Below are 68,839 nucleotides of genomic sequence, written 5' to 3' on the forward strand. Positions count from 1 at the left end.
GCGGCGGCTACGGACATTTTCAATGATTCTCCTAGTGGAGTAATATTAACAACCTCAAACTCAAATTCAGCTCCCATAGCCAACCAGAGTGTCAAAGAATTGTTAAAAAAATTAGAGAAACTAATGAAACAGGAGCAATCCAAATGGTGGGAGCATAAATCACTTACCCGGTATCTTGAAGTCTGAAGAGTGCCAAGAGGATTAAGAATAATGCTAGCACCAAGTTATGAAAACCCAGACCCGCAAATGTTAGCAGAGTGGGCTGAAACGAATTTGGTATCCTCACGACACCTGATAGAGATCCTGGTAAAATATGCCGAAAGTGACCGACTGAAATTACAAACCAACATTGATGAGATCAATGAAGAAATCTCTAAGTTAGAACAAACTGAAACACTATCTAAATACCATAATGAGATGCTTGTCAGACTACAAAAGGAAGAAGACATAATAAAGAAGTGAAAGACTTTTAAATTCCACCGGGATAAATGCGACTACGAGCAAGGGTGGGTGTTTACATTTTCAAAAACATTCGATCATGTAAAAGCCACTAACATCATGGTGCCAGTAAGTAATCTACAACCCAGCACAAGTGGCAATCCAGATATGCGATCTTCGACATCGGAACTGAGCTCCGCCATTGATAGCGAGTCTGACAATGATCAGACAAGGGCTTCAAGGTCAATGGGGTTTCCAAAACCATCCCTGGCGCAAGAGATCGATTACCTACGCCAGGACAGACGACAAACCCTCAGATCAAATGTGCAAAATGCAAACGCACCACGAACAGGAATCAAAAGCGGAGAGCAAGACGACGATGCCACATCAAGCGCCAAATCAAGCAACAAAAAGAAAAAAACTACCAGAAATTGGCAACGACGATAGAGGCAGACGATGTCAATGCAAGCACTGTAATCAATCTGACAAGCACCGAATTGAAGAGAGATGAGATAAAAACACTGTCACTAGGCTTATCCTATAGCCCGCAGACAAATTTTGATTATGCTACCACAAGAATCGATGTGTACAAGTTTATACGTAAACTTAAGTTGCGAAAATACCATGCAATGCGAGGAAGGAATACAGATACTCAAACCACGGTGCTGATACCAACTATAGACAATCCGATTGAATTATCAACACAAGAGAGTCTGTTACTTAGGAATTTAGAGGATCTACATGCGGAAAGCAATGTTTGTACGCAAGCACCTCAGTTGCATGATTCGACTATGAGTATAAAGGAACATACTCCATTTAAGCCCAAATCAACATTTTGCCCCATTATGTTAAGAGACAATTTGGACCTGTTCAATGAAAAGGTAACAATGGAACTCAAGTCTCTCTATTATAAAATCACGCATTCAGTGAACAAATATAACAAGCAAAACAGTGATTATTACAGACTGATCAAAAAACTTCAAGAGCAAAAAAAGATCATTATCCGACAGTCTGACAAAGGGGGCAATATTGTATTGTGGCCACATGAAATGTATATGGAAGAAGCATATAACCAACTCAACAACGTGGACTGCTACAAACAAAGCAATTTACAAACGGTAACTACAGCACGCAACGAATTTTACAGCAAACTGGTGGCATGGAAATCTGCTGGTTTACTCTCTAATGATGAATTCAAATTTTTAAAAAATGACCACCCAAAACTGCCAACTATCTACTTTATCCCTAAAGCCACAAGTGCATTACTAAACCTCCGGGCAGACCTATTATATCGGCCTGTGGCGGCCTATTGGAAAATACCTCACGCTATGTGGATTTCTTTCTGCAAAACCACGTAAAGAGTCTCCCATCGAACATACAAGACACTGGAGACTTTTTGAGAAAACTGAGTGGTACTGTATGGAAAGATGACTATTTACTAATAACTTTGGATGTTACAACGTTATATACTAGCATCAACCATCGTGATGGTATTAGGGCAGTCCAACACTATTTGAATACAAGATCTGAGGTTATGCACTTGCACAACAAAATGTTATCTACCATGATTTTAACCTGTCTTGAAAACAATTTCTTTTTATTCAACAATCAGATTTTTAATCAAATCAGAGGCGTTGCAATGGGGGCCTGTTTTTCTCCCAGTTATGCGTGCCTCCATATGGGATACTGGGAGGAACAGGTCCTGAGAACTGAATATTTGGAGATTGTAACAGACCAGGTTTTATGTTGGTATAGATTCATTGATGACATTTTTTTATTATGGAAGGGAACAGAAGTTAATGCCCAGAAGTTTGTGGAAAACATCAACTGTAATAATTTTAATCTTGGTTTTACATCACAAATAAGTAAGAACACAATTATTTTTCTTGATGTAGAAATATACATTTTAGAAAATAAGGTGGAAACAAGATTACATAGAAAAGCAACCGCGGGAAACACAATTTTACATGCCACCAGTCACCACTCTGTGCATCTGATCAACAGCATCCCCTATGGGGAGATGCTTCGCATTCGCAGGGTATGTAGCAATGATAATGAGTGCAAGATAGCCCAATTGCAGAGTAAAAATAGGTTCCTGGACAGGGGCTACTCAGAAAAAATACTTGATACTGCAATAAATAAAACTGCTACTTTAGACCAATCTACTGCACTCTCAGTACACAACAAACCTCTGACTGCGCCTGATGAAACTGCCACTAGAGTGATTTTGACATATAGCCTACAACATAAAGCTATTCGCAAAATTATTAATAAGAACTGGCCATTAGTAAAAAGTGACTCTATTTTGAGCAACCAGATTACCCGGTCACTGTGTATAACATTTAGGAAAGCCCAGTCAACGAGCAATTCCTTAGTAAAAAGTAGTCCGGAAGTTCTGGCCACTAAAACTTGGTTAAGTCCAAAAGATGGCTTTACACGCTGTAATACATGCAAAGCGTGCAGATATGGGGTTAATAAAATAAATTATACTACACCCTTTAAACCCAATCCAGTACCGATTACTAAAAGTCTCAACTGCAGAACAGAATATGCAGTTTATGTGCTGGAGTGCTCATGCAACTTGCAATATGTAGGGAGTACGAAATTGCAAGTGCATAAACGAGTACTCCAGCACTTGAGAGCAATCACAAATGTTGATGTCACCTACCCGGTAGCCATACATTTTAAAGAATATCATGACAGCAAATTGGATAATTTGAAATATTTTGTCATAGATACTATTCCCCCACAAAAACGAGGAGGCAACCGGGAGGCTATGCTCCATAAATTAGAGACACTGTATATCTTAGAACTGGATAGTAAGATACCCCAAGGCTTGAATTCGAGTGAGGATTTTTATACATGCTTATAAGTGAATTATATTTAGATTGTTTTTAGATGAGATTTTAATAAGATCTTTTATCCATCTAGCTGCTGCCTCACCAAAGAGTAACATTTTATATACATATTTTTTTATTTTTTCCTTATTTTCATACACATTGCACTTTAGTATGTCGAGGCGGTGACTGCTAATAAGGGTTTATCAACACCTTTCTTTTGGCATAAAGCACTTTAGGTAAAATTGAATACTGAATTCATTAGCAAATATGACCACTTGGTCTATACTATTAGGAATGAACATATTGTTTACATTACCAATTTGCTATTTTTTGCACATATTTATGAACCAGACCCAAATATCATGTGGTTGGCATTATAAGTTGGTGGTTTTAATGTTTGAAACATAATATATTTGTTTTAAATATTTATTACCGTAGATACTGCTTTTATTACCATAAGATGGTTGATGACATTTATTTATTACCGTCTAGTTGTATTTAGCATTATTTACTCAAATTGTAAATATGTTCGCCTATTACGAATGAATTTGCGAATGTTTTCTATATCTATGCCTCGTGATAAGGACAAAAACTTTCACTGTCACTTTAAATCTTGGTAAGCACTCCACCAGCGCGTCATGTGATCAAGGGCACCGTGTTGCCCGAAACGCGTCATGGCGGTGGTGCAGGGCGTCTAAACACAATAAGTTAAGAAATTGCACCGAATCTGGGTCTGTGATCATCATTTTGATGTCAAAGTGATACATTGGACGAAGAATTAAGCATATATATATATATATATATATATATATATATATATATATATATATATATATATATATATATCCTTAAGCACAGCAGCTCCTACTGGAACGCTGGGACCCTCGAAGGGTGGCGCATGCTCCGGTGGAGCGATCCGGAAAGGCAATCCAAAGTATGTAAAAGTCTCGTAAATACGCTCTCAGGAAGGAAAGGCAAACACAATAGTCCCGGTAACCAGTTAAATGCACACAACGCGTTTCGGCAGAAGCCTTGTTCACGTGTGAGGTGCTGTCAGTATCACACACTGATAAAGTTAACACGATCCAAATGAAAAATAAACATAGGACAATTTACACAGTGTAGAATGCAAGCACGGCGGCCATTATTAAATGGGTAAAATACCCTTCTATACATAAGGAAACAAAACCATCCCTTGGCATACGGTTAAGATATATTCAAGTAATGTACTATTTCGCAGAGTACAAACCAACTATGTGTAGCCTGAGGAAGGAAAAACCAAATTAAACATCCATATATGTCAAACACATTGAATAGACACTTGTGCTGGAAGCATTCACATTCGACTAATAAAGCCCAGGTAGGTATGCATGGCTGGACGTGGTGAGCACATAGTGTGCCTCAGTTAATAAACATATGCCCTCTGTACATAGTTCCGCAATATAACGAAGTAGGTACATAAAATGTACCAGTTAAACCAGATTAGGCAAATGTACGTGGCCGAACATGACAGAAGTGATAACAAGTTAGACACAAGGTATGTGTAGTTGTCAAATACAGTCCATGACTTATTAGCTAAAGTGCGTAGCTAGGCGAAAGTAGACACATAGTGTGTGCGAGTGTAACAGGACCAGTCCATGTCAGGAAGATAACAAGAGAAGGTCTTTCAAGCACAAAATTTAAAAGAGAAGGACATACTTGTCAGATAGATGTTCCACAAAATAGAACTACATGGCCAACCTGGAACGTGTAAATATCAGTGGATATTACTGGTGACAGCATAGAATAAAGATGTGCCAAGCGTGTTATCATACCGGATGAAAAGGGTAGGTTGCCCGTGCTGGTGAATACGTGAAATTGGGCCCCTTCCTTTTCTCCTGTGAAAAAAGTAAAAAATAATAATACAAAAGACAGTTAAAGTACGAAATGTTAAAAACGAATTACATTTGTTGCACATCCTAACAAGGAGTTGAAGAAGCAAGAAAGTTATATATATACATTAAGTAACAACATTAGACAGGTACTGAAAAGCCTGTCCCTACCCCAAAATAGCCTGTAAGAGAAAGGAGACATAAGACTAGTTATAGTCATACATACTAGTATATACATCACATGGGATAAGGCAATGCCCTGTACCTGATGTCACAAAGATAAACACTGTTTATGAACTCTCTTTGAGGTGAATTGATAACTCCTCATCCATGTTCAGACCCCCCGTAGTTTTTGTCTGAAAATCTATGATATATCTGGACTCTCGTTGTCGTAAAGAAAGTACCCTGTCCCCACCTCTGGGATTTCTGGGGACATGTTCAAGGATGGTGAAACTTACATTAGAAACATTGGAATAATGCAATTCTTCAAAGTGGCGTGCTACGGGGTACTTGGGGTCGTGATTGGTGATGGCTCTCAAATGTTCCAAGACCCTCTTTTTAGCTGGGCAGGTGGTACTCCCAATGTACCATAATTTACAGGGACATTCTATTGCGTAAATTACAAAGCTGGTACTGCATGTTAGGAATTGTGTGATCTTTTTAGTTATGCCATTATAGGACAGGGTACCTCTGAACTTACTATACTTGCACGCCTTACAGTGGCCACATGGATAAAATCCAATTAGACCCTGACTTGTGGTGGTGGGAAATTGAGTTATATCATTTCTGACCACCAGATCGCGGATATTCTTGTTACGTCTGTCAGTGATGGTAGGTGTATTGGGAGTGCTGCTTCCCAGGACACTGTCATTTTTCAGAATATCCCTAGTGTTTGACAAGTATGTGTTTGATTTTTTGTGAGTCGGATTTGAATGTAAGAATCATCCTAGTGTTGTCCAAATCTTTATCAATAGGGGGCTCTATAGGATCAGATACAGTATCTTTTCTCTCAATAAGTTCTGCCCGATCTTTGGCCTTTTTAAGAACCCAATTGGGATAACCCCTATATTTGAATCTTTCAATGATGTTGTCCCTTTCTTCTACATACGAGTTATCATTGTTACAGTTTCTTTTGGCCCTGAGCAGTTCCCCATAGGGTATGCTCCATTTCAATGCTTCCGGGTGACTACTAAGGGCATGTGAAACACTATTGCCCGCAGTGGCCTTCCGAAAAAGGGAGGTGCAGATCTGGCCCTGTTTAATTTCCAAGCAAACATCAAGGAAGTCCGTCCGTTCCGCACTGATGTTACCTGTAAGTAAGATGTTATATTTGTTGGTATTGAGTTTCTTAATGAACCTCTCAGCGTCCCCTTTGGTACCATTCCAGATGATAAACAGGTCATGGAAATCTTCAGTGTGGTACTACCAAAGATCTCTTGTTCCCAAAAACCCATAAACAGATTAGCAAAGCTCGGCGCAAAGCACGAGCCCATAGCAGTACCATTGATCTGCCTGTAGAGGGTGCCATTGAATGAAAAAATGTTATTGTTAAGACAAAAGTGTATCATTTCCATAATCATCTTACTATGTTCTCGATATCTGAGCGGTCTCTGTTGTAAAAAATGCTCACATGCCTCCATCCCATGTTGATTATCTATGATGGTGTAAAGTGAGTGTACGTCAAGAACAATGAACAAGAAGTTAGTGTTCCAACTCAACTTGTCAATTTTGCAAAGAAAATCTTTTGTGTCTCTAAGATAGCTGGGCAGCTCAATAACAAAATCTCTCAAAAAATGATCAACGTATTTGGATATATGTTCGCTGACACTGACAATGGAGGAAACTATGGGGCGCCCAGGTGGTTTCGTGCTGTCTTTATGTAATTTGGGAAGTAGGTAGAGTATGGGAAGTTTGGGATGATCATTTTTTAAGTAGCAAAATTCTTCCCACACTAACAGTCCCTTATCTTTCCAGGTAACAAGTTTTTCCCATAAGTTGGTAATGCTAAGATCATAAATGTCTTGAGTGATGGGTGTATAGAATTTGATGTCATTCAACTGGCGTAAGGCTTCCTGTATATAATCCTCTCTGTCCAAAATCACAATATTGTCGCCTTTGTCAGCAGGGCGGATCACAATGCTAGTGTCATCATAAAGGGCTTTAAGTGCTTGTCTTTGGCTAAATGACAAATTATTAAAGTTATCCCTAGAATGTTTCTTGTTGTTTCGTCTTAACTCCATGAGTGCCTGAGTGGTGCAGTCATGGAAGGTATCTATGTTGTCGTGGGGTAATGTAGGTATAAAAGTTGATTTTTCCCTGAATTCTGTCCTAGCCGATGCCCCTTGTTCCAGTTCCATATTCTCAAGGATTTGGGAAGTGGTGATATCTTCATTAGGGATCTCATTGGTATTATCTAATGTGGCTAAGGCAATGAGATTATCCACATCTCCAATGGTGAGATTATCATCAGACCTGATAGTGTGTTGTTTGGCCGGAGTGTGATTAAGCCTTTTGAGTTTGTGCCATTTTTTTAATTTTAATTTTCTGACAAATTTGAACAGATCAATTCTAGCATCCGTATAGCTGAAGGGAGAAGATGGACAAAAGGAAAGGCCAAGACACAAAGTTTTTTTATCCAAGTCACTAATGGGCCTACTAGACAGGTTAACCACTGTTTTGTTTACCATGTTCTTATCCATTAGTATTTCCTGTTGGAGCGTGTTCTTCGATTTCCCATGGCGCCCCTTCCTCTGTCTCTACTCCCATCGTTGCTTGAGTCTCTTTTTTCTATTGCGTCGCTTCCTTGTCCTCTGCCCCGGCCCCGTCCTCGTCCTCTCGCTCTCGTGGGTGGATTGTCTCTCATTTTCTGTCGATCTTTTCTCATCATCCGAAACTCGTCTAAAAAATTGATCTGTTTCTGAATGTGCTCTTCACTTGATATATTTCCTTCTGACACGTCCGATTCTGTATCACTAATGACGGAATTATCTGTTGTTTTGTTGGTAATCTCTGTCTGTACAGTGGAAGAAGCCTCAGATCTGTAAAGGTGATCATATTTCTTGCTAAAAGTCAAAATCCTGCCGCTTTCATAGTCCGCATAGTCGCGGTTCATTTTTCTTTGTTTTCTTGCCTTTATCCCTTCCTCATATTTCGTGAGGCGTTCTTTCATAGACTCCAGTGCTTTGTTTAACATGCTGTTATCCATTAATTGCGACAATTCAGAAAGAGTTTCTTTGATCAATTTCAAGGTTTCTTCTCTATCCTGCCAGGCATATTTGATTAGAATTTCCATCATAATCTTAGAACTGGCTGCCGAATGTTCTGACCATTCTTGCAACATCTTGGGGTTGGGTGCTTCATATGTCGGGGTAATGAAAATGCGTAAGCCCCTCGGTGCCATAGATTGATCCACATAATTTTGGAGTGAGATCGCTTCCCACCATTTAGATGTTTCAGTTCTTTTAAGCTTCTCAAGTCTTTTAAGTTTCTCCTCAACCGGTTGAATTTCAGGGTTGGTCTTCTCAGTAATGCCCTGTTGGCTAATGTTTCCTGGTTTTCTGCTAAATAGAGTTAGAGCAGCTGCTCTTCTTTCTACCTCTTCCTCCATGTCGTTTATCAAACTGGAAATGAATGTTATTCTGTGTTTACCTAACTTCCCCTCTCAGAGAATTGAGAGTTCCCTTTGGCAAACAATCGCAGTTGCTTTCAAACACCAATCTGTTATTGCATAGCGAGAGAACGACATTCTTTTACGCAATCGTACTGTAAAGAGGAAAGACCAGACACATGTTCATGTAGACAGCGATTTTTGAAGCTGCTAGAGTGACTAGTCTTGTACTGATAGTTCCTCCGCATATATCAGTGAATGGTGCTAAGATGCTTCTATGCTTCGCAGTTCATCCGCATGCACAGAAAGTATGGAAATGAAAGTCACAGAGATATTCGAATACCCACACTCGGCAGCTCCCACCGCTCTCGCCGTAATCCCAAGGAAAACGCCATGTTACGGATCCGCCGATCCAGCCCCGCGACCCTCCCTACGAGACGCGAACCGGAGTTAGGTGGGCTTACCTACGTGTGGTGGGTGAATGTATTCCAATCTCCATTTACAAATGCGATCCCAAATGTTTGGCCGGTCCAGTGCGTTCCTCCTTCAATATCTTTAAGCACAGCAACTCCTACTGGAACGCTGGGACCCTCGAAGGGTGGCGTATGCTTCGGTGGAGCGATCCGGAAAGGCAATCCAAAGTATGTAAAAGTCTCGTAAATACGCTCTCAGGAAGGAAAGGCAAACACAATAGTCCCAGTAACCAGTTTAATGCACACGATGCGTTTCAGCAGAAGCCTTGTTCACGTGTGAGGTGCTGTCAGTATCTCACACTGATGAAGTTAACACGATCCAAATGAAAAATAAACATAGGACAATTTACACAGTGTAGAATGCAAGCACGGCGGCCATTATTAAATGGGTAAAATACCCTTCTATACATAAGGAAACAAAACCATCCCCTGGCATACGGTTAAGATATATTCAAGTAATGCACTATTTCGCAGAGTACAAACCAACTATGTGTAGCCTGAGGAAGGAAAAACCAAATTAAACATCCATATATGTCAAACACATTGAATATACACTTGTGCTGGAAGCATTCACATTCGACTAATAAAGCCCAGGTAGGTATGCATGGCTGGACGTGGTGAGCACATAGTGTGCCTCAGTTAATAATCATATGCCCTCTGTACATAGTTCCGCAATATAACGAAGTAGGTACATAAAATGTACCAGTTAAACCAGATTAGGCAAATGTACGTGGCCGAACATGACAGAAGTGATAACAAGTTAGACACAAGGTATGTGTAGTTGTCAAATACAGTCCATGACTTATTAGCTAAAGTGCGTAGCTAGGCGAAAGTAGGGAGTCCAGATATATCATAGATTTTCAGACAAAAACTCCGGGGGGTCTGAACATGGATGAGGAGTTATCCATTCACCTCAAAGAGAGTTCATAAACAGTGTTTATCTTTGTGACATCAGGTACAGGGCATTGCCTTATCCCATGTGATGTATATACTAGTATGTATGACTATAACTAGTCTTATGTCTCCTTTCTCTTACAGGCTATTTTGGGGTAGGGACAGGCTTTTCAGTACCTGTCTAATGTTGTTACCTAATGTATATATATAACTTTCTTGCCTCTTCAACTCCTTGTTAGGATGTGCAACAAATGTAATTCGTTTTTAACATTTCGTACTTTAACTGTCTTTTGTATTATTCTTTTTTACTTTTTTCACAGGAGAAAAGGAAGGGGCCCAATTTCACGTATTCACCAGCACGGGCAACCTACCCTTTTCATCCGGTATGATAACACGCTTGGCACATCTTTATTCTATGCTGTTACCAGTAATATCCACTGATATTTACACGTTCCAGGTTGACCATGTAGTTCTATTTTGTGGAACAACTATCTGACAAGTATGTCCTTCTCTTTTAAATTTTGTGCTTGAAAGACCTTCTCTTGTTATCTTCCTGACATGGACTGGTCCTGTTACACTCGCACACACTATGTGTCTACTTTCGCCTAGCTACGCACTTTAGCTAATAAGTCATGGACTGTATTTGACAACTACACATACCTTGTGTGTAACTTGTTATCACTTCTGTCATGTTCGGCCACGTACATTCGCCTAATCTGGTTTAACTGGTACATTTTATGTACCTACTTCGTTATATTGCAGAACTATGTACAGAGGGCATATGTTTATTAACTGAGGCACACTATGTGCTCACCACGTCCAACCATGCATACCTACCTGGGCTTTATTAGCCGAATGTGAATGCTTCCAGCACAAGTGTATATTCAATGTGTTTGACATATATGGATGTTTAATTTGGTTTTTCCTTCCTCAGGCTACACATAGTTGGTTTGTACTCCGCGAAATAGTACATTACTTGAATATATCTTAACCGTATGCCAGGGGATGGTTTTGTTTCCTTATGTATAGAAGGGTATTTTACCCATTTAATAATGGCCGCCGTGCTTGCATTCTACACTGTGTAAATTGTCCTATGTTTATTTTTCATTTGGATCGTGTTAACTTTATCAGTGTGTGATACTGACAGCACCTCACACGTGAACAAGGCTTCTGCCGAAAGGCGTCGTGTGCATTAAACTGGTTACTGGGACTATTGTGTTTGCCTTTCCTTCCTGAGAGCGTATTTACTAGACTTTTACATACTATATATATATATATTCATTTATGCATTACTTGCCCACATGTTGTTACATAAAGTATTCTGCAATGATGCACTTGTACCTAATGTCAAACTATTGCCAGACAATAGCCCATTTGAGGGCTTATTTAACCTATATGGGCAAAAGTTTATTGTCAGCATGTATCTATGGTAATGCACCAAATCATATTGACCTTAGACGGAGTTTTCCTAAATTCTTATATGCCATGTGATGGAGCAATACTTATGATGAATTTTTTGCAATCGATCACGACAATACATGTAATTGAATAGATTGATTTTTCCCTCTTTTTAGGCAATTCGCAATGTGCGTACATTCGTTTTGCATGCTCCACATGTCTAGGGGGTTGAATGTTGTTTTATGCACCCATAAAGCTGGCATGGTTTGATGAATTACCCTGTTAATCTTGCCATGATCCTTTCTGTTTAATTAACTAGGCTAAAATGGCCGACACCATAACGATTGATTTTCTGTTATTTGTATGATTAGTCCTCTGTCGGTTTTGCTCACTTTCCTTCCTGTCCAATGAAGACATTAATTATGTATATATGGGGTTTTTTGAATGCATCAACTGACACTGACGAAGGCCAGGGTGCCGGAACGCGTGTGTTAGCTTTCCACAGAGAGTGACTAATAAAGATTAATTCTTGGAAAACGAGCTTGGAGTGCGCTTCACGTTATCTTTGGAGACGTGGTTTTGGAGATATATATATATATATATATATATATATATATATATATATATATATATACATATAAGTTCAGCTGCTTTGCTGAAAGTTTGAAAGTTTCTGAGTGATTTTCCCCATGCAGTTTCCCATTGGGATTTTAGTCATGACTACAGCCCGGACTGCTTGACAGAATAACACCAAATTTGGCAGAAAAGTAGCTCTTGCTCCAGAAAGAACCCTTTTTGTTATTTGGTGTAAATCCATTCAGTAGTTTTTTAGATATTAACGGAAAAATATATTTGTGTATCTTGAGGTGCGAATACTTTATGAATCCATCACCATTCTTTGCTAATCCACTGCCAACAGCAGTGCCATGAATGGATGGTCATAACCTGAGTAAAAAGTTGTGGTCATCATTTTACATATCATGGAACAGTCCCCGGCAGCAAAAGTTAACTGAAATGTGGTAGAAGGGGGTCAGGGTAGAAGTACACTGACCCCATGGTGGAATATAGGGGTTTGTGGGACCCCTTATGTGAACAAGATGTTCAAAAAGGGTTTTTTTTCCACCCGCTGTATTTGTGAATCCATCGTGATGCTCAGTGCAGCCCCCATGTAACGTTGCAGCAGATTCATGAATTCTGCCAAAAAATGAAAAGAAAAATATACTTTCAGATACTCACTCAGACACTAATGTACTCACTCACTCACAAACCATCTCACACTCTCTTACACCCACACACAGACCCACTCAGAGTCTCACACACCCACTCAAAGACCCATTCAGACACTCATGAACCCACTCACAGACCCAATCAGAGACTCATGCATCCACTCACAGATTCACTCAGACACTAATGCACTCACTCACAGACCCATTCAGACGCTTATGCACCTATTCACAGACCCATTCAGAGACTGTCACCCACACAAAGACTCACTCTGACACTCACACACCCTTTCTCAGACCCACGCAGACACTCCCACTCACAGAACCACACATATATTTATGCACCCACTCACAGACCAACTCATGCACTTCTCACTCCCCCAGTCAGACACTCACGCACACACTCACAGACCCACACAGGCAACTGTGCATCAACTCACAGATCTAATCAGAGACTCATTCCCCCACTCACTCAAACACTCAGACACCCATGCACCCACTGACACACCCACTCAGACTCTAATGCTCCCACATACAGACCCACTCAGACTATGATACACCCACTCACAAACTCTCTCATATACTCATGAACCTACTCAGAGTGCCATTCAGACATTCATGTACTTACTCATAGACCTACTCAGAGACACATGCGCCCTCTCCCAGACCCACTCAGACATTTTTGCACACAGTCACAGACCCACTCAGACATATATGCACAAACTCACAGATGCATTCAGAGACCCACTCACCCACATACAGGCTAACTCAAACACCTACACACCCACTCACAGACCCAGTCAGATATTCATGCTCCTAGTCACAGACCTACTAAGAGACTCATGGACCCGCTCACTCACCCACTCAGACACTCACACACCCAAACAGACACTCACATGCCCATTACAAGACTCACTCAGACACTGTTGCATCCACTCACAGACCTACTCAGAGACTCATACAGCCACTTACAGACCCACTCAGAAAAGTCATGCACCCAGTCACAGACTGATTCAGGCAGTCATGCACCCACTCACAGATCCACTTAGATACTTATGCATCCACTCACTGATCCACTCAGACACTCAGGAACCCACTTACAGTCCCACATAGAGACTCATGCACTTGCTCACAGACCCCTTCAGACATTCACACACCCAGTCAGACACTCGTGCACCCACTCACAAACCCAGTCAGACACACACACCCACTCACAGACCTACTCAGACTCAAATGGGCCCACTCAGAGAGCAACTCAGACACTCATGTGCCCACTCACGGACCCACTCAGACACTCATGCACCCACTCACAGACATACTCCGAGTCATGCACCCACTCACAGACCTACTCAAAACAAATGTACCCAGTGACAGACCTACTTTGAGACTCATACACCCAGTGACAGACTCACCCAGACACTGATACACCCACTCACAGTCCTCTCAGACACTCACTTACCCACTCAGAGACCCACTCAGACAACCCACTCAGACTCATGCAACCACTCACAGGCCCACTAAGATGCTAACACACCCACACACAGACACTCCCACTCACAGACCCACTCACACAAACACACACTCACAGACCCACACAGCCACTCACAAATTCACTTACCTACCCATATAACCACTCACACAACTACTTTTAAACATTATAGGTTACAGTTAGAAAATAAAAATAGAAATAACCTTAAAAATTCACTGAAAATACAAAGGTTACAGGGATGTTACAGTTAGGAAATAGAATGAAAACCACCTTAGAAACTCACTGAAAAAACAAAGGTTACAGGGACATTATAGTTAGGCTCAGAATTCACATGTACAAAACCATTGAAATTCAGCAGTTATAGTTACCTGAGGAAACTATAGCGTATGCCCCCGCAATGCACAGCTTATGACCTCAGACATTACATCACTCATGACATGGTCAGTGACATCACTGATGCCATCTCAAGTGACATCACTAATGGCATCATCTAGTGAGTGTGTTTCGTAAACGGTTCTGAGACTTAAATATATATAGTAAGCTAAAGCATAAGTTAAATTACTATTCTCAATGTACTATTGAGTGATACTATTTCTAACATATCTCATCTGATTGACTGTGTGACTGTATCAATGTGTGAGTCTGAATGGCTGTATGGGTGCACAAGGGGGCGTGTGAGTCACTGTACGGATCTGTCAGTGGGTGTGTGAGTGGCTCTATAGGTCTGTCAGTGGCTATGTGAGTGGGTGTATGGGTCTGTGAATGGGTTTGTGTGTGGTGTTCTGGGTGTATGAGTTGTCGTGTGAGTGGTTACATGGGTATCTGCGTGGTTATATGGGTATGTGAGTGGTTGTATGGGTATGTGAGTGGCTGTGTGGGTGTGTGATTGGATGTATAAGTGTGTTAGTAGCTGTCTAAGTAGCTGTGTGAGTGTGTGAGTGTCTGTATTGGTGTGTGCAGGTGTTTGAGTGGGTGTGAGTGTGGTTGTATGGTTGTATAAGTGGATGTGAGTGATTGGATGAGTCTGTGAAAGGGTGTGTGATTGGATTTGTGGGTTTGTGACTGGGTGTATGAGTGGTTGTATAGATCTGTGAGTAGGTGTTTGAGTGGTTGCATGGGTATGTGGCTGGGTGTGTGAGTGGTTGTGTGGGAGTATGATTGGGTGTGTGAGTAGTTCTGTGGATGATGTCATCAGTGATGTAATTTGAGATGTCATCAGTGATGTCACTGACCATGTCATGAGTGATGTAATATGTGAGGTCATTAAGAAGTGCATTGTGTAGGCATAAGGTAAAGTTTGCTCAAGTAACTATAACTGGTGAATTCTAGTGACATCACTGATGACATCTCAAATGACATCACTGATTACATCATTGAGGGCATCATCCTGTGACTGTAAATGTTTCATAAACATTTCTGAGACTTAAATATATATAGTATGCTGCAGCACAAGTTAAATTACTATTCTTTCTGTACTAGTAATTAGTCATACCATTTTTAGCCTATCTCATCTGAAGGGCTGTCTGACTGTCTATATCAGTGTGTGGGTGGATGTCTGAGCAGCTGTATGGGTGTGGTAGTGGCTGCATGGACATGTTAGTGGGTATATGAGAGGTTGTATGAGTGGTTGTATTAGACAGTTAGTGGCTGTGTGAGTGGATACATAGGTGTGTGAATGGGTTTGTGAGTGGCTGTATGGGTGAGTGTCTGAGTGGGTGTTTGGATAACTTAGTGGGTATGTGAGTGGCTATGTTAGAGAGTGAGTGTCAGTGTGAGTGGTTGTATGGTTGATTGTATGGCTGAGTAAGTTGTGGTATGGGTGAATAAGTGGTTGTATAAGCAGCTGCATGAGTGAGTGAATGGTTGTGTGAGTGGCTGTGTGGGTGAGTGAGTGGGTATGTGAGTGTTTGCATGGATGAGTGAATGGGCATCTGACAAGTTTTTGGATATGTGAATAGGTATATGAATGGTTCTCTGGGTGTGTGAGTGATCGTATGAGAGACGGCATGGGGGTGTGAGTGGTTCTATGGGTAATGTCATCAGTGATGTCATTGACCATGTCATGAGTGATGTAATATGTGAGGTCATAAGCAGCGCATTGCAGGGGCATAAGTTATAGTTAGCTCAGATAGCTATTACTGCTGCACTTCTGTAGTTTTATCTGAGTGAAATCAGAGCCTAAATATAACGTCCCTGTAACCTTTAGTTTTTTGGGGTGAAATTCTAAGGCTTTTTAAATTCTATTTCCTAACTACAACATCCCAGCAACCTTTGGTTTTTCCAGTGCATTTCTAAGGTTTTTTAATGTAAATTCCTAATTATGCTATCCCTGTAACCTTTGTTTTTTTCCAGTCAATTTCTCAGGTTTTCGAAAAATTTCCTAACTAGGGGAGAAAGAGGGTGGGGCCTCCCACAAGCTCTCAGCAATGCTGCTGTGTAGGACTTACTGGAGGTAACAGGAGGTGTTCTTGACTCCCAAGGGCCCACAGCACCAAAGGGGACTCACTTTATCCCCCAACCAGTGGTGCACCAGCAGGAGTGTTTGCAGAATGGTGGAGCAAGGGGATTGAGTATTGGATGACTGCTCAGAAAATCCTCTGTGTGGGACTTACTGGAGGTAATAGTGGGGGTTTTGGACCCCAAGGACCCTCAACAACCAAGGGGATTTCATCCTTTAACCAGTTGTGCACCAGGAGGTCCCTTTGTAGAGTGATTGAGAAAGGAGGCGGGCCTCTAACAACTTCCCCCAGCGCTGTCCTTTTTCTAAAATGTATTCTTACTAGCAGAGGGGGCAGCGCTGCCCCTGTACCCGGGCTGATTTCAGCCCCACAGACCCCTTTTCCGGGGGGGGGCGGCCTTTAAAAATGTTTTTTAAATGAGGGTGGAGGGCTGTGCAGCCCCCATCCTTGGGCCAATTTCAACCTCAGGTACCCCATTTCCCGGGGCCTGACCTGGCCTTTTTGCACTGGTGAAGGGGGGGGGCACGCAGCCCCCCTCTTCAGGCCAATTTTGGACCCGGGGATTGCATCCCATGGGGCCTAGCATTTTTATTTTCTTTATTTATACTAGGGTAGGGAGGCCGCATGTCCCCCTCTCTGGGACAATTTCGGCATCGTGGACCCTTTCCCCATACCACTGGCCATTTAGAAATGGGCAGGGGGTACACAGCCCACCTCCATAGGCCTATTTTGGCCCTGGGGCCCGATCACCCGGGGCCTGGCCATTTGTCCTGGGAGCCGTAAAATTATTTTACGCACACTGAGCTGCTAAACATGCAGTTCCCTGTCTCTGAAAGCAACTCGTCTGTTTCCCTGTTCACTTGACAGCAGGCATGGAAACAGATGAATGCTTCACTTCACGCAAGGGAGAGCATATTCAATGCTCTTGCTTGCTGGAAGCGGTGTGTTTGCAGTGGCTTGATGGGATCGGTTACAGCTCCCGCCAAGCAACAACAAACAGCTATGTCCTGGGGGTGGACACCCCGGGACATAGCAGGAGCTTGCCCTGGGGTGGCGGTCCCCAGTGCCATTTCTTGCTCTGTGGGGGCACGCAGCCAACCTCCTTTGAAGTAGACAGGCAAGCCCCGGTTAGGTGGTTGTACCCAGGGCTGTTTATGGCCTGGAAGGGAGGCCAAACAGCCCCCTCCCAGTTTTAATGTTAATTTGGCCCTGGAAAGGTGGGGCTCCGGGTGAGGGGTCTGCACAGTCCCCCTATTACGTTTATTTTAGCCCCGGGAAGGTGGTGGTCTCCAGGGCTGGGGGTCCAAGCGACCCCTCCCTTTATTAACACATAAGCTCAGGGAGGCGGTGGTCCAGGGGCTTTTATAAGCCCCAATAGGGGGGGCTATTGGGCTTTGAACACAACTACACCCCAAACCACTGGATGGAATTCCACCAAATTTGGCAGGTAGATTTTGGTTCTCAGATTACACTTTCAGTTATTTGGTGTAAATATGGCAGCCATCTCGGGTCCAATATACATGATAGCACCCAGTTGAAATGCATTGTAGTGAATGGCAGGTTTTGAGGGTCACAAAAAGGAGAAATCATTTGTTGATGGTACCATACTAATTTTTGGGACTAGTGGTGGGTTCTAAGGTACTTTTACCCTGTGTAAAAAGTCTTCTGCTAGGATAACAACAATCATGTTTGAGAGAAAACAGTTTTCTCATGATCTTTGTATGGAGGTTATAGAAGGTGCTCCAGAAGTTAAAATGAGAGCATAGTTTCTGTAAATTCACACTATGTTTCACAGCCATATGAGAATGAAGTCTGACATTCTCAATCAAACATGTACTATCAACAGGAGCAGCCTGTCAGTTGATTCCCATGTGTTCTACTGCAGCCTCCCAGAGAACAACTAGAGCACTAACAGTCTTATGACAAAAGTATGGCTCACCTGAAGCAATCTTGATTTAGTCAAACTGGTAAAGCTTTAAACATTTAATTTGGAAAGAAACACAATTAGGGGGTTCATTTTGACATAGAAATTATGGTTAGTGCTGTAGAAAGAAAAATCGTGACACGTTTTAAGTGAGTTCTCAAATATCTTCCTCTTCTATTTCATTGAAACATTATGAAATATAGACTGAAACGTACTTTCAACACCAGCAGTAAACTTCCAGTTAACTCCCAGGTGATCAGCAGTTTACTACAGTGTTCTGATGAGCAACTAGAGTGCTAACATTCTGAATCTATGCCAGAAGTGTGGCACATCTTACCGCCATCTTGATGGAAACAAAAGCATTTTCTACTGAAGATACTGCAATAAATGAGGAGATTAGGGAGCTTCATAACACATAAGTCTCCCAAAATGTAGCACAAATATCACCCAACTGTAGCCCAAAACTGGCCCAGTGTCAGAACTGTGCAAAACACCTGTACATATTGGGCTTCTGTATAAAAGTGCATGAAAGTGTTCACACATACTAACCATTGAGGAATGGAGTCACAAAATAAATAAATGAAAGATAAGGTTTTTATTTGCTGCCTTCCACACTATCAGAGGGTGCAAAGATGAAAATGTTGCCATTAATGGCTGCTTTGTGGGACAGTGGTGTGCCATTCCGATGCTTGGTTTTCAAATTTGCTGACAGCATTTTGTCCCTCTGATATAACCAAAATATAATATTTGATCAAAAAACTCTATTTCCAGGTATGCAAATTACATTTACTTATTTTTATAGTGTTGGTGAGAATGTTTTAGGGAGTATCAAATATTTTTGAGCAAACAATGGAACTATATGAGGTAATAATGTATGAGTGGTTTGGTGAGTGGATTTGTATGTTTAATAACAGGTGCCTAAGGTGCTTTATGAGTGTATGAACATGTGACACTTTACATGAGGTGTGTGAGAAGTTGGTTCACAATCTGTTACTTTGAATTATTATGTTTTACATTTGCTGCTTACTGCATGGTGTAATCGGTAGTAAACAAACTGTAGTTTGGCAAGGCATTAGAAGATGTGTGATTATTTACATGTGTATATATGATGTGCTCTTCTCAAAGAGTGTTTTTCTTTGAATTCTGAGTGTTGAGAGTTCTGTTACAATGCTTTATCAGACAGCTACAGAAGCACATATACAATCAGTCTCTTACCCAGAAACTGCTTGCAGCAGATTGAAACATACTTGTAGTCACATCTATATTGTTCTCTTTTCCATAACACAGGTACTGAGGTGTTGTGTATAGCTACTTACATAGATATTTAGAGAATCACAGAGAAACTAAAATAAACAGTCACATACAGGCACATTTACTTGAGTATATCATCACCCTGCTACAGGTGTACCCCAACAATTTCTCAGATATGTTGGCAAGTACTGACACAACCTTCCATTCATGTAGAGAAATACTTTTTCAAACATGGATGACGCTTGATAGTGGAGGGCTTCTGTGTGCACTTTCACATGCAGCTTGATTTCACATGTGAAAGCTGACTGCCAAGTTTTAAATCCAAGTTTCAGTATGCACAAGTAACAGGTGAGAGATGCTGTATGTGTGCTATAAACCATACAGATTCACTAAGTTACTTGTGCACTCACATGCCCCTATGCCAAGTACAACATAGAATATACCATCCTTAAAGCAACTGACATACATGTTCAGAAAAACATAAAGCCTCTGTGTCAACTATTGAGACGAATATATGAAGTTACACCGCGACCAAATACCACGCGGTAGGTTACAACGCGGACGTTACATCGTCATCGTTGTTACCACGCATGGCATTGCATCGCAAGTCGTTTTTACGACTTGCACTAGATGGCGCGCTGGACTTAGGAATAGTATACATTACTATTCCTACTCCAGTTAGCGCAACAGCAGGGAATGTGTTGGACTTAAAATCCAATACATTCCCTGTTGTAGCACGCCATCTAGCGCAAGTTGTTGAAACGACTTGCGATGTAATGCCATGCGTGGTAACAACGCAGACGATGTAACATCCACGTTGTTATCAACGCGCGTGATACTGATAGCGTTGTAAACACTGTCTCCCATTGAGACAGCTACAGAACACATGCAGATTCAGTCACTCACCAGAAACTATTAACACATGCAGCAGACTAAAGGGAAGTTGCAGTCACAACTACGTAGCTCTATATTGCCTAACACAGGCACTGAAGCATTTCTGCAGCCACTTACATACACATTTAAACAGCCATAGATGATTGGCAGTTACATACCAGCATATTTACGGAAGCATTTCATGGCCCTGATAGAGGTGTACTTCTGCACTCTCTCAGATATGTAGGCAAGCACTGGCACAATCTTCTCATTCACGCAGATAAATAGTATTTTAAAATGGGCGATGACTACTAGTGCAGACCCTGTCTGTGCACTGTAACTGCAAGCTTCACTTGGCATGTTATAGATGTTTGTGAAGTGTCAAAGCCACATTTGAGTACACATAACACACTTCTAAGATATGCTCAATGTATGCCATAAAGGTTGCTGTTTTGTGCTTAAGAGATTGACAAATGTCCTTTTTGTGTTGAATAAGTTACTTGAGCACTTGTAGGTCCCTATGCAAAGTACAATATAGAGTATGCACCCCTAAAGCAATTGATATGCATGTTCAAAAAAGCATAGACCCTCTATGCAACCTAATCAGACAGCTACAGAAACACATATACATTCAGTCACTCACTAGAAACTGCGTATGCCTGCAGCAGGCTCAAAGGTAGTTGCAGTCACAAGTTCATGGCTCTCTATTCCCTTAAAGAGGCACTGAAGTATTTGTGCAGCCACTTAAACACACATTTAGACAGCCATAGAGCTACTAACACACACACAGTCACATATCAGCACATTTACTTAAACATCATATGGCATTCAGACAGGTTTAATGCTGCACTCACTTACATACGTAGGAAAGTACATACAACCTAGAACATTTGACATAGATGCACACAAAAGCATAGAGCCTCTCTTTGAGCTACAAAGGCAGCTACAGAAGCACTTATACATGCAATTACTAAGCATAAACTATGTATATATGCAGCAGACTCAAAGTTGTTGCATTGACACCTAAATAGCTCTGTATTGCCTAACACAGGCACTGAAGCATTTGTGCAGACACGTACATACACATTTAGACAGCCATGGAGGTATTATAGGAGGTAGTTACAAACCAGCACATTTTCCTAAACATCTTATGATAGATGTATACCCCTACTCTGTCTGAGATATGTGTGCAAGTCCTGACACAAACTTCTCAGCCATTTACAGAAATAGTTCTGCAAAGATGGGTGATGGCTATCAGTGCAGACCCTGTGTGTTCTCACTCACTACAAGCTTCACTTGGCATGTTATAGGTCTTTTTCAAGTGCAAAAGCCCCTCAACTCATGCACCCAGTCACTAGCCCACTCAGATACTCATGCACCCACTTAGACATCTGCTCAAACAGTCATAGACTCACTCAGACACTGATGCACCCACTCACACACCCATTGAGACACGTATACAAGTAGTCCCAGACCCACACAGACATACACACGCCCAGTCACACACCCATTGAAGCACTCATGCACTCAGTCACACACCCAGTGAGGCACTCTTTTACTCACTCACACGTTAATTTTCAAAGGTTACAGGTAGGAAATAGAATTGGAAAAACCTTAAAAATTCACTGAAAAATTCAAAGGTTACGGGGACATTTTAGTTAGAAAATAGAATTTAAAAATCTTTAAAAATGTACTAAAAAAACAAAGATTACAGGGATGCTATAGTTAGGAAATATAATTTAAAAAACCTTAGAAATTCACTGAGAATTCACTGAGAAAACCATGGATTAAAGGGACGTTATATTTAGGCTCACATTTCACTTGTACAAAACAAGTGAAATTCAGCAGTCATAGTTACCTGAGCTACCTATAACTTATGCCCCAGGAATGCACTGTTTATGACATATCATATCACTGATGACGTCACTGATGACATTTCAAATTACCTAGAGTAGAGAAAATGGTATTTTATGGGAATGAATTATTATAAAAGTACTTTTCACCCCAAGAGTCGAAACTAGTCACTGGTGATGTATTTGATTATACAAAACATTATTTATTCTGATATTTTAACACACATAGTAACCTCACTCCGGGTACAGGTACCTGAAGTGTGCATAATAAAATACTTATGACATACAGGTATACGTATATTACACAAATTGAACAAACCAAAAAAATTAGAAAAATTAGACTGTGCAGTATAAATTCTGACTTTACAATTTGCATAACAACTAGAAACTTTCTTCAGTCTTCCATTTGTTTGTATATGTGCTTATTAATTTTTGCAAAGTCCATACAGGAGGTAGTCTATTGCGGGAACACCCACAGAAGACAAATTTGCCCTCTGTTTCCTAATGTGTGTCCACAGAATTATCCTTTTGAGAGATTTACAAATTGAAAAAAGGAGACTCCTCCAGATGGTGGTGTCAACTCGTTTTGGCCCTTTGGACAGTGGAAGAAAGAACAACCAGAACAAATCTGGGTAGAACGGAAGCAGAGTTAAGGGTACCATCCCTGGCCCAGGGGAGGTAGTAATAGAATAGGTTTGTAGTTTGCCTGGATGCGGGTGGGTCCCAAGGTAGACACAGGAAGTCATGGTCTTTAAGGTTACATCAGCAGCGAAGCGATAAAGACAATGGAAAGATATTGAGCCTTCAAGGTGGTCCTGATTTCGATTTCCTATGGTATCTCAAAAAGGGAGGCCATCTAAGATGGGGGTGTGTCGTTCTGCATGCATGTATATGAATATTCACTGAAAACACCAAAGGTTACAGGGACGTTATAGTTAGGCTCAGATTTTACTTGTACAAAACCAGTGAAATTCAGCAGTTATAGTTACCTGAGCCTACTATAACGTACGCTCTGGCAATATTTTACACATATTACATAACTCATGGCCTGGTCAATGACATCACTCATGACATCACTGATGACATCTCAAATGACATCCCAAATTACATCACTGATGACATCATCCAGTGAGTGTGTGTTTTCTAAAAGTGTCAAATATATATACTAAGATACTACAAAACTTAAATAAGTATAGTTTGTATACTACTAAAGAGTAATATTATTTGTAACACATATTATGTGAGTGACTGTGTGTATCTGTGAGTTAGTAGGTATCTAAGTAGCTCTATGGATGTTAGTGGCTGTATGAGAGAGTAAGTGAATAGTTGTATGAGTGGCTGTGTGAAAGGCTGTATGGGTGAGTGAGTGAGTGAGTGAGTGAGTGAGTGAGTGAGTGAGTGAGTGAGTGAGTGAGTGAGTGTGTGGTTGAGTGGGTGTGTGAGTGGTGTATGAGCAAGTAAGTGAGAATATAAGGGGCTGTATAAGTGAGTCATGGGGTGTGTGAGTGGCTGTATGGGTGAGAGAGTGGGTCCAAAAGGAGAGTATGGATGAGTGTATGGGTGTGTCAGAGACAGTATGGGTAAGGGAGTGGATGTGATGGGTTACTGGCTCAGAATGTGAGTGGAGGTATAGGTACATAAGTGGGTGTGTTAGTGTTTACATGTCTGTATGGCTGAATGTGTGAGTGGCTGTATTGGTGCATAAGTGGGTACATGAGTGGCTATTTGGGTAAGTTAGTGGTTAAATGGGTGGCTGTAGGAGTGAGTGGATGTGTGAGTGGCTCTATGAATCAGTGAGTGGGTATGTGTGTACTCCTATGAGTCTGTGAATTGGTTTGTGAGTGGTTGTGTGGGAGTTGGAATGGCAGTGAGTGAATGTGAGGTTGTATGTTGTGTAGGGGCACAAATATGTGTGTGAGTGGTTCTGTGGATGATGTAATCAGTGATGTAATTTGAGATGTCATCAGTGGTGTCATCAATGATGTCACTGACCATGTTATGAGTGATGTAATTTGTGTGGTCATAAGCCGTGCATTGCAGGGGATTAAGTTATAGTGAGCTCAAGTAACTATGGCTGCTGAATTTAACCGGTTTTGTACAAGTGAAATGTGAGCCTAAATATAACACCCCTGTAACCTTTGCTTTTTAGTGAATTTCTAAGGTATTTTATATTCTATATCCTAACTATAATGTCCCTGTAACCTTTGTTTTTTTTCAGATAATATACATACATACACATAGCTATATATCTTTCAGGCAGCAACAAAAATGCCCAATGGGGGACTTAAAAATGTCAATCTAAATCTTGTGATTATGTTGCTGCTAGAGAGAGAGAGAGATGGGACTTTAGTCTAGTGGCACTTTTGACATGCCATAAAGTAGCGCAGAGGGTTAATGTGTCTGCTGCTAAGAAGAGAACTATATTTTATGTGGATAGTTGAGTGGATTAGTAAAGCCAGCCATTACCAGCACTTTAAAACAAATTAAATGTGTGTGACAGAGAGGCTATGGAGAGATGAGGGGTACTTTTGCTGGGTGGTTGTGAGGGAATACAAGGAGGAGGTCATGGGAGGGAAGGCACCAAAAATGATTGTCGCAATGGGCAACACCAGCGCTAAAATCTGTGATGATGGGTATGTGGCAAGGTGAAGTAATACTGTGTCTTTTTTTGGGTTTTTTAGTGTCTTTGGATAACCTTCAGATTTAGGAAAGAAGACAAGGTAAGGTGACTGGTGTTATTTATTGTTGCACACATCACTCACATACACACCCACCAACAGTTTCAGAACACTCTATCTGCCTTCTATGTAGAATAGTGTCTTAGAAGGACGGTTTTAGTCAGAAGCAGGGATGGCATCTCAGTGGATGACTGCTGATCAAGCCCTAACTCAGGTTATGGAGGACAGCTCTGAAGCAGGATCAGCGACCTGATACAGCAGATACTGAGACAGCAGCTGAGGGAGAAGACAATGGACCAGAATCTGAAAGCGATTTTTCAGACGGCGCAGTTCCATCCGACTACTCTTCTTCCAGCTATTCTGAGGGACATGATGATGCCAATCATGTTGTCCCTTCGCAAGCACAGTCTGTGCAGTGGGACAACAGTAGCAGGTTAGTCTAACCCAGAGGGCAGGCATGTACAGCAACAAACACAGACATAGTGCTCTCTTGGCAATTCAGCAATTTCGCTCAGCCCAAATTCCTCCTTTCACTGGTGACGCTGGATGTAAAGTCGATACGACCAATTTTTAGCCAACTGACTATGTCCATCTCTTTTTTGGAGTTGACTTGCTTGAGAAAATGGTGCAGCAAACAAATTTGCATACCAAATAATTTCTGACGGAGCAGGGAGACACTTTTGGACTTTATTCTATGGCACACAAGTGGACTCCCACTTCATTAGGGAAGTTGAAGACATTTTTTGGGCCTTACACCCACAATGGGGGTAGTACATAAACCAACCTTGCTGTGCTACAGGTCTACTTGCACGGTTTGGGTAACCCCATCTTTGCACAGTACATGAGCAGAGATAATTATTTGCTATTGCAACGCATGCTGCATTTCAATGACAATTGTGCTACATTGCCCCGGGACCATCCAGACCATGACAGCTTGTTCAAAATGTGGCTTGTCGTGGAACATTTATCTGCCAGGTTTCCACAGGTTTATATTCCTGGAAAGAATATAGTTATTGATGAGTCCTTGATCCAGTACAAAGTTCAGCTGCTATTCAGTCAGTATATTGCAAGCAAAATAATTTGCAATGCCATCAGGCTGTACATGCTGTGTGAGAGCTCAACTGGCTATGCGTACAGCTTGGGAGTCTATATAGAGAAGGACTCCACTTACAACCCTGCAGGTTGCCCTCTTGTGCTAGGAGTCACAGGGAAGTTTGTATGGGAGCTTGTCCAGTCTCTCCTTCACAAAGGTAATAACCTTCATCTGGACAATTTCTGTACGGGACTAGAGCTGTTCAGTGAGCTGGACAAAGCTGACACTGACAGGACATTGTCGCTGCGAAGAATTCCCGCAGGAGCTAGTTTATAAGAAGCTCTAGAAGTCCCAGAGCACTGTGTTGCATTCCAACAAACTGCTCGCTATCGAGTTCGCAGTTACGCATGATGTGTAAGTGCTCATTACAATTCATAATAAGAGCACTTCCCACGTCACAGTTTGGGGTCAGATGGCCAAAGTTCACAAGGCTACCTGTATACTTGATTAAGAACATGGGCGAAGTGGAAAAGAGCAACCAAGTTCTCCAGCCATGTGATGCGAGTCGTACCTACCTGATCCAGATGGCAACATACAATACGCATGTTATCATCAGACAACCCCAGGAAGACTCATGTCTTTCCTTGAATTTCTGTTGTCAGTCTCTGAAAGTCTTACTGCTACTGAGGCAGAGCATCCAGTTCATATACTCTGGAGGATGTGGTAAGCCTGAAGGAGCGACATTTTGCTAATCACATTTCTGCAACACCTAAAAAGGCAGTACCATGTCATCATTGTAAATGCCAGCTCTAAGCTTGTAAAGAGACAGGGGAGTCGTATTCACTTTTCCCAGTGCCCATCTCACCCAGCCCTGTGTTTTCCTGATTGCTTTTCATTGTACCGTACAAAAGTAAACTATTGGGAAATGGACTCAGGTGGAGCTGCCGTTATGTAAATGTTTCACTGGCTGTGCATAGATACCTAGGCAAGCAACTGGAGAGTTTTTGTGCCTCTACTTGACCATGGAGTTCCTTAGGTCTGCATCTTTATCCGCTGTCAGAGCATGGTTGCTGTTCGGTTTGCCGATTGACAAGTGCCAATTTTTATAAAAGGTGATAGGATGAATTCAGCCTGTTATCGACCCATCTCTCTGCTGGACTCTACAATTAAGGTTATTGAGTGAGTTGTATTGGATAGAATGCAGGCTTGGGCAGAGGAACAGGCTAATATAAGTGACTTGCAATATTACTTACGTAAGGGCATGGGCACAGTCAAACAGGGCCTAAATTTACATATAGTTCTAGACACGTATACTAGAGCTAAAGGGGGCAGATTATTTATGAACTCTGTTGACCTAACGGCGGCGTTCAACGGTGTCATTCATGATAAGCTATGGCTTATTTTAGAGGGTTTGGGCATACATGTTTTAATGATCACTTTTCTGAGGCAGCTTTATTCAGGGGCAAGGGCAAGGATTCGGTACAGGAAGGGCGGCGAATGCACTAGGCACTTTAGTTTGTCAAGAGGATTGAGGCAAGGCTGTGTCCTTGCCCCATTCCTCTTTACTTTATATATAAATAACCTAGAAACTACCCTAGTCAAGGAGTGCAGGGACTTGCCGACAGATGCAAAGCGCCTTATCCCTGCACTCCAATATGCGGATGACGCGGTTTAAATGCCCACACGCCGCTCGGTCTGCAGAGGGTCGTCACCTCCTTCTCTAATTTTATGTTAAATTTGGGGTTTAGGATTAATTGCTCCAAAACAAATCACAATGAACTGTGGGATGGGTTCTAATAAAAAGATGAGCACTATTTTTATAGACTCAAGGCCCATCGAGTGTACCAAAACATTTTCTTTTCTGGGGATCCTATTTGATAGGTCAGAAACCTGAACCCAGGCAGTTAAAACTAGATGGCTGTTGTTTACCCAATCATTGATGGCACTTTCGAATTTTAGTCGTAAATTAGGTAGACGACCCCCTGTGGAATTGCTACGCATTTATAAAGCAAAGTGCGTGGCAATAGCTAGGTATGGAGATGGATTCTGGGGCTTTGCTGAGGTAAATGCTCTGCAGATTGCGGAAAATTCGTTTTTTAAATTTCTTTTGGCAGTCCCGGACAGCACTTCAAATTACATCTGCCATTCGGAACTGGGTATGCCATACTTGGAGGACATGATTAAGATTCAGCCTGTTCTATTGCACAAAATTTGGACCACAGATGAAACTGCTTTTAACCGTCATATTTTAACTTATGCTTTAGGGTTAGTTGGGGTCAAAAACATAAGATGGTTAGAATATGTTAAAATGTTTTTAATTAAACTTGGACACAGAGAATATTTTAACGAGCCATACACTATGTGCAATGTGCATAGGAAAGATTTTAAAGCTAGCTGTATCAGTTATATAAGTGATACTAGAGCCATAATTGAAATGAAAAAATCAGCGGTTCAAGCCCATCAACTTACTTTGCTGATGTTTAGCATTCAGCCTTATATTTCTTTAACTATGGGCGACTATGACCAGTTTTTGCTGACACGTTTCAGACTGAATATCTTATTTAGATCTTTATGTTTTCCTGAATTAAATGATTGGTCTAAAGATCAATGTAAATGTCTGTGTGATGATGTCTCCATACAGTCAACTATACACATAATGTTCTTCTGTAAATACTATGTTAGACCAAGAAGGAGATGGATTATCCTGGTACAACAGAAACTTGGACTGAGACAATGTCACTCCGCACTATTGGCTTTGCAACTTTTGGATGAAGTATATGTCATTGCTGCTGTCACTGCCTTTTTAAAAAGTGTTTTTAATTATCGTAAATCTATTATTATGGGATTTAATTTAAGTAATCAATATGAGTAGTTTTTATCATTTGTCATTTGCACTGTGCTTTTATGGTTATTTTTATGGTAACCGAATAAAGATCTTTGAAATTGAATTTGACAAGTGCATTATGTTCTCCAGATTGCACACAATGGTGGATGGAGCATAAGCCATGTTGTGTAGTTAAATTCTGAAAGCTTGACTAGATTGTGAAGTGCTTGTACGGAACTTATGTATACAACACAAGAGCCACTCTGAGTGCTCATTTGAACCAGATTATGTGTAATAAGTCAGAGGAATGTCCAGTGGGACTTATTCATCAACTCTTCTACTAGATTTGAAAGTGTGTAAACTCAATTCGTAACTTGTATCATAAACAATGCTATTGAAAAAGGGTGCATGACTTTTGGAAAGGGGGTTATTTGTAGGGGTAAGTATGCACCTACGCACCTACGACCAGAAATAAGGCAATGTAATACAATGTAAGGTCTATTAAAGGTCTCAGTAAATTAGTCCCTTGCTCAACCCTTGGTAACCGGCTGCGAGCAGTCAGGCCTAACTTAGGAGACAGGTATGTAAAACATTTAAGAACACCAACACATTAAATACGTAAAGCAAAACACACAATAATAATTCCACACCAATTTATAAAAATAGGAAATTTATCATCTTTATAATGACACCAAAATGACAAAAATTCAATGTACAAAGTCAAAGTTGAAGGCCGACCAGGATGTAGCCCTAGTGGGATACACTAAGGAGGAGACTCTGGTCAAAATGTTACCTTCACACTCAGAAATGTTTCTGGAGCTTTTTCTTCTGACGTCCGGCAAGGCACTTCGTCAGGCTGGGTTTGATGCAGGTTGGCCGGCCTGGGTTTCTGCAAGGCCCCGATCAAATCCTGGAAGTATGGAGCTCCTGAGCTTTCTGTGGAACGAACTTGCAATCCAGGCTGGGTCGCTGTTGAAGGTGGCTGGCTTGGCTCTGGGCATTATGAGCTTTTTCACAAATGCTCTCAAAACGTCTCCAAACTTCTGGAAGTCCATCCAGAAGACGTCCTTGTAGGTTCAAAGTGTCCAAAACACCAAACCAAAGGTCTGGAATATCCTAGATGGTCTCTGAGATGTCTGGACTACAATTCCCACATTGCATCTGGCCAAATCCATAAAAGTCCACTCCAGGCTGGGGACTCTTGGTGGAGATGATGCAGGCCAGCCCTGTTAACCTGTAGCTTGCAGGAAGTCCACTCCTCAATCATTCTTGAAGCAAGGCAAAGCACATAGGGCTATTGCACCAGATTGCGTAGCAGGCAGGGTCACTCAGAATGCAATCCTTTGGGTGCAGGTCCAGATTCCAGTAGGGCAGTCCTTCTCCTTGTAGTTTCAGGCAGCAGATCTGAGAGGCTATACAGCTGTACATATTTATTCAGTGTTCTGCAGCGACAAGCAGGGGGCTTCTCTGTCCAATGAAATGCTGGGTGCCACTCAAAAACATGACAACTTCCTCCAAAGTGTGCCACCGTATTGTCCCACAAAGCACTGCACTTCTAAAATGCAACAGGGGGGAATACTCTCCAGAGGAGCAAGAGGAGGCTAAACCAACCCACAAATGGCTCATTTCCAGTAGCTCTCCTCCTGCTGACTTCTGCAAATCCCTGTCCTAAGCCTGTCATCTGGCTGGGGGTACAGGATGTGGGGGTAGGTAGGCCTGGCACTCCTTTACTGTACTCCTCTCTTTGAAGCCCAGGTTTTCTTACCCATCCCTCTGCCTGGTCTGGGCTTTGCATCTGCAGAACTCCCACATCAGATAACCTTTGCTCTGGCCAGGCCACTTATCACATAATCAAAGCAGCCTGGCTAAGCCTGTTAGAGATGACCAATCAGGGTAGACTGCTAAAAGGCTGGATTTTGGGTCACAGAAAAGAAAGTCATAACTTATTTTCTGTACTAATTATGACAAATTCGAAGGTGGAAAGTTGAATTCATCAATCCCAATTTTCAAGTCCTTGAATGACATTTTTACTCCTTTCCTAGCAATAGTCATACATTCATAAAATATTGCAATGTTAGTCTGTGGAGCTAAGTACCTATGAAGGGGAGAAATAAAATGGGAAGTATTTCCCTCACCAGGGCACATAAAACATCTTTGAAAAGTTCACCCTTGGGACACATAGGGGAGACCTCCTTGTGGGTTCCTAAAATGTAAAAATAGGTAGATTACCACTTTTAAAGTGTCCATACTACCAAAGTCGAATTTGCATAAATTAACTTTTAAAGACAGTCTGCAAAGCAAGGCTACATTTAAAATGACAGCAGGCATGCAGCAGTGCACACATGCAAGTGCAGGAAATCTGCTGGGCCTCTAAACCTCCAGGCCCTATTATAAACTAGGCACCTAAAGGTAGCTTGAACCCACTCGCCCTAATATATAGTAGGGACTGATAGCGTCTGTCAATGCCAATTGTAATTAAACCAACTTACCCTAGCTAAAGTTCCCTGCAAAGCAGGACTTCCCTTAGCAGGGACAGTGGTCCCATAGCAGCACCCACATGAAAGTGCAGGAAATCTGCTGAGCCTTTAAACCTCCATGCCCTATTATATACTAGGGACTTACAGGGATCTGTTATTACCATTGCAATCATACTCAAGTACCATATACTTTGAACACAGAACACAGGCCCTGCGTCTGGTAGTCGGAGTGAGAAAAACTGAATCTAGGAGTAAAAATGGGGTAAAAGTGGGGTTCTGATTACACACAAGGACACAATATCGTGTATGATGATTGTTTTCTCATCTTTAGTATTGCTTATGATATAAGTTAGTAATTGAGTTTTTACACTTCCAAAGCAAAGTAGAAGTGGTATATATGCTCGCTCAGTTTGAGGAATGAGCTCTCGGAGGAAGACATACTCGGACACCCCCAACTTACATCTACAAACTGGAAGGAATTGGATCTAGCAGAGGAAGTGCGCTGATAGCACATGGAAGACATGTTTTCTTGAGCTTCAAGTAGCTTAGGATGAAAGGCTTCAGTATTGGTTCACTTGGCAATTATACAGGATTAGTTAGGCCTCTGGTGAGGACAGAGACATGAACGGGTAATAAAAGCTTAAGGTAGGTGTGCTTTCCCAGGGATATTTCATGGATAGAAGGCCAATAGTAAATGTAGTACCGATACACATGCCATGGCTTCATCTTCACCTATGGATTCAAACCCATTGGTGCCACACTTGCCCAATAGTGACTTCCTATGGAACATATGGGTAAATGTTTGACTTGCTTGCCATGTTCATCCGTCAGAACTTAGACAACCAGGGGAATACAGAAATCTGAAGAAAATTTGATTTTTTAGATGCATTTAAGGTTTGTAGGGGATTCTGGGTAGGAAACATTAGGTGATCCACGCAAGCCACACCTCAGTGGAATCCAACCGGGTGTCTAGATTTAAAAAATGTCTTGGTTTGGCATGTTTTCCTACATGGCTACCGAGCCCGGGACCAAAAATGCAGTGTCCCCTACAGAAACAGGTTGTTTTGCGATAGATAATTTTGATGTCTCCACAATATATTTTGGGCCCTTCCCTGTCGCTAGCACTTGGCCCACCCAAGTGAGGTAGAATTTCTATTGGGAGACCTGGGGGACCCCTGGGTGGTAGGAAATGTGTGCCTGCCTGGTGATCCAACAAATAAATGTGAGGAAAATTGAAATTCTAACTAAATTTGAGGTTTGCAGGGGATTCTGTGTAAGAAATTTGTTGGGGGATCGATGCAAGACACACCTTCTTGGACTCGCCCGGGTGTCTAGTTTTCAGAGATGTCTGGGTTTGGCAGGTTTCCCTAGATGGCCGCTGGGCCTGGGATAAAAAATGCAGGTGACCTCCTTGCAAAAACAGGTTGTTTTGTAATAGATGATTTTGTGACTCCACAACACATTTTGGGCCTTTCCCTGTTGCAGGCACTAGTCTTACCCACACAAGTGAGATACCATTTTCATTGGGAGACTTGGGGGAATTCCGAGTGGATGGAAGTTTGCTGCTCCCCACAGATTCTAGAGCTTTCATTCACAGAAATTTGAGGAACAATGTGTTTATTAGGCAAAGTTTCAGCTGTGCAAGGGATTCTGGGTAAATAAATGTGGTGAGAGCCATGCTAGTCAGCCCACTCTGGATACCCCTAAGTGTATAGTTCTAAAAAATGCACAGTTTGGCTAGGTTTCCCTAGGTGTCAACTGAGCTAGGGCCTTAAATTTAGAGCTATCCACATTGGAAAAAAAGGTCCGTGTCCATGTTGCGTTTTGAGGAATTTAGTGTTGGGGCCACTAGGCCTACCCACACAACTGAGGTGCAATTTTTATCAGGAGACTTGGGGGAATGCTGGATGGATGGAAGTCTGTGGCTCCTCACAGATTCCCGAACTGCCCATCACATAAATGTGAGGAAAATGTGGTTTTTAGTAAAAGTTTGAGGTTTGCAAGAGATTCTGGGTAAAAAAAGGTGGTGAGATCCACGCAAGTCAGCCCACCCTGGATACCCCTAGGTGTCTAGTTTTAAAAAATGTACAGGTTGGCTAGGTTTCCCTAGGTTCCGGCTGAGCTGGGTCCATAATCTGGAGCTACCCACAGTGGTAAAAAAGGGTCAGTTTACTGTGGGAAAATGTGAGGCGTCCATGTTGCGTTGGGCAGTTTCCTGTCACGGGCACTAGCCTACTCAGATAAGTGAGGTTTTATCGAGAGACATGAGAGAATGCTGGGTGGACAGAAGATTGTAGCTTCCTGCAGATTCCAGAACTTTTCATCACAGAAATTTGAGGAAAATTAGCTTGAGATTTGCTAGGGATTTTGGGTAAAAAAACTAAGGTGAGAGCCAAGCAAGTCAGCCCACCCTAGATACCCCTATGTGTCTAGTTTAACAAAAATTACCAGTTGGCAGGTTTCCCTAGGCGCCAGCTGAACTAGGGTCCAAAATCTAGAGCTACCCACAGTGGAAAAAAATGGTTTGTTTTTGGTGGGAAAACTAGATGTGTCCTTGTTGTGTTCTGGGCCGTTTCCTGTCGCGGCCACTAGGCCTTCCCACACAAGTAAGGTAGCATTTTTATTGGAAGAGTTGTGGGTATGCCAGGTGAATGGAAGGTTGTGGTTCCCCGCAGATGCCAGAACTTTCCATCACCGAAATGTGAGGAAAACATATTTTTTTACAAAAATGTAGAGATTGACTAGATTTCTGTAGGTTTCCCGAATGAGATAGGGTCCGAATTCTAGAGCTACTAAAATTGGAAAAAAGGGTCCATTATCAGTGGGAAAATGGAATGCGGTCATGTTGCGTTTTGGGCCGGTCCTTATGTGCCCACTATGCCTACCCACAGAAGTGAAGAACCATTTTTATCAGGAGACTTGCTGGAGTGCCAGGTGGACGGAAATCTGTGGTGCCTCACAGATTCCAAAACTTTCCATCACAGAAATGTGAGAAATATATGTTGTTTTAGTCAAACTTTTAGGTTTGAAAGGGAGTCTGGATAGAAAAACATGGGAAGAGCAATGCATGTCAGCCCACCATGGCTATGCCTAGATGTCTAATTTAAAAAAAAGTAAAAGTTGGCTAGGTTTCCCTGGGCGCCTGCTGAGCTATGCTCCAAAATCTAAAGCTACCTAATTGCACTCACAAATATTTGATTGACAAAAAATAAGTGCCGGTCCCTGAAAATAGGTCTTGGTGCCCCCACTCTCATTAGGCACTACCTACATTCTAATTGCATTTCTTCTACTACTAGTTCTTCTAGGTTCTCCTCCTGAGTTGACTCTCACCCTTCCTTTCTGCTTATCTTGCTTACTAACTAAGGAGCTTCTCAGGCTCAATAAGGAAAACCATACACGTCAGCCATATTCTGGCTTTTCTTCTTCATGGGGACATGCTTGCTTGTTCACATACATTTACTGGTTCTGAAAACATATATCTCCATGACAAATAAAAAAATATACTTGATACTACTAGCTCTTATAACCCTAAGTCCCCTAAATTCAGGATTTAAGGGACCCACCCGGACACCAGAACCACACATCTGAACAGCTTACTTCAAAGATGGACCAAGAGGAGGCCTATGTCACTGACAACAGGACATTGCACATGTGAACAAAGCAAAAGAGGGATACTTTGTCCTTGAGGAAACAGACTTGGAACTGAGTGAATTGCATTCTTCTTTGGCCAAAACTTGACACTCCTTAGTGGAAGCCAGAAGCACCCTTCATCTCCCCTGGACTAGTGGCACTAGTCCTCTGCAAACTGCAGGTAAAAACACTCACCAGATCTAAAGAATCGCTGGCCATCGGGCCCTCCAAGGGATAGCCCAAATCCAGGTAGTAGTTGTAGAATCGCCTGTCCCAAAGTTTCAGGCCGCTATGTTACTCCCCCGAACCCAGGGAAGTTCCAAAGATTTTTTGTTGTGTTCATTGCTGCCCAAGCTTGTTGGTCACCAATCCGGTAACCAAACCCCACACTCAAAGCTGCACCTACAGCGAACACCGGGCAACCATCATCCGATGTCAGCAGCTGTGTACCTGTTGTGTTTTTGCATTATGTTTCTTGCAGCACCAAGAACAGCCAGAACAACTCTACCTCCGGCTCTACAGACTAGGTAAAATTGATCTGACTGTTGTGGCCTGGTCCTGGGACCTGCATGACATTATTCACATAAGGGTTCCAAGTAACTCCACCTGTAAGTGAACGATTGTCACAAGTGGATTTTGATTTGACCACAATGCTATTTTGTCTATGTATTTTACTGCACTGATTTAATATTGCTTCAAAGATTTTTAACACCGGTTATATGTATGATATTCTGTTCATTTTGGTGTCTAAATTAAGATTAAAATACACTCTATTTTTGTAAATTGGGGTTTGAATTCTCTCGAGACGTGTCAATTATTTATCATCCATGTTGGTACTCTGAAATGCTCAACACATGTTCGTCTAATAAAGCCAGATTGCTCTTTGCCACTCTACCAGGAATGAGCTAAGGATTTATAAGTGTGAGTCTAAGGACTGTCTTTAGAGTATTGTGATAATATTACACAGTAAGGCTTCCCAGCCATACCGCATAATATTCCACTTTCCTACATACAGCGACTGCAATGTTATTTTTTTTCCCCGACCAGGACCCATCTGTGGCTAGTATGATTCCATCATTCTTGAATGTAAACTGAACTATGCACAAGATAGTGTAACATTATATAGCTCCTTGTTGGAAAGAACAATATACCATATGCTACAATGGGAGATGTGCAGAAGTATACGATAACGACCGTGTGTTGAGCTTCTAGGCTCTTAGAAGCTGCACCTCCATGAACTGGGCAACATGGAAGTTCAAAACAGACATGTGCCAAACCTTGGGATACAATTATATTGCATCACTGAACTGTGCAATATCGAGGCATGAACTTTGAGTTGTACTCCTTTGTTATTTTTAACATTTAGTTCTCTGAATGTTCGTTCTTACTATACATCTGAATCATGTTATCTCATTCTTCATATTTGTTTTGATGTTTTATTTTATTGATGCTTTATTATAACAGCGTTTTAGTTTTATTTTGTCGTCTGGTGAAAGACGTGCCCAGAGCCAATAAATAAATCAAATTACTATGTCAAATTCCGTTCCTGAAATGTATTTCTCACATTCTTTTGACAGTCTGTCATATCCTTGTGGAAATGCACTTTCTCTGGATACCTGCACTACAAGTATGTGTTCTATCACACCCTTTCCTTGCCCCCAGTATCCTGTGTAGGAGCCTTTTACTAAGGAATGAGCAACTTACTGAAACAATTCGTGACTTTTCCTCAGTAAATGTCTTGTTTCTAAAGGTCGAAATTATCAGCAGTGCTAAAAAGCAAATACTTAGCAAAGATAATACTAAGGGCAAAGAAAGAAAAGGTACAGGAAGATTGGAGAATACAAGCAGAGGTGATTCAATAAGTTTACAAATATTAGGTCTATTTATTGTCTCTGTGGGGGTGGAGGGGGGGCTTGGTAGAGACAAAATTCCAAGGCACCCAAAACGACCCATAGAATACAATGTCTCTAAGTGTATTGCATCATATTCCTTTTCAGAAAACTGCTGCAAAAATGTTGGTGGATATGCTTTGTACAGAGATTTTCTATGCACAATGATGTTGTAGACGAGACAAATTATGCTTTGTCTCTTCAAATTAAATCTTCTTCTGCACATTTTGTACTATGGGGTATATTTACAAAGGAAAGGGGCAGCGCGGCGCTGTAAGCAATTTAGCTGTGCCGCACTGCATCATTTTAAAAACGCAGGGATCCGCCGTATTTAAAAGAATCCGTTAAACACCTGTGTTTTCCCTTGCGCCAGTGCAATAAAGCTGCCTAGCGCCAATGCAGACACCTTTGTGCCATGGTACAGGGGTGCCTGTGTTACAGGGATGATTGTTTATGTGCAGAAAGGGACACCTTCCTGCACATAACCAATCATTATTGGCAATTTGCTCCTTCTATGTGTGCTGTAGAATGCAGCTTGTGTTAGTAAACAAAAAAGCGTACTTTAATAATACATGTATATAGGTGAACCCGTGGAAATTGAGCGGGCGCCATTTTAGACTATGGAATAGTGAAATGTAAAGCAATCCTTAGCTATAAAAATTTCCAGGGAACACACAAGCATAGATAACATAAATCTTTTGGCAAGCTCACAAAATGTATGCGACTGCCATGGTTAGCAGGCAAACATTCATGACACATATCTTTAGGCAAACCCATGAAATATACGCCTATATTCCATAGTCTAAAATGGCGCCCGCTCAATTTCCACGGCTTCACCTATATACATGTATTATTAAAGTACGCTTTTTTGTTTACTAACACAAGCTTGCTTTTTGGACAATCTGTGCATTAGTTTGATAGTTAATGGTGACTTCCGTATAATTTGAATGGGGCTTCACTTAAGCTTCGTACTATTAACGTTTTTCTTACGACTGAATAGTGTATGTCTGTTTTCGGCACAAACTTAGCTCTGATTTGATTACACTCATGAATGACGCTGTAAAGATTCCACAGTGCGGCCAAAAATCAACAATTGATTTATGCGGTGACCACGTTTCCTCAAATTTATGCTTGCAATATAGCAACAAAAACTCTCTCAGGCACATTTTGAGAATAGGGGTCTCTTACATGACTTCTTCATGTAAAGGTTGAATTTCTTTTCTGGTTTCTAAAATATTACAATGTACTGTATAGGCTAAACTAAGTACTATATGTTTGAGAACCAGGGTACATCTGATATCATTTCCCTATTGTTAAAGATGATTCTGAAGATGCTCTACACATATGTGTCTTAGGATTTTATCGTTGACTCATACCAGAAAAACAAATATATAGCGTGTCTATAATTTGGAGGTATGTCACAATGCAGATGCTGTCTCAAAATAATTGTTGTAATTGAGCATTCTCATCTTCTCTTTCGGATAAAATTGTTATCGTAATGTATCAACAAATCTCAAATGTTCTTTAAATTGCTTTACTATAAAGAAGAACCCCCAAAAATATTCTTGATCAGCTAACTCTATAACAACTTACAACTAATGTAAAAAGTGTGAATATTTGTGTATGTTTGTTAATTTGAAAATATGTACATATTTTAAATGCCCTGTATATATGCTTCTTTTTAGCCCTGAAGAAGTCCCTATTGGGATGAAACGCGTTGGCTAAAAGTACTGTGAATATTGCATTTTTATCAACTTTATATGTTCATCACAATAAAGAAATATGGAAATGAGAACACGCCTTGGCATATTCTTCTGATTGTCATAAATATTCAGTGTGTGAACGGACTTTAAATATTCATACGATTGATGGGTGCGGATTCCATATTCTTGCTAAGACTACATTATGAGTTCCTTTGTGATTCTGAAAAAATTTGAATTATACTTGTTGCGGCAAACCACACCTTCGGATATTTCCCTGCGAAGTATCTGCAAGCATAAAGATGTATACGAGGAGAAAAGAAATTGAAAATTGGTGTGTCATCACCAATTACTGCATTAGTTTCTCATTCTGAATGAAAAAGTGTGAAAACTGGAGTATAACAGGACTCTGGATTTACCGTACCACAGAGCATTGGTGATTTCAGATGGGGAGTTACTGATACAGTAGTAAGGACTTTAGAGGCATGGCTTCCGATGGCTTTGCTTCTTTCACATTTATGAGAGTTGATAAAACAACAACATGAATATGCTCAATCAAAAATACATCCACAAATGAGTAAGACAATTGCTGTTCACAAAATATGCTTCTAATTCTACTACAGTTTTAACAAGGACAAAACAGGCTAAAATGTACTCCAGCACAGGTTGGGGTAAATCAAGTACCACACATTGCTAATCATTGGTACTGCAAAACACTCCATAGAACACACTAGAGGCAGGCTTTGAAATTAGGGAAATATATGAAAATAAATAGATTTTCTTATGACTACAATTTTTAATTTTGTTAATAATAGTTATTCAAATTTTAAAGTAGAAATGTTTTTGAAAACGTATTACAACAACGCTCACAACAAATGTAGTATACCTGCTAATATGGAGGGGGCAGGAGAAGTGAAACGTATTACAATACAAATCACAGGCAAGTTCACCACATAAAAAATGAACTCACACATAAAACAACTATCTAGGTTCACTGTGTCGGTGAATGTATTTCAAGCTTTGCCCCTCATTTTGGTGAACAATTATTTTAGGAAAGCATGGGATTACAAGCAAAGGGTCAACATCCTTGGCATGTCAAGGGAAGAAATCATTGGCAAATAGCTCTTCTCTTCTGAGGCAAACCTCGAAATGGATGCAGACTTGGAGCAAAAAGGTTGATTTGCCTACATGCAACTCCCATACTATCCCTGTCATTGTTAAAACACTAGCAGCACGCAATTTCAAGGCCTCTGGGTCTTTTTAAAGGGGGCATTTAAAAAATGTAGGCATCTTACAGGCAAGCCAATCTCAATTCTTGCACCAGGTACTGAGATGCATCACCAGAAGTGTGCACTAGTTCATTGCCATGCCATAGTCACTAGAGGAAAGACAGCAGGTCGCAAGGGAATTCTATTTTTTTTCAAACTTGCATTGTGTCGTAGGTGCCATTGATTGCACCCACATGGCAATTAATAAAGGGAACACTATTCCTGCAACAGACACCGCTGCACTCCATCAAACTGCAAGCTGTCTATGATTCTAGGGGCTGCTTTACTGATGTGTAATCTGTCTTTACCAAAGACACATATGACAATTATATCTTCCATCAGTTACCTCCTGCACATAGGTTAGTTGATGGGGATTTTAGTGACATGTGGTACATAGGTAAGGTATATATAACATTTCACACTGGCTGCATGTGTTTCTGGGTGGTAGCATCACAAACATGCTTTCTCATTATTCACTGCAACAAAATAAATACACAAAACCCTTACAGTTGCTGCATGTATGTATATATGAGGCAGTATATTTAAATTAGAAGCACATTTTAGGAAATATTGCTTGTCCTTGTTGAAGGTAATGCCAAGTAAACTCTCTCCCCCAACAACACTACCATAACAGAGGTACAATATGGCATAAACATGGAAACGTGCCATGATTTTAATGCACTTTTTGGTATCCTGAGGAAGTGCTTTTGATGCCTCGAATGTATAGGGAAGGGTGTTGCTAAATTACCAAAACAACATGGCTATGCAACAGGGTTTCCCTATAGACATTACCCATAAACTACGGACACTTCCAGGTATCTGGAGTGGGGCACAGACCAGAGGTCAGGGTATGAAGGTGCAGGATAACTAGTTGACTCATTTTTCACTTGAGCCACTATTTTGATTGCTGCATTTATGTGGTCAGATAGTGTCAAGTAAATGATGAATTCTGGATTAATAAACCATCCACAAATGCCATCCTGAAACCACACTGTTCCACTACCATAAATTCACACTCAAACATGCTGTGCTCTGTCTAATAAAACACTTAGGGGCATATTCTCAAGGACTTATCGCCGAGTTAGCGGCAATTTATCGCAGCCAAAGTGGCGATAAATTTATTGCTCTATTCACAAGCTGGTACTAACAGCCGATATCACCAGTTTTCCTGCGATAGCAGCAGCAAAAAACATCGCCACAGATGACACCAGCAACTAACGGTAATGATATGCAGAGTAGGTGTTCCCGTGCAAAAACCCGCGACAACACCACTTAGCAACATTCTCAACGACCAGCCAGATCGGCGATGAGATCCCAAAACATGGGATAAGGCAGGTTAGCAGCAGGAACTTAACACCTGCTCTTACCTGGTGTAAAGTCGGACGACAACCTGCACCACAAAGGGAGCCCAGGCCAGAGCCACACCTGAAGAACAACTGATACCGTGGAGCTACTGATCATGCAGCTCGGGACCCAAGAGGACCATATCACCCACTGCCACCACCCCCAGGCCCGCCACCCCCCCGGACCCCTCCACCCCCCCCCCAGACTACCACAGAGGCCGCGCAGACAAAGACAGCAGACCTTCAAAAAACCCACCAGCCTCACAGACTTAACACCAGAGGATGTAATTTCCCACTACAGGCTCAAAAGGACAACCATCCTCCGCATCCTGACCATCATTGCCCACAGGCTGATGGTACCAACACAGCGGACAACCAACATCCCTCCGCAGACAAAGCTGCTGGCTGTGCTGCACCTGTTGGCCTCTGGTACCTTCCAACCAACAACCGCCAGAGTCGGAGGAGTCTCACAGCCAGCCCTATCAAAGTTCCTCACACCTGTCTTGGATGCCATCATCACCTTGGTACCCCAGCACCTTCACTTCCCCCACACTGCGCAGGAACAGCTGGAAACCAAGCAAGGCTTCTACGCCATAGCTGGCTTCCCGCACGTGTTGGGGGAAATCGACTGCACACATGTACTCCTCGTGCCCCCTTTTGCCACTGCACACAATTACCGCAACAGGAAGCACATGCATTCCATCAATGTGCAGGCAACAGTGGACCACCTGAGACTCTTCATCAATTTCGTTGCCAACTACCCAGGCAGTGTGCATGATTCCTACGTCTTCCGACAGTCCATCATCAACCGGCGCTTTGAGACTGGCACCTATGGGAATGCATTGCTTGTCGGTAAGTAGCAAATGAATACATCACACACCTCAACTCCACACTCACAACTCTGGGAATGCACATGTTGCATACTCACATACAATATGCCAAACAACATGCCCACCTACCAGGCACGACAGCACAACTTATTGTGGTAACCTGGGCTAGCCATGTACACAAGCCATCAACAGCATGACACCTCAGCCACACAATAGCAGAATGTGGGGAGAGGTGGGAACCAGACATGTGCGAAGGAGGTAAGTGACCCATGAATGAGAATGTACACAATGCCAAGTGTGGCGTGGTTGTGCTGGCCAGACTGCAGTATTTAGACCACAGACATGTTCATGTCGACATACACTGCTGGTGTTTGGAGTGTAGTCGACAGTGGACGCAACCATGTTACCTCAGCCAGTGGGGAAGACCACAGAAAGGTAGCTTCTTACGTCCCCCCCTGTAAGCGTGAGCGGAGTGGGCTGGCCCGGCGTACGCCAGGCTAGCGTAATGGCGTGAATAAAAAGCACGTTGCTCTGGGCATGGTTCTTTTTTGGAATGGCCAACGTGTCTGCCAGGGCGGCGCCTCTCACCCCGCCACGAGGCTGACGCCATGAGAAGTGGTGCAGGCGAATCTGTGCACCTGCTGCACCCCAGGCCGCTGGTCCCATCTTGGCCGCCCCAGCGCACTCAGGCCTCACTGCTCACCTGCCGACACCGTGTGTCAAAGAGTGCCCGCCACGTGCCGGTGCAAGCTCCAAGCCCAATGCCCGCTACCTTTGCAGCCTCCTCAGACCATCTCTGGCTTCCGCGACACAGGCCCGCAGCATTCCTTTCTCGTTGACGTACTCCACCGCTGCCTCTGGCCTACACTGCAGTCTAGTAGGTCACACATTTGGAACTGAGCCTTGATTTCTTTAAGGCAGAGTTTATATCATTCTACAGGCCTCATCGCAGACTGCATCCCCTTTCAGCTCTGGTGCCCCTAGCTCTGTGCCCCGAAATTCATGGTTGAACTTTGGTGGCCTCTGAATATATGGCCTGGGGGTTGCCTTCATCATCATGCAGCTGATACTGACTTGGTGTTAAGAACGAGTCTGTAGCATTCATCTCCTCCATATTGCCTGCTTCTGCTTGGTTCTGCCCCCTGCATCATGCCCTGGAAGAACACCTTCCACTGTCCCCCGAAACACTCTGCGACATTCACCTTCGACATCGACAAGGAACCGCTCTGCTCTCGTGGCCCTACCTCAGTGCACCGCAAGTCACCGTCCCGTGGCGGTGTACCTGTGCTTGCCGCAGTGAATTGGGGGCCATTAATTTTGTGCAGCTCAAGCCATTGACCCTTGCTGTTCGAACTTTGAACTTCTGATTGTCTGATCACTGTTGTAGTTGTTGCCAGCACCAACCACTCCCTGAGGGCTGGCTTACACTCACCCCACACCCATCCAGCACATGCGTCACTGGACATGTGACCCTGGCAATAAAAGGAGCCGGGCGCACATGCCCGTAGCCAGTCCCACAAACTAAGTGTGTCCGTGTGGTCATTTTGTATGCATAAGTGCCCCAGACCCTACCACTTAACATTGTGCTGTTTACAGCGGACGCAACCATATCAGCTCAGGCAGTGGGGTAGACCTGGGACATGTAGCTGGGTCATACCCCCCTGTAAGCGTAAGCGGAGTCGACTGACGTACGAAATTCCATCGTAGGGGTGTGGTTAATCAACCCGGATCTTTGGGTGTGGTTAAGTTTTGGCCTTGCCAAGGAAGTAACTAAGGCGTGTGTCTCTGTTGTAGTGTCGGCGCCACCCGTCCCGCAATGGACAATGTTGCAGTGTAGCATGCCCCCGGCATGCGGGCTCGACCGAAGAGGTAAATAAGGGAGCGCAAGCCGGCTCAGTGTCCGGAATCATACATGCCAACTGCTGTGTGTGTCGCTATTAATGCAGCATAAGCCAAAGGTCTACCCTCAACCGCATCGCGAGTGCAGCCAGCCATGAACTCTACATCTGTGTTTGCCCTAGCCTTACAATAGGCCTACACACACGTGGCAGCCCACCTTCAACGCACAACATCACAGTGTCGTTGTCAGGCTTGTGTTTAATGAGTGGCACTAAGTAGGATGTACCTAGTGCCCCCACTTTGCACTCTTTTGGGTTCAACGCCCTTTGTTAATCAATGAAAAATAAACAAGTTTATCTAATAAATCCAATGAATTTCTTCTTTAATGTTTACTTCTTTTTTTAATCACAATGTTGTAAATCACATGCGACTATTTCCTTATTGATAATTTGAAACAGCTTCACACTGAAAATTGTTTAACATGGCATTTTCAAGGTCCCGATGCATTTCGGGTGAAGACCCTTCGTCAGGTCAGGGGAATCATATTCTGCAAAATAATGTAAAAGAATCAAGGCCTATAAAATCTCCATCACTAGTGTTCAAATGATGAAATCTCAAACTACTATTGAAGCTAGTTACCGATTAGAAAAATATCAAAGACGGTAAAGATCTTACGGATGGTGCCCGAACACATGAGATGTGTGTATGAAATCTATAACAGACCCCAAAGAATCAACATGAAAGGTGCACAACCGTTAGCAATCATAGGACAGTACAAAATGACCACAGGCACAGCATGTGCAAATAAATTCATTCCAACACACATTCCCTGAGTGCATGTTACTCCTCTGTACAAGCACATCACTCTGACAAGTGTAAGTGTAACATGTAGTGCTAACAATCTCAAAAATTGAAAATAGATGGTGGGTGTGTCACCTCTGTACAGAGAGGTTGTTTGGAGTGTCACGTATTCGAAATGCCATTTCTGTGTGTCAAAGACAGTACGGATTCCCACTCATCAGCGTTTCACATGTGTCCCAAATCATTACATATAGGCTGTCATTTGTGACCAACATTTGAAAACAGGGCTTCTTTTGGGGTCAGATATGTACCACTATGATGCAGGGATGCACCCTGTGACTCAGGTCCCACAATATGGACGTAGGAAATCACTGCCCCTACATTCGTCCATGCTTCCATACTTGATTAATCATAGACATGACACATCTGTGCGTATTAGAATGTATTATTCACGTTCAGTGGAGTGTTGAAGCTGTCTTAGTGCTGGGCCATGCAGACAACACTTTACAATGTTGCCCCATAGAGGGCCAGCCAGAGTCCTTTAGGGATTGACAAGTTACTCGGAAGGGGAAGAGTCTAGTCCGCAGACTGATTGCTGTGTCATTGTTTAGCAAAGAATATATGGCAGTCCATGTCGAGGTGCAAGGTGAGTGTCGCAGAGTGTATCTGGGGACAGTGGAAGGTGTTATTCCAGGGCATCGTGCAGAGGGTCGAACCAAGCGAAAAGAAGCCATATGGCGGAGATGAATGCTACTGCTTCCTACTTACCACTAAGGCAGATTCATCCTCATCTTCGGCCTCTGACATTTCATGTGGGTGGTGGTGTTTGGTCTGCAGCACTGTGTGACACTGACACATCAGGGTCCGGAGATGTGGATGTAAAATTAGAAGCAGCATTCATCTGCGCAATGTCTTGTGGCATCACTCCCATGATGAGGATCTGTAGGGCATGGGAGATCCCATCTACAGCTTTGTCGTGTGCAGCCATGGTTCCCATTCTTTGCGCCTGCATCCGCTCCATGTTCTCCATGACCCTCCTTATGTTTCCCAAATCACGGATGACATCGCTGTAGCCACTGTGTCTAGACAGTTGTTGTTGTCTCCGAATCATGACTCCAGCAACGCCAGCCAAAGATTGTTGGAGGGCATGGGGTGGACTGTGGGTGTCCGTTAGGGAGTGTAATTGGTCCCTGAAGGGACTTTGACACCCACGTATGGCATCTAGTTTGGCTGCCATGAGTTCGAACCCCACCCGCACATGTTCAGCCGGCTCCTTCTGGGAGTCTAACACACGGCGATGGAATGCCATGTGATCTTTAGTGAGGTGCTGTGAGCCAGACGTGGTGGTGGGTGCTTCCTGCTGTGTGGTCTGTGCAGGGGGTGGGCTGCCCTTGATGGTGCTGACCTGCTACTGGAGGTGGGGTGCGGAGGGTGTCCATGAACCGTTGGAGTTCGCCGTGGTCAATGTCCTGGGTGTCGTCTCCATCATCACTGATGTGATGTAGGGTCTGCTCTGCAGGAGGTGTTGATTGTCCCTCTGCAATGTAAAGGGGAGATGCAGTTTCACAGTGTGTTCCATGTATGTTGACGCATTGGCGAAGTTTACATACAGACTGCATGACAACATACATTGTGACTGTTTATGAGGAGATGCCTATTTGATGCAGGACAGTGGACATTTGTACTACATCACGGATGTGAGGTTGTACTGATACATTGTCATCTCACAGTTTCCTGCTATGCCAGATGTGATTGGCCATTTTGGACACACATGCGGCACCAGTTGTGTCCTGTGTTCTGTTGTGAAAGTGTTGCAGTTTGTACCACATTGTTGTCAATGTTGAGGTGCTCTTATTCTTATGTGTGTGTGCTGCATTGTGGGTGAGTCGCACCTGCAGCTCTGATTTGGCTGCCCCTTATCCCTTTCAGGCGGTGTGCCTTTGACTTCTGTGCTTCTACAGTGCTGAGATGTAGCGGACTTGGGTAAATTGGGCTCTTGGTCGAGTTGTGACTCTTGGGCATGGTTTGTCCACAGATGTTTTGTTGACTTCAGGGGTTGTTTGTGCACGTGGATGTGTCAGAGTGTGACCTGCTCCTTTACGGATGTGGTCCACACTCAGCCACCTCAGTGTCGTGGCGTGCACAATGTCATGATGATTGGACTGCAGCCATGCTAATCGTCATGTAGTGTCACTTGCAGTGTCAGTGTGGCTCACAAATACGCATCTTTACTGGGTTTCGCACGTGTGCATGTGTTGGTGGTGAGATTGGTGATGTGTGGTGTGGGACCCCTTTGGGGATATGGGGCACGGGGGCCTACTTGGTGTTTGTATATGTGCTGCAGTGTGCCACGGGGATCAGGGACATGATCCAGAGTCATTGTGGGTGTGCAGTGTGCTCTACTTAATTGTGCATGTGTGCCATTGTGCCCATCTCCCCCCGCCCCCCAGTCCCTGGTCGGTACTCACCCTGTTGATGTTGTGTCAGGTCATGATGAGCAGTGTCCGGATCCCCAACTCCTGGCACCGTATCCCGACTGATGACTGTGGCCACCGTTTTCTCCATGTCATCCAGCTCCTGGTGTGCCGCTGGACCCCCACCTCCAATCAGCATTGCTGCTTTCATGTTGGCATCGAGTTTCTTCTTGGTTTGGCCTTCACAACATTCCAACAGTACAATGAAGGATTTGGTCATGGTAGAAATTAGTTTTATAGTTCAATGACAAAATAGCGTTCACCACTCATTTTTTGTAAAATGCTCTAGTCATATTTAATTCGAAGTCTTGACAGGCATTACATGCAAAATAAAATATGGAATATTCTAATGGCAACACAGTTGCTCCTGAGAGTAATACCAGTGATAGTATTGTTTAACAGTGCTCTCAAAGTTGAAGAAAAAGGAAAGTGTGGGATAGGAAGTGTTGAGTCAGTGAGTGAGGGACAGGAAAAAGATAAGGTGACATATATACATTTTTATACAGGAAATTGAACCTTTTTCAGCCTGACAAAGGTCAATTGTTCCTAGTGTCCAAATAGTGCTCAATTATACACGTTAATTGTCACATTTAGTTCATTGAGCCTGTATTGAGGTTTGTGAGTAGTCTACGTTTTGACCCCAGATAGAGAGGGCAGCTTTCGTCCTCACGTGGGGGTCTTCTTCAGGACGGGGCAGTGAAGAGCACCTGAAGATAAGGGAAGAGCATGTAAGGAGCTATGCTAGTTATGGGAAACGGGTGAATGCTAAAGTAAGTAAAGTACCTACTTGAGAACAAAACAAGTTGAGTGTGTATCCAGAAAGGGGACAATGCTCATGTGAGGCAAATTGTCCCTGAGTGAGGTCATCAGTCTCTCACATGGGAATGAATCCAAAAGAAATCTAGTGACAAAGGAGACAAAGTCGACAAACTTATGGAATTGCAATCTAAAATGGTCGCGCAAAAATGATGGCTGGGGTGCCTAAGGACTGTAGGAACAGTGTTGTCTCAGTGGGGGTGATGTTAACAAAGAAGAAGCCCTAGTATCAACCCAATGGGTGAGCAATGAGTGCGTGATCAAAGCTAGATATGGACCAACAACCATCCGCTGACAGGGAGGTTGTATTTAACCTTGTGTCCTGAGGGGAAGGGGTCGGCTCAAAAAGGCAGGAGACACAGTAAATTAAAAAGAGAGGAACTAATGCTCGTGAAATTAACGCGCCCTGAGGGAAGGAGCGGCGGCTAAGACCGGAGACAGAATCAATTAAATTGAAAATGAGAAGTGAAACCTCGTGAAATTGACGTGTCAAATTGTAAAATTAAAATGGGATGAATGCTCGTGAAATGAACGCGCAACGAGGGAAGGAGCGGTTATTCAAAAAGGAGACAGAATCACATGAATTAAAAGCGAGGAGCGAACGCTTGTGAAATTAACGCACCATATTATTGTGCCAGGGCCTCAGTAGGATTGGAAGATTGTGAGGATCAATGTAGATGCATGCATGTTCAGAGGAATGAAAGCTTACCTCATCCACGGCCGTCCGGCTCGTGAATGGGCGCGGCTTGCAACTCCGCTGTTAATGAAGGATTGGGACTGACAAGCGTGCATGCACCATGAGGTGCAGCCGCTGGGTGCTGCGTAGGGGGCTCGTGAGAGGATGGCCAATCGGGAGAGGGGAGAAAAATGACGTGTCTGGAAGTGCAAGCATCACTTCAGATGTAAAGTTTGAACAGAGACCTATAAAAGAATCAGTGGAGCGGACCCCTTTAACATACAAATTGCTCAAAACGGAATATATGCCAAAATTGAAGTATTGGATCTGTATGTAATGAGTTCGGTGTTCATTGCACTAAATAGTGATCTAAAATAATCTGGCAGAGTCATGATAATGAGTAGTGTCTGGCATTGCACATAGAACAGTGGCACATACATTAAATATTATTATTAAGCGTAGAAGAAACCCTTAATAAAAAAATGAATGAATAATCTGCAATCAGACTTGCATGCATATGACGTGATGGCATTGTCAAAGATACATAGCGTGATACATCGTGTATATAAACAGGTCAGGCAAGTAGTCTGTAACACGTATATAATGTACATAGTTAGTGAGTGTCACTATAGATGTAACATCTATTCGATTGATAGTCCTGCCAACTGGGCATTGGTGCCGTCTTGTTCACTGAGTCAATTTACAACAGTGTCAAAGAAGTACATCCATTTGCATTCTCTTAAGTTCAAAATGGGTCCCAAGTCCCCGCCCCGTAGACCCACAGATACCTTTTCAATTACTAACCACCTGATGGATTCAGGTGGGTGTGCATGGATGGTGAAATGTTCAACAAGAGGGGCCCCTATTGTTTTACACCGGATTCTGCTGCAATGTTGTAGGATCCTCTGTTTTATTTTCTGCCTTGTTTGTCCAACGTATAGTTTGTTGCATGGGCAGATGATTACATATATCACATTAGATGTATTGCAATTGGTATGGGCTTTGAGGTCTAATGTGTGGTGTTTGTAGTGAAATGTTTTTGTTTCAATTGACATACTGCAGGCCTTGCATTTGGTGCATTTGTAATGACCCACTACTTTGGGTAAGTTCCACATACTTTGGATAGTCGGTCTGGGTGGACTCTCAAGAAATGAGCGAACAACATAGTCTCTGATGTTTTTAGCTTTTTTTAAAGCATGCATGGGGGGTACATGGACATCAAGATCATCTGAAATCAGTCTACAGTAGCCATTTATGATTTTCTTTATATCATTGCTCTTGGTGCAGTATGTGGTGAGACATATCATCCTGTTGCTGGTCGATTGGCGTTGTTTGGGTATTAGTAGTATTTCTCTGTTAATATACCACGCCCTTTTGCGCGCTCTTTTGATAAGTCTCTTAGGATAGCCTCGTTCCATGAGGCATGTGATGAGATGGTCAGATTCATGGAAAAAATCCTCCTTTCGAGTGCAGTTCCTCCGGATCCGAAGAAACTGGCTGAATGGTAGGTTGTCCCGGAGGCCTCGTGTATGGTGACTAGTGTACCTTAGAAGGGTGGTCCGTTCAGCCGGTTTTCTGAAGAGGGTGGTGTAGAGGTGGTCTTCAGATACCTTGATACTAATGTCCAAGAAGTCGATGGAGTATCTATCAAAATGCATAGTGAATTTGATGTCATTGGAGCGGGTGTTAAGTTCCATCTCTTCTCCTGTCCATATAAGAAACACATCATCAATGTATCTTCTCCATTCGGTGATGTGCCTACCGAATGGGTTGGTTGCTGAGAAAATGTGGTCATTCTCAAATTTGTCCATGAAGAGGATTGCCAGATCTGGGGCGAAGGCTGCTCCCATTGCTATTCCTTTGCTTCGGATGAAAAATTCATTTTGAAAAATGAAAGAATTACTCATCATAGCAACTTCTAGTAGCTCAAGTATGAAATCAGTAGAGACATTGGTGGGTTGAGGTCTAATGCTGGTTGCTGGGGAATACTCGTATAAAGCGATACAATGTCGAGTGTCACCAATAGTTATTTAGTTGGATCAAAGTCCAAATTGTCCACTAGGTTGATCACCTGCATGGTGTCTCTGAGGTAAGTTCTTGTGGTTTCAGCTAGTGGTTTTAAGAAAATATCCACATATTTGCTGACTGGCTCCAGGAGGGAGCCTCACCCAGAAATGACGGGTCTTCTGGGAGGTTTTTGCAAGTTCTTATGCACCTTTGGCAGTGTATAAATGGTGGGAAGGCATGGTTGAAAGGTGTTTAAGTATTCATATTCTTTGGCAGAAAGTGAGCCAGATTCTTTCCCCTTCGCGGTGATCAATCTGATCCTTTTGCTGATGTCTTTGGTGGGATCCTTTCGGATGCTGGTATAGCTGGTACCATCCCTTAGTTGCGAGTACATTTCAGCTTTGTAATCTTCAGTGTTCTGGATCACGATGGCACCACCCTTGTCCGCCGGTTTGATCACTATGGTCTTGTTGTCCTTTAAGGTATTGAGTGCCTCTTTCTCAACCTTGGTAATATTGGGCCCGATTCACAGAACTAACTTAAGACAAAATCCTAAACTTACTACCATTTTCGTATTCACAGAAGGCACTTACTCATTTTGGTATTCACAGAAGACACTTACTCACTTCGGTATTCACAGAAGTTAGGAGTCTTAACTCAAGGACTCCTAAATGCCTTCTGTGAATACCAAAAGTCTTAAAATTAGGATTTTTCTCAGTTTAGGAGTCCTAAAGTTAGGAGTCCTAACTATACTACAACTAAACTGAGAAAATTCCTAATTTTAAGGCTTTCGGTATTCACAGAGGGCATTTAGGAGTCCTAAAGTTAGGAGTCCTAACTTTACTACTACTAAATTGAGAAAAATCCTAATTTTAAGACTTTTGGTATCCACATGAGGCATTTAGGAGTCCTAAAGTTAGGACTCCTAACTTCTGTGAATACCGAAATGAGTAAGTGCCTTCTGTGAATACCAAAATGAGTAAGGGCCTTCTGTGAATACCAAATGGTAGTTAGTTTAGGATTTTGTCGTGTAAGGAGCTATGCTAGTCATGGGAATGGGGTGAATGCTAATGTAAGTAAAGTACCTACTTGAGAACAAAACACGTTGAGTGTGTATCCAGAAAGGGGACAACGCTCATGTGAGGCAAATTGTCCGTGAGTGAGGTCATCAGTCTCTCACATGGGAATGAATCCGAAAGAAATCTAGTGACAAAGGAGACAAAGTCGACAAATTTATGGAATTGCAATCTAAAATGGTTGCGCAAAAGATTGCAATTCCATCCCCAAACCTCAATACAGGCTCAATGGACTAAATGTGACGATTAACATGTATAATTGAGCACTGTTTGGGCACTAGGAACAATTGACCTTTGTCAGGCTGGAAAAGGTTCCATTTCATGTATAAACATGTATATATGTCACCTTACCTTTTTCCTGTCCCTCACCCACTAACTCAACACTTCCTATCCCACTCTTTCTTTTTTCTTCAACTTTGAGAGCACTGTTAAACAATACTATCACTGGTATTACTCTCAGGAGCAACTGTGTTGCCATCAGAATATTCCATATTTTCTTTTGCATTTAATGCCTGTCAAGACTTTCTACCATGACCAAATCCTTCATTGTACTGTCGGAATGTTGTAAATAGACCGAGGTCTGGTAGTTTTAGGTGGGTCACCCCATTAAAACTCAACCCCCTTCACAACATTCCAGCACCTCTTGATCTCTTCCATTGTCCTCCTCAACGCTGCAACTGCATTCACATGGTCCAAGATAGTCTGCCATATTTGCGTCTTTGTTGTCAATGACACGTTGGAGGTGACAAACAGTTGTTGGTAGTGTTCTATCGCCTCCGTAACGATGATCCTGATTTCCTGCGGTCTGAAATGCATCTTCCTCTTCCTCTTCTTCATGGCCTTCCCCGAGGTTCCTTGCTGGTTGTCTGTGGGGCTTGTGGGGTTCGCGTTGTCCTCTGCACTCGGTCTGGGTGCATCCATGGTGCCACGCAGTTAATTTATTTTTGCCTTTTTTTTGTTCTGCTTATATAGTGCATTTTCCTGCATGACGTGTGGAAATTGCAGACCTGTCGCTGGTTAGCACCGATTTTTTTATCGCGATTGGCCACATTACATCTTTATTCGTGTTCGAGTTTCGCATTTTTTTGGTATCGCGTTAATTTTAACGTGGTCATTTGGGGCGTTATCCTGAGACTTTCGCATGGTGCCGCTGGGTTGAGAATACAATGTTAACACAGCGTTATTTTCCCACGATAGACTGCGATGTGCAAAGTTGCGTTAAGCTAATTTTGCGATAATTATCACACGTTCTTGAGAATATCCCCCTTACACTTTTCTTCACTCTCATTCTATCTCATTTATATTTGGAAATTGAAGTCAAATCATTTGCATGGTATACACAAGTGTGTATCTATTCAAGTTGACATCTGAAAATGTATTTAAATGTAACCCAATCAACTCCCAGTGACAATTATTCTCCGCACCAACGTTTTTGAGCTCTCTGCATAAGGATTGGTGACCTCCGCATGTGGTTCAGCAGCTTTGCCTGAGGAGCGGGAACCTCCACTTTGGGGTGGAGATTTCTACTATCAACAGAAGCAGGAAATATAGGAGCAAGAAGTCAGCCATTTTATGGTCATGTTGAGTCCTCCCATCACAACACCGTCCTCCTCCATCCTGTTGCTCCTCACTGATTCTAAACTCCCACAATGGCTGAGGTACATTTAGAGAGCTTCCCTACTTTACCAATTAGGGATTGAGTATCAAATGCTAAAGGGGCTCTCCCAAAATATTGTCAGCTCTATAGGGGTCCAAAGACCGGGCCGAGCATTGCAGTGCTGGCTCAGATTTAGTGAGGTGTCAGTAGATGCTGCAGTACAGTGGGTGGGTGTGCACAACCGTAAAGGAAAGGAGTGCGGCAAATATTGAAACAACATTTGTCGCAGGCCCATAACAAGGTCCAGAACATGCTCCACGTGTCCTCCCAGCCCATTCTCAGCACCCTGAATGACACTACTGCACAGGAGGATCCTCAGAACAGCCTGGTTGACCATACATGCTCAGCTGGAAGCTTTCGAGCTGCAGACAAGCAGCAAGTATAATATATGTATGTTAGCATAAGTACCTATATGTCTTCAAAGAGTTGTCCAGTGATGTCTTCAGTCCAATGTTTTCTGATGTCCATGTTATCTGTAACATATGTTGTTTTGGTATATATAATGGATTAATTGTGTTGACACAGTGAAAAGTTATTGTGAGCTTCATGTTTGGGTACATTTACCATCATGTACCGTAGTTTTGCATTTCAGTTTTGTCTCCATATTTGTGTAACTTAAACTCACTATCATACATTCAATGGTTTGCTTTTTTTAACGCCATCAAACACCTAAAATATTTGGAGTTGTTTTTTTTTTCTTTAGAATTTTACATACATTTTAGGAAAACTGGTAATTGCACCACTACATTAATTCTATCATGGGCAGTATGCCATGGATAATCTTGGAAAGGTAAGAATGTTAGCCATTACTACATGTATCACTGTCCCCGGATTGCCTGCTTTAAATGTTTGTGAATCATGGCACTCTAATTTAAGAATTACTCAAAATAAGTTTACCAATGTGAAAAATGTTGGGTTTACCTTACATCCTACCATGAAACAGGTTAGTCAAAATCTTCACAATGTAAATCTTTCTCTCATTTATTGCTCTAATGTACATGAAAAGTATTTGCATATGTATATGAAATAGTGGACATATGCACTTGCTGTTTCTTTGTTTTGTCCTCACAACCTCTCAGAAGGCAGAACTGGCTAACAACCATCAAAGTAGGACCCAGGGTAAAGAACAAGATCCTTGAATGCAAGGTCAGCACAAGAGCTCTCTACAACCAGTGAAGAGGAGGAACTTTCAACAGTCATAGAGAGTGTGCATGCTCAGAGACAAACTCACTTGATCACCAAAAGACTCAGTGTGGAGGCGGTTAAGCCAATGTGAGGGTAGAGGAATTATACACCCTCATGCCAGAGGAGGTGGACAATGGTCCTCCTGGGCTAGAACAAGTTCTCTCAGTGGTGTTCTAAGAGCATGACTCACTATCACCTGGGTCTGCACTAGTACAATGCGAAATGAAAATTATGCCAGCATAATTTGTGTAAGTTCGGGCCTTTCATGATAATCTTGTTAAACTAAATTCTCTAAATTTCACTGTTACATTACTTCGCGACATTATGCCACAGTTCATGGAAAATTACAGTGCAGGAGAGTGGGAACAATGTGAACAACCAGAAGACAACTGTCTGTTTATTGCAGCAATTGTATTTTTGTGGGTGTGAGATGCGTCCTCATGTCACATTTCACACTGAAATATCATGCTGAATGACAGATTTGCATTTCACATGATTTTCCCAAAACTTGGCAAACTCATGCAAAAGCAAATTGTGCACATTTTGCACACCGCTAGCCTGCATCCAACCCCCCTTTGACTGCAGGGGTCCTAAAACCAACAGGACATCCAGATGCACCCCTGCTCAACCTTTTCCTTGTACCACTCCAAGTGCCCTCCCAGAACAATCCAACCAATTGAGGGAGATTTTTGCCTCTAACACCCCTGAATCCTCACATGTCGACCACCTATTTTCAACTGATTATGTCTCAATGACTAATGTCAAGGAAGTCATAAGGCCAACAGCTGATGTTTAGTTAGTGATCTCCCAGGATGTGTGGGAGTTGATCCACGTGAAAAAGGTTCTCTGAGAGACACTAATAGAACATTGAAATCTATGTAGTCTTCTGACATCTTGAGTGCAGGCATTACATCTTGTCTGTCTTCAGAACCAACTCCACCTCTTGTTGTAATATCTCCAATTTCATTAGTGTTTCTGGTTTCCCCCTCAACTACTGTGTGTCAAATTTCTCAGGAGGTGTCTAGTTCTACCACGGCCTGCCATCAAACTGCTGTAACAGAGCAAGCTATCAATGTTGTTGTAGTCAAGAGTGAACGGAAGGATGGCCAGGAACATTTGTCCCTCGAAGGGAACCTAATTTAGACTTCCCCTCTGCTGTGGGAAGTGCATTTATTAATACTTTTTGCACTTATGACTTTCATTTGAACATTTGACTTTCTTTGAGGACTTTGCCTATTCTTTTATGACCAATATTTTATTATTATATTATGTTTTTATGTTATCGTGAAATCTATACGCCTCTAGATTGTGTTAGAAAATTACTGCATACATTTTGACACTACAAACATGTAACATGGCAAAACAAACACATGAAAACGTACATGCCTTTAGCCTATGTTTTATAGTGTTTTATTATCAAAGGTGATCCCAAATAAGATTTTTTAACAGTGGTTTTTTAAAAAATATTTTAAAATAGCGTATGTACATACTAGGAATCAAGAACAAGGCTGTTGAGGGAATAGCATTTGTTAGCATGCATGCCAAAACTAGGCGTGGCTTAACAATGCAGTCAATACTACGACTGTGTCCTTACCACGAGTTGCTTGCTTTAAGAAAGCTATGGACTTTGGAATAGTTTGAATTACTATTCCAACTCCAGTCAGTGTATCTATAGGGAAGGTGCTGGACTGAAAATCCAACACCAGTCCAACACCACATTCCCTTAAACAAGTCATTGTTATGACTTGCGTTGTAATGGACATCATGGTAACATCGCAGTCGTGGTACTGACTGCATTGTAAAGGCACTACGATGTAATGCCTGCGTTGTAATAGATGTTTCTCTGTTGAGGAGAACAATATGGAAAATGTTCGTAAAGCATTGCTACTGCAATGGGGATATAGTCTCCAGAGTGCCCTCACTTACGAGTTTCAATGCAGCATCACTTAATTGTAACTAAAAACCACGAACACACCTCTCCTATTGAGCCTTCTATTTATGAAAATAATTTTCACAGCTTGTTGAATCACTTATAGTACTGTGTAGCCTGCAAAACAACATTTGCATTTCTCTCCCCTCCAAAATTGCAAAGTAAGCTTCAAGGGAACACTGAGTATGTTTTTGCATTTTACTCTCCTTGCTAGAGCGTAAATACTTTCAGAGCTTTAAACTTCGATGGATACATAGAAGCTGGTTCCCCGATATCAGTGGTTTCCAATCCTTAGACTCCTGAGGACCCCAACTGAACAACTACTGGAAGGCGGTCACCCCCTAGAAATTTGTGCGAATGAAATTTCAAACATTAGAAGCAATAAGCACCTATGGTGCTGCTTGTCCATACGGTGGACTCCTACATTGCACATTGCATAAACACACAGATCCTGTTCAACTGCTCATTTGTTACCAACATAGGAAACATACTGAGCAACACTACATTGTAAATTGACTTGCTGAATGTCCACACAGTGCACTGCTACTTTGTACATTGGCTACACGCCTGGACACTCACAGCACTGCTAAGTTGCATATTAGCTACCTTAATGGCTACAGATGCCTACACTACTACTACAGTGTGGATTGGATACATGTGTGGCCACACAGGGCACTGTTACAGTGCACATTGGTTAGAGATACATGGCTACCCAGAGCACTTCTACAGTGCACATTGGCTATTAGCATGGACACAAAGAGCACTGCTACTTTGCACATTGGCTACCTACAGCTGCACAGATCACTGCTACTCTGCACATTGAATACCTGCATGGCACAAAGAGCACCGCTATAGTGCCACAGAAAACATAAATACATTTAAAGTCACAGACCTAGGCTTCATCACCTCAGCCGTGACAAAAGCTGGAATATCCAACTTTTCAAACCGAGTTTTAAAACTTCAAATAAAGATGTAGATCCTCAGATTACTTCCCCATGACCTTTATTTTTTCTATTTGTAATATAAATGGCACATGTGACCCAGAGAAAACTGGCCTGGGTTCTTAATGTCAGTGCTACCCAAAGCCCTAACACTACAGTGATCTGCAAAGGATGTGGTGGAAAATGCCAGCATGGACAAGGAGCAGTTTAGACGTGTCAGTCCAGGGCGTTTACAGCACATGTTAGACTTACCTGTATATCAAAGTAAGCACGAAAAGGGTATGTGTGACATGCCTGTTTGAGTACATTTTAAACAGTAAGAGGCCACTTGATTTTGGCTTGTACAATCCTAGTCCAAGTGATATAAATTTATGTCAGGAGCTAGTTTAGATGGGCTTGTATATTTTAAATGCTAAAAGGTCGCTTCAAGTGCTTGTACAAAAACACCAAATGCAAAGTTCAACTTTACCTGTGCAAGAGGTTGCAACAAGTGCCTGTATACAGAAAAGAACCAAATACTTACAACACTTAGCTGTCCCTGTACTTCTTAAGTAGATATAAAGTTAATGATTACAAACAAACTTGGCTGTGTACAGTAAGCACCCGAAGTACACTTTAGAAGCGCTTCATATTTTAGTGCGCAAACCAGTTTACATGTGCCTGTACATACAGTGTACTAATGAGGAGGGCAGTGTACACATGCCTTGTGGGGCCTAGGGGACTTAACAGGGAATTAATTATGCAAACTTGGTGGGACTAGCACAAAATAAAAACACTCCGAAGCACAGATCATCACAGAAAACATATGAGCAGACGATGGAAAAGAAGAGGAGGCCCTTAAAACTCCACACCTGCCAATCACAGCACTGCCCATTCTAATAAAGATATCAACCAACAAGAGGAATACCCAATATCCCTAGAAAGAGGGGTTAGTATGAAGGCAGTTGTTTATTCAAGTTCACTCTAAATAAAGAATAGATAAATGTGTGCATAGGAAGGAGCAGGCATGATGCCCAGAGGGGATCTGTCAATAAGGTCGTGATTCCAACAAAACATTGACTGATGTAATAGAGGCCAGGGTAACACCTATGAGGAGGACAGTCTACACGTGCCTTGTTCGGCTTGGGGGACTTCACGGTGAATTAGTCAAACTTGTCCCCTCACACTCAGCTTGAGTACTCATGTTTTATCGGGCGACAGGCAAACCCGAATACATTTGGGTAATGCTGATCATTCTGTGGAACTCACTGTAGGCCTGGATTCAGTGGAGCTGGGTGGACTACTTAGCATGGTGCGCGTGAATGAAGACACAGCGCTGTATTCATTGAGTGCCTGCTGCGTAACTGTGCCCTTTGCCTTTTATTTACGGCTGCTGCACGCAGCACGTAGACGGGGCTATCTTGAAGGCAGCGGTGGGGTTATCCAGTGATCACCAGGGCCAGACTGGGAACCAAAACTAGCCCTGGCAAACTGCTCGGTCAGGCCCACCCTGGGGGTGAGGGGAGTGCAGCCAAGCTGTTTGCTAGGGCCAGTTTCGACCGATTGGGTTACCGGGGGCCGATATTGCCGGCCCCGGTAACAAAAACGGCCCCACCCCGGCGGCCCAACGGAGAAACACCCAGTGCCCGCTACAGCCAGTCAGGCCCTGGTGATCACGCCTCCCGCTGTGGTTGTAGTGACTACACCAGCATAGCCGGGCGAGGCCGAATCGGGTGCTTAAGCCTGCGCTGCTCAGAGGCAAATAGGTGGAGAGTCTACAATTCAATATACTTCGAGCAAATGGTGACTGATAGCCAGGAAGGGTCCTGACAGAGAATTGAAGGCCAAAGCACCCTGGACTGAGCAGCTGCTTCATAAAAGCCCAATCTACACATTCAAAGGCTTTTTCTGCATGCAGGGTAAATAAAACCAAAGAGGCCACCTTTTTTTGCCTCTCAATTATGTAAATTACCCTGTGGAGATTGTCAAGAGTCTGGTGATTTTTAATAAATACTGAATGATCAGGATGTATCAGAAATGGAAGAATATTTTCCAATTGTGTGGCCAGGATTTTGGGGAAATTTTGAAAATCCTTGTTAATTAGTGCAATCTGCTTATATGAGGAGCAAAGTTTGGCGTCTTTACCATACCTTTGAATTATGGAGATTGTGGCCTCTACCACTGAGAGACTATCTTCAGTTCCCTGTGAGAAGGAGTTGAACAGTCTTGTGAGATGAGGGACAAGATGGGCAAAAGTCTTCTATAATCTCCCGGTAAAGCCATCTGGGCTGATTGTATTATTGACCTGCATGGATTTAATCTCCACCTGTGTAATTTGAGTTGAGGGAGTCTCTTTGGTCAGGGATTAGATTAAGCATTTGAGCTCTAGCTACGTATTTCCCCTCCAGCGTAAAGGAGAGTCATTCTGAAGTATAGAGTGCAGTGTAGAACCTGTGAAAGCTGTAATCCCTATCATGTTAGTATCTTTTTAACATAGCTTCTTTCTTGTTTATTCCCACAATTGACTCACTAGAAGGGCTCTTACACTAGTTCTTTCGGCATGGCACTTAGGGCCAGTTGTACGTAGGGAATGGTTTGCGATTACCAAATAGTGGGTTTTTGCGATTCGCTATTTGGTAATCGCAAACACCCATGTACAAAAGTGTGCTTAACACTTTCTATGATTTACAGTGGGTCACAAATAAACTTACCTCATTAGTATTCATGAAGTAGGTCTCAGTTTGAGGCCCATTGTTAATCGCAAAAATCACAAGGATGGTGGCATTCTGGGGTCAGCAGACCTCCATGTCTGTGACTGCTTTTTAATAAAGCAATCTTATTTTTTCCTTGGGACCACTGCCTGATCCTAAAAAAAGTTTTTTACAAGCATCCACTAAGAGGAACATTTGCGAATAGGTTATCCCCTACTTGAAGAAATGTGATAAAATGCAAATGTTTTGCAACCTAATTTCAATCGCAAAATATTCACACATTCCACTGCGATTTGATATTAGGAAGGAGCCACCCTAAATAGGAACCTTGCTAATAAAGAATCACAAACCCAATTTACAATTCAGTAACAGGTTACCGAATCACTAATAAGTCTTTCTACACTAAAAATTGCTTTTTGCGGTTGCAAGCGACCCGCTTCTGTGAATCAGGCCGTATGCAAACTCAAAAAAGCTTTGTACATCTGGCCCTCACTTTTAAAGCATAAAATAAAGAGCTTTGCTCTGTTATGTCTAGATAAGAGCAATTACTCCTCAAAGGAGATGGGGTTATGGTGCTGCCCTATGAGATCCTGCTGCCAATTGTTCTTGGCTCAGCTGCTCTTTATTAAGGCACGTAAGTCTTTTAACATTTGCCATAAGGTAATACATTTGTCCCAATGGACTACCTTAAGGGTATCCCACAAGGTTAACTGTGAGACCTCCCCTATATATTTGTCTTTAAAAAAGTTTTGAATGTGAGTTCCTCCCTCAGAACACAGCCTGGAAGCAATGAGGGAAGAATGATCCATCTATGCCCATCCCTGGGTTCATACTGCAAATCTATGTCTACCAATACCCAGGCTTGGTCATGTAGGTAGATTTGAGCTATATCAGAGGGTAGTACCACTGATGCCAAGGCATTGCTTAAAAATATGTAATTGATTCTTAAGAGGGTTCTATGCACATGTGAGGAATAGGTGTTTTTCCAGTCCCCCTTGCGCAGTTCCCAACAGATATTCCATAGGCCTAAATCGCTATTAAACCTTTTTTGTGACTTGGAGAAGGCATCTATGGCGGAAATGTGTGTTCCTGTCCTGTCAAAGTAGGGGTCCCAAGCCATATTAAAATCAGTCATGAGGATTAAGACTCCTTCTGCAAATTTGATCAGCTGTTTGGGCATAGGCAGTGAAAAGGGTAAGGACTTGTGTAGTAATATGGCAATCCCATTGTGTTTCAAAGAGTAGAAAAGATGGATATTTTTTGTTCCTAAAACGCATCTCCTCAGATCTCCTTCTGTGGGTCTTCTAGAATGCCACAATATCAATCCGCAAATTTGTGATGTAATTCCAGGATTGGGTCCCCTTATTAGGGGCGTTTACAATCCTAGCATTAAATGTGAGTACCCAAACCATAGAGGACTACATGCAAGTATTGCTAAAACCCGGCCTTCCCATCAGTGCTCCATGGGTTGTAAAGTGACTGTATATTCCCTGAAATTTGGTAACCCAAAAGAAGTCTGTGGGGTTAAAGTGAATCAACATCATTTAGTATATGCCTCTGCAATTCCTCAGATAATGAACCCTAATGGGTTGCAACAATATAAACAACAAGGTAAGAAATTTAAAACACCAGTCGGTACCCACCCACAAGATACCCTTGTAGACTGTGTAGAGGTCTCTTGAAACGTCACTAGGGTTTGGAATTACCCTCCCAAATAGACACCTTAGGGCTCACCCCTGCCATACCTATTACCTATAATAGTGTTGGGATAATCAGCAGGTTGAGCTATAATACCAAACATTATCAACTAGCTTGCTGACAACAGAATCTATGTATTTTTATGGTTTAAATCTGTTTTATTGGGCGTGGCCAAGATGGCGGAGTGAGCGGACGCTTCTTCTGTCGGCTCCCGCTCCGCTGAACCCCTAGCCCTGATTTTGCAGCAGGATCTCCCCCCAGCCCGCGGCACAAACCGGCGGAGGGGACGGCGGACCTGAGGGGGAAGCGGCTCGGAGACCCGGAGCCTCGGGGAGGTCACGGGAGTACAAGGCGGGCCGTGGAAGCTGGAACACCGAGAGGAGGCAGAGCTTAGGGCCGGGGGAGACGGCAGCGCTCTCGGCCTGCACGCCACGTGAGCGCCCGACATCGCAGGAGAGGCCTGGCGAGGGACGAGCGAGCCCGCGACGGGACGCGAGGGCGGTCCCCTGCTGAGCGGAGAAGCCCCTTAGGCGGAGGAAGACGCTTCCCGGCTGCTAGGACGAGTTGCAGCGGTCGGGGGAGCCCCACCTGCGAGAGATTGGGGAGACCACCAGAGGTCAGCAGGTGAAGGGGTAGGAGGCGGCGACCCCGGCCGGTGGGAGCTCCACGTTCGGCTGGGCATTTGTCCTCAGTCTGTGTGGGTCAGAGAAGAACATACAGTTCTGAAAGGAGGCGTTTGTCTGAGTATTTGCCTAAAAGCCATTTCTCATGTGGGGTCAATGGTTGCTCTGCTCCGCTTCCCATTGATGGGTGCAGTAGCCACTGCCTAATTTGAAGATATCAGAACCGTTCATCCTCAGTGATAGAGTGATCCTTCTTGGTGACAAAGGGGATAGGGCCCTCCATATCGCAGAAATGTCCTGCTGCCCTGCAGGCTGCCCCTGTAACACCCGAAAGGATGGCCCAGTCCCGGGTTTGAAAGCAGGGTAATCAACGACTGGGGTCAGAGATGACGGAAGGGTGGTTAACGGCTCCTTGCGAGTGCACCAGTCCCACACCCTCAAAGGGAGCTCGTGACTGGGGAGATGTAGAGACTGAGTGCCCGGTGTGGACACTGTAGAAGTGGAATTTTCTCTAACGAGATCCCGGCTATAGGCCTGTCCATAGAGAGCCAGTGTTTCCCTGACTCTGTTCTGGACCAATCAACTAAGTATCGAAGTTGGGCTGCCTAAAAGTATCAAAGTAGGCAGGGTATTCCGAGCCCATCCTTTGCCGGGGGGAGCCAGCTACGCTCCTTGCTCATCCTGGGCCTCTTAGCCTGCCCAGGCAAAGCGGTGGAACGCAGTCTGCATGGCCAGGATTGTACCTGCCAGAGGGGTCTGAGGCAGGACTTGGAATAGGAAGAGTATTCTAGGCAGGTTGGTCATCTTTGAGGCTGCAACGCAGCCTAGCAGGGAGAGTGGGTAGTGCTGCCATTGCTCCAGCTTGGTGCGTACTCGCTTTGCCAGCCCCCTGATAGTTGAGGGCGTTTGTGTGCTCCAAAGTCGGACCTAACTGGACCCCCAACAATGGAATGGGCTCAGTTGTCCAGCCAATCGTATGGGATTGTTTCAAGCTCTCAACTGTAGAAGGGGGAACTGAGATATTGAGGGCCTAGGACTTGTGACGGTTCATGCGGAACCCGGACGCATCCCCAAATTCCTCCATCTCTTTTATTAAGTGGGGTAGGCTCTCGTGGGGGACATATAGCATGACCATTATATCATCTGTGTACAGGTTGTTTTGGAGTTCCACCCCGCTGATAGGAATTCCCTTGATCCAGGGATGATCTCTCACTCGCTAAGCGAAGGGTTCAATGTAGAGAGCGAAGAGAAGGGGTGAGAGAGGGCAGCCCTGCTGAGTGCCCAGACGTATTGGAAAACTCTCAGAACTATGTCCGTTCACCCGCACCTAGGCTACTGGGGACCTATAGAGGCCCAGGACCGAAACCTTTCCCCTAGCCCAAAGTGCGCCAGTTTTGCTTCTAGGAAAGGCCAGTGAACCCAGCCAAACGCTTTCTCTGCGTCAACTGAGAGTAACATGTTAGACCGCTTCATGCGATGAGCTTTATCAATGAAGTGTTGGAGCCTTTTGGTATTGGCTGCGCATTGTCTCTGCGGGACAAACCCAGCTGGGGATGGACCTATAAATCCCTGCAAAAAGATTAAGGCGAGATGCCAGGATTACCGTAAACTACTTTGTGTCCGCATTCAAGAGCGAGATAGAGCGGTAATTAGCGCAAAAGCGTCTGTCCTTCCCAGATTTGGGGATGACGACAAAAGCTGCTTCTTACATTGAAGGAAGGAGAGTGGCCGTGTGAGCGATATCATTGAAGAGCCGCGTGAGAATTTGGGCTGAGTCTGAGCAAAAGGTTTTATAGAACCCCAAAGAGAAGCCATCCGGATCCGGGAATTTTAAGGTTTTCTGCCTAGCGATGTCGGAGATGACCTCCTCTATTCAGATTGGATCGTCTAGGGATGCCCCTTAGGCCTCAGTCAGATGGGTCGTCACAGCTGTGCAAACGTAGCATGAAGGGGCTTTTGTAGGAAAGACTGCTCCGAGTACAGGGTTGCATAAAATTCTCTAAAATGGGCCGCTATCTGAGCGTCGCCTTCAATTGATTCTCCATCTCCAGAAAGGAGGGAGTTCACTCTAGTAGACTGTCTTTGGGCTAAGAATTTTGTCGCAAGGAGCCTTCCACATTTATTCCCATTTACATAAGAGGATTGTTTTAAGCAGAGGAGTGAGTACTTAGCCCTATCCAGGTCCAGGGTCACCAGTTATTTCCATGTGGCCTCTAGCTGGTGCTATATCCTGGGGGCTCCAGTGCAGTGGTGAATGTGTTCTAGCTCTCGGACCTGCTCCTGGAACTCCGCCCTTTTGGCCTTTGGTTGGTGGCTTTTGGCCACAGAAATAGTCATAAGCTCCCCCCGATGACCGCCTTTAGAGAGTGCCAGAGAGTGGATGCAGAGATGTCGGAGGTATCGTTAAAGTCTATATAATCGCAAATTTCCCAGAGTCTCCATAGCCAACGCATCTCTCTCTTTCAAGGATTATGTAGCTCAAGTATAAGCGCTGAGTGGTCAGAAAGAGATCTAGGTTCAATCTCCACTGACCGGAGCAGTTGCTGGATGTCATGAGTCCCTAGAAAGTAGTGAGGGCGGACATATGATTTGTGGGCATGTGAAAAAAAGGTCCAGTCCCGAGTATGGGGATGGGATTCCCTTCACAGAAAAATCAACCCCACCTCTCTCAACCAGGCCAATCCGTCATCTGATAAGGCCCCTGTCCCACCCTCTCTGGGGCCCGAGCGATCTAAGTTGTTGTTAAGGACTATGTTAAAGTCACCTTCTATTAGGACTAACCGGTCTTGGGATGTGAGGGTCTCTTTTAATACAGCACAGATTAAGTGTTTCTGTCCTTCTTTGGGTGCGTACAGGAATCCCAAAGTGAGTGTTCAGTTGAATTTGATATACCAGGAGACTGCCTTTAAGTTCGATTATTTAATGGCCAATTGATCCCTGAAATCTACGGGAGAATAAGATTGCCACCCCAGCTGCTTTACATCCCATGGAAGAACGGAATTGATGTGGGAATGCCTTGGATTTAAGCCCATGGGAGTCCCTTGCAAGGAGATGAGTCTCCTGAAGGAGACAAATGTCTGCACCAGTTTGTTCTATGTATTAAAGGATGGCCCTCCACTTGACTGGATTATTAAACCCCTTCATGTTTAGGGAGATCACCTTCAGATGGTCATCAGATGTCATAGTATGAGTGTGCTGTCCTGCTAATAGCCCCTCGAGGGACCCTCTGTCCTGGAAGGTATACTGCGATATGAGGTGAACCTTTGAAGTGCAAGGGCTTATGTACATCAGGCACTATTTCCCCCGATTCTATGACCCCCCGTGAAATTGCAGTTTGGTACCTATCTAACATAAACATTTGAACAAGAACCAAAAAGAGAGTCTCTGGAAGGGACGGGATTTCCTGGTTGGTCCACGCCACTCCTGGGGAAAAACAAAAGGTGGAGTCCATGTTGGCCATTACAGTCCATAGGGGGTCCCTCTCCCTCTTGGCCTCAGAAGCATCTGTCTTGCACCCATGCATTGATTGAGATTTAACCTCGAACTCTAAGTCAGTGTTTCCTTGTGTCAGGTGTCCTGCTATGTTCTCCAGCACTGCCTTTCTCTCTTGGGCCATCTTGGTTGAGTCTGGCCTAGCAAGACTTCTGCCCTGAGATATCCGTTTCCATCGGGATCGTCGATTGGTCCCCGTTCCTGATCTCGCTGTGTTCTCAGGTGATGCCTCTGGTGGTTCAATCTGGTGTAGGTCTCATGCTGCTTTGATGGAGCGCAGTTGATAGGTAAATATCAGATGGAAAGGGTGACCCCATGAATATGTGGTATTGTGTTCTCGGAGGTAGGCAGTCACTGAGCGACACTCTCTCCGCCTCTGCAACGTGATCACCGAAAGTTCCTGGGAGAGCTGAAGTAGATGGCAGCAGAAGTGTACCGGTTTGACATCTTTGGCTCTGTGAAGAATGGATTCCTTCAGAGGGAAGCTGTGAACACACGCCAACATATCCGGGGTGGGCAGATTCGCTGCTTTGGGCGGGCTGGGCCCACTCGGTGAACTCTGTCTAGTCTGATGTTGGAAGCCTGCGTGTCCTCTAAGATCTGTGCAAAAAGCTCTGGGACATATTCTTCCCCGTTCCCTGCCTCTGCAGCTGTTGGGGCATTCCTTAATCTGATATTGTTGCGCCTTGATCTGTTTTCAAGATCCTCAGCGTGGGCCTGGCGGTGGATCTGTTGATCAGTGATGCAAATTAGTTACTGTCTGAGCTGCTAAATTTCTTCATCCCTGGTGATCTCGTGGTTTTCTAGGGTGTCCACCCTGTACCCTACACCTGAGATCTCTTTCCGTACCCCCTGCATGTCTTGCACCGGGTCTCTCTTGATCTACTGTAAGTCCTCCCTTAGGGACGAGAACAAGGTCTCCATGTATGTCCTGATCACGGGTACATCTCTCCCCTCTTCGTCTACCGGGGCGGAGGGCCACTGGAGGGGCCGGGGCGGGGCGGTCCACCAAAGGGAGGCAAGGGTGTTTGGTAAGCATATCCTTCAGGGATCGGTCCTTTTAGGCCCAGGGAGCTGTCATAGCCTCTCCTGTAGGAGGGGACTTAAGTCGCACCTACGCAGCAACGTGTGAGTAAGGCCCACCACTCGCTCTTCTATGTTCAGAGTGAGGAATGCAGCACCCTGGCAACAATTTGGAAGTTTAATGCGGTATGTTCCAACCCCAGGGAGTCGACAGGCGAGTCTGATTAGCAGGCCCAGGATGCAGCAGGTTCGGGGTCACAGCTATGCAGGAGAATGTTCTTTTGGCGGATCCCGGGGGGCGGGGATCAGGCTGCCTTCTTCGCAGGGGGGGAACACTGGCCTACGTGCTCTAGTGATTACACCTTGGCTGGGTATTTGCACCATCCAGCATGCCTCCCCCACTGCTCAGGGTGCACCACTCACCAAATGCTGAAACACATGTGGTGATTTAAGTAGGTCTCAGTGCCCCCCCTCTGGATGCTGGCCCCCAACATAGTGCTGAATTACAACTGTCGCTGGTCAAGGGTGTCCCTGCCACCTATAGTCTTCCTCGGGTCCTCTGCCAGTGGGCTAATCTGAAGTTGTCACCAACTGTGTCATGGCTCACCCCTCAATTACCAGGCAGGCACCACCCTGCGTGCCCCCCTGTCAGGTGCTGGTTTCCCAGTGGGGTCCGTGATGCCCTGTGGTGCGATCCCCGTGCCAGCTACAGGCCTACCTCTCACCAAGGGGAGCAGCCTTCACCCACTCTGCTGCCTGGATTCACCGCCTTTCGGAACGGTGGGCACCACTCTCGTGGTCTGTTCTGGAGGCATTGGTGACTCAGGTGGGATCCCAGGCTTCAGCACACCACTGGGTGAGCCGGTTCTGTGCTGGGAGTATTGATGCTCTTGGGGCTTTCCCCACTGCCGCGGGCCCCACAGGTCAATCACGTGTGCCGCTGGAGCCCTCTCTCCACTTCCGGGTGGAGGGGTTTGGCCGGGCCGCTCCTCTCGATGTCCTTTTGTCATCGGTTGGGGATGGGGGGCCTCACGTCACCTCCGACAGCTCTCCTGAGAGTCAGGCACTCTCCCCGCCCGCTGCTTGCCAGCACAGAATCAGCTTGCCTCGTTAGGTTTCCGGGGTCGGGCGCTCGCGTTCTGGATGAGCACAGCCCTGCTTGTCTGTCTCCGCTGACCGGGTGCCTCCAGTGAGGTTTAAGGGCTCCTTTTGGCTTTGGGGCTTCAAGTGTCCCCTCCAGAAGGCATGAGTGCCAAGGATTCACAGAGATTTTGCCAAGACCGAAGCGGAGGGACCGTAGGGTGCGTCCGCCCACTCCGCCATCTTGCCCACGCTCCATCTATGTATTTTTAAAGCAGGGGTTGCCGATAGCTGACATTCCCTGCCTAGCCCCCAGGAAGTTCAGTCTATGCCACAACAGCAGGATGGTGAGTAGAGCCTGGAGGTAAGTGCAAATGTACATTTCAGCTGAGCAACAGCCTTTTTTCTGTTGATGCTGCCTTTTGTCCCCATGGTTGAGGAGTTCCCATCCATCCAGTTCTGGGGCTGATTTATTATTCCTATCCCCTGAACTGCTCACAGATTTAGTTTCCAGAGAATCTTCTTGTTGTAGGCCCAGAATCTGTGCTACCTTTGAAATCTGGGAC

The 68,839-nt window shown here is 43.5% G+C and overlaps 1 protein-coding gene across 1 annotated transcript; it reads right to left on the bottom strand.

Moving 5' to 3' along the window:
• Window positions 1-46,179: 46,179 nt before the first annotated feature.
• LOC146861333 (uncharacterized) lies at window positions 46,180-54,056 on the bottom strand. Its single transcript, XM_085646421.1, has 3 exons — window positions 54,020-54,056; window positions 47,374-47,559; window positions 46,180-46,442 (listed from the first exon to the last, which is right to left on the bottom strand). Exons 2-3 carry the CDS (start codon window positions 47,528-47,530, stop codon window positions 46,222-46,224), a joined length of 378 nt encoding a protein of 125 aa, XP_085502547.1. The 5' UTR covers window positions 47,531-47,559; window positions 54,020-54,056; the 3' UTR covers window positions 46,180-46,221.
• Between the last annotated feature and the right edge of the window lie 14,783 nt (window positions 54,057-68,839).

The sequence above is a fragment of the Triturus cristatus genome, chromosome 3_1, assembly GCF_964204655.1.
Source record: "Triturus cristatus chromosome 3_1, aTriCri1.1, whole genome shotgun sequence".
In the NCBI taxonomy this organism is placed as follows: Eukaryota; Metazoa; Chordata; class Amphibia; order Caudata; family Salamandridae; genus Triturus; species Triturus cristatus.

What these genes read in the sequence shown, in the direction of transcription:
- LOC146861333 (XM_085646421.1), bottom strand. Translation starts at nt 47,530, where the DNA reads ATGAAAGCAGCAATGCTGATTGGAGGTGGGGGTCCAGCGGCACACCAG. An exon ending in CCTGACACAACATCAACAGG is followed by an intron (nt 46,443 to 47,373) that starts GTGAGTACCGAC and finishes TTTACATTGCAG; the next exon opens with AGGGACAATCAACACCTCCT.